Source organism: Pempheris klunzingeri, unplaced genomic scaffold (genome assembly GCF_042242105.1).
Source record: "Pempheris klunzingeri isolate RE-2024b unplaced genomic scaffold, fPemKlu1.hap1 Scaffold_121, whole genome shotgun sequence".
NCBI lineage: Eukaryota > Metazoa > Chordata > Actinopteri > Acropomatiformes > Pempheridae > Pempheris > Pempheris klunzingeri.
This window is the reverse complement of record NW_027255024.1, coordinates 1-61,416: the sequence shown is the minus strand read 5'-3', so window position 1 is coordinate 61,416 and position 61,416 is coordinate 1. Positions and strand designations below refer to the sequence as shown.

General features: G+C 26.9%; 1 protein-coding gene across 1 annotated transcript; it reads right to left on the bottom strand.

The window, feature by feature from the left end:
* Window positions 1–25,717: 25,717 nt before the first annotated feature.
* On the bottom strand, window positions 25,718–27,559 carry LOC139225253 (EH domain-containing protein 1-like). Its single transcript, XM_070856221.1, has 5 exons — window positions 26,901–27,559; window positions 26,587–26,833; window positions 26,230–26,535; window positions 26,032–26,184; window positions 25,718–25,963 (listed from the first exon to the last, which is right to left on the bottom strand). The coding sequence occupies exons 1-5, from the start codon at window positions 27,557–27,559 to the stop codon at window positions 25,718–25,720; spliced, it is 1,611 nt and encodes a 536-aa protein (XP_070712322.1).
* Window positions 27,560–61,416: the final 33,857 nt, after the last annotated feature.

Below are 61,416 nucleotides of genomic sequence, written 5' to 3'. Positions count from 1 at the left end.
AATGAATATTACTCTTATTATCTAGATTTAGATCATTTTGAATCTAATATGATATTCTTATGATATTCTATTTATAGGGTATCCCTGAAGAAGAACTTATTAGACAACAACAAGAATTATTTGCAGCTGCAAAATTACAGCGGCAAAAAACACTTGAGGTATATCTATTAAAATAGACAAATTATTAAAAAAATTTTTTAGGAAGAATCTAAAAAGTTAAAAACCGAAGACAAAAATACTTGATTTTAATAGACGATTATAACTACATATTTACATGTGTTATACTACTTATGTATAAATTTACAAATTTTTATTTTTTTTCGCCATGACCTACTGATAAAATTACAAAATTGTACTGCCAATAACAAATAGATAAATTTTGATGATTTAATAGTAGAGTTAAGCACTAAAATCCTTATCAACTCTTAATGATGTATATTTCTAGAATTATAAATTAATTTATTTGCTTCGTTGTAATTTGTTATAATTATTGGATTCAAGTTTTTCAGAAACATCATGTCTTACCCTCTTTTCGTACCATACTTATAAAAAATAGAAAAAAGGTCAATGTATACAAAACGTATAATTAAAATATTTTTTTAAATAAAAATTTGTAAAAATGTATTATTTAAAAAATTTTCTGTTTGGTTTATTATCTCTAAATTATAGAATAATTTTTAATTTAGTTAAAAAATTTGTAAAACTATCGCGCAGTGATGCTATAACACTTTATATGTTTTAAATTCTTAATAAGCTCATTCTTGTGTATTCACTGCATATATACATACATTGAAGTTTCTTTTAAACGATGAGATCCTTATTAATTTCGTAGTTTTTATTTCAAATATAATACTTTTAGAGTAGTTTTATTTTAATTCTAAATAGCTAGAAAACAATAAATTTTGTGTCAGTGTAATGTTTAGGATAAATTCTAGCATTCATATTAAAAATTTCATGAAATTTAAATTTGACGTTGATTTTCTGCGCCATCAGTCGAGATATTTTTTCACTAATAGGATTAATATCTATACTATTTAAAATTTATTATTTTATTTTATTATTTAATTTCATGGTCCATTCACTATTGCAGCTCATTTGTCTATTATATTCTAGTATATATGCATTTTCTACATTAAATTTTCAAGTTGAAGCTGTAGGCTGACACTATCTACAATTACATTAGAATCAGACTTAATGTTATAAAGTGTTGATTTTTTACTGTATAAACATATTTTTGTGAAAACGATTACCATTATCAGATGCTCTATTATAAATTTTTTTAAAATTCCATGCGAATTAAATTATTTTTATATTTACTTTATTAATTAGTGAGTAAACTATCCAATTAATCCTCTCTTTGAATTTTCCCCTCAAGATTGGCATAATCAATAATTTCTAAGAAACATAAAACGAACATTGAGCTCCTTTTTTTCTATACTCAAGGAAAAACGCCTAGCATATTTTATTAGATCGTAAAGCTAAAGTTGGTCAGACTTACTTCATTAAAGACTTTAGGCACCCTAACAGAGTTTAAAATCCTAAACACGCAACTATGCTCCGATATAATCATAATATTCTAGCATAGTGTAGAAGTTTAGTTTACTATACAACCTCATACACTTTAAATTTCTCAAACTTTGAATCTGTGGGATCACCTCAACAGAGGTATTATTATATTTACGCACATTAGTGAGTAATTCGCCAACGTGTTGGGCGCGCGGCACGCAACAAATAAAAATGTTTTGTTTTGAACAAAAAGAAAATAATTTTAGTTAAATTTCCAGTTATATAATTTTGCTATGATTTCTAAATACATATTAAAGTGATAATCAGTACAAATTTTCTTTAATGAGTGCAATTTTGAATTATATTGCGAATTTAAATTTTGTACTGCATCTATCATACCACTTTCGATTTCATTTTCAACCAAGCTTTAGTTTACCTTCAAATTATCAAAAAAAGTAGTTAATCCAGGATGAGATAGCATTGGTCGAATTTTTCAAAAAAGTGACGGTTAAACACCTCAGCTTAATTTGAAGTCAACAGAATATCATTCTAAAATGCTAAAATGAGCATTCCAGGATTCCATTTGATATTTTGTTCCCTTTAAATAATTTTTTTCCAAAATATAAGAAAAATGGAGATAGATTGAAATTTGTAAACATAGATCCCTTTTTGAGGAGTTTCGTGTACTCCATTTCCACAAACTCCGTTGGAACAAAAGCAAAGAAGTGAAACACTTGATGAATAGACGCAACTCAATATTTTTGATACATTCACCACTTAAGCCTAATTTTTGTAGTTTTCTGAATATTATTTGCCCAAAGTGGAACAAGCAAAAGTAAAAAGTGGAATTAGTTGTTATTTTGAAAGCAGAGTAGGTGGCAAGTTCGAAATCAATTATAATATATTTTTGGAAAAATATTGTCACATTTTTCAAGTATAATGCTCAGAGCTTTGGAATAATTATTCTCTTTTTTTGAGTTTAGCAGGATCTAAAATCAAAAAACTTTGAATCGTATTCTCCCATGGAGAATATACAGCTGTAAAAATTGTCTTGGACATACTTTGAATGTTCAATCTGAAATCAAAATGTTAGACTTTTGAAGGTGTGTTAGATTCATAGACGTAGACAAAACAACAATTCTGTCATTTGATTCTACGCCAGAATCAAACAAAGCAAAATCATCACGTCGTAAAGTCTATTCCCAAAAGACTTTTTGATGAATCAACAGCAACAGTGATACAATTTCTTTTTCGAAGACTCTGGATATTTTTATAGATATTTTTTTTATTTATAATTGGAAGGTCACATATTTTTGTTGTACTAGTTGCAGCTGCAAATACATTGTAAGTAGTGTAAGCACAATTAATCGCCAAATCTTTTATTTTGTTGTTAAGCATCAATTTTGAAATATCATGTTCACTCAAGAGCGTGACTATTGATCATAACTAGGTTTTCAATTTTATCTATTGGAGAGGTAGAAAGTTTTCGTAACATTTTCTATTTTGGCACCTCCAATATTGATTGTCTTTTCCAGAACTTTCATTTAACATAGAAGAAATTTTTGTAAAATATCATGTCGTTATTTCTTGAGGTTTTCAACAATTTCTTCCGACATTTTTTACTCAGCCGCGCGCGCACCTTTATGGCGAATTTTCGTCATACCCTTTAAATTTCTCAAACTTGACATCTGTGGGATCACCTCAACGGAGATATTATTATATTTACGCATATTAGTGAGTTTTTTCTTAATTTTGCCCTCTCTCTTTAGTTTTTTCACTCGTGCCAAAATACATATTTTCTTTAGAAAGATACAACAATCATAGAGTTCTTACTAATTTCGGATCAAAGTATATGTAATTTAAAAATTTAATCTTGGCAGCTAAAATCAAACTCTTTGTCTCAAGCTCTAAGTACAATGAGTTATACCTATTAAATTAATTAAATGTCATTATAACGTCCGTATATAATATGAGGAAAATTAGTTAATTTCAAAATCTGAGCATGCGCAATTGATATAAAATGTATAGTCTGCGCAATAAAGCATAAATTTAGGTCTCAGAAGCTGCGTAAAACTGAATTTAAAATAATTCATACAAGTAGAAGTCGCGAGATGACTTTTAATAAAGATCATTAACGAACATTCTCGTAGAGTTTATTTGAAATTTTGGCGATGCCGAAATAGAAAATTCCTGCTAGATTGGCTACTTCGAGAGAAAATACTTTTATTAAAATACCTCTATTACTGAGTCATAAAAACATAACAACAAACATACTCTGTCATTAAATGATATATAAAAACAGTCTTTGGATTTTAAAGTCAAAGGTTTATACCAAAATATTCAACACACCCATTTTATTTCATTTCTATTGCTTAATTGGAAGTTCATGTACTTCCAATTATATCCAAAAGCTATATTTACAGAAATGTTCAAAATATTCGAAACGCAATTCTATAATCGTTGTTCATTCGAAGAACTGAGTATTCAAACCCTACGAGAAGATAATTTCTGCCTTTATGACTCAGGAGTGAACGATAATGACCTTATTATTGATTATTATCTTAACCTACTTTAGTAATTTTAATGAGAGCATTTGAAAAATTAAAATTAATAATTGGTGACTTATAATTTAAATTTTGCTCTAAAGAATTGCCCAAAATCTATGCTCTATGCTCTATGATCTGCATGGCAAAATAGCATCATGTGTGTATACATTGCTAAAGACAAAAAGGAAGCGGATTATTTTAAAGCACTCGTTATCATCTTAGAAAAATTTCCAGGTTACATGTTATTGACTTTGAACTTTCAGTTTATTCTGCTTTAAAAAATCTAAAACATATTTCTGTATGTTCCATTTTAGTCAGTCGATTTACCGTAAACTCCAAAAACTTGTATAAGTGTGAAATTTCTTAAAAGTAGAGAATTTCTTTTTTTTTAAGTGTATAACATATTTGGCCTTCTATGATCAAGATTTGTTGAAGTTGAATATAAAAAAATTGCAATTTTCCCAATATAAGCATGATACCATTTTTCTATTATTTTCAAAAAAAACTACTTAAAGGTGAGCAAATATCTCATAAATATTTTATTTGCTCATGGGATACCTACGACCGAGTCTTAAATGGTGTTCCTCTCACATCAAACAGCGCAGAAATTTTTAACCGCCACTTTTTCGCCAAATTCGATAAATGCCATTCTGCATTATCAACTTTCGAGAAACTAAAAGCTAATCCAATTAATTTTGAGAATTATATCGAATCCAGCTTGGCAACCATTTACCGCATTCTGCTGTAGTATAAAAGCGGAAAATCTTAGATATGAAGGAAATATGCAAAAAATATTCTTTTTCTGAACTGGAATAAACTCAAAGTCATTATAAAACTATAATTTTAAAAATTATATTTAATATGCATTCTTATTTAATTTTTTTGTTTATATGCGCGCACAGATTAATTTTCGTTTTTCGATAATTGACGTCTCAAGTAGTTGATTTTAATATTGTTTACATTTCTTCTAGAGATTGTTCTTCGTTTCAAATGAATCAACATTGGAATTGCATACGCTTCCTATCCTACTAAAAATCAAAACTACATTCGAAAAAAATTGAATAAATCCACAATGTTTCATCACGAAATGAAAGCTAATATTATTGCATCTAATACTTTTTCAAATCAAATAATTTACATATTTCGCAATAACTAACACCAAAATGTAACCCTATTTTAAGTTTATGCGCAACTTAAAAGGTGAACATAAAATTATACAGTGAAAGTGATTTCTAAAGATGAAAAACAATTTTTATATATTCTTAGCAATATATATTTAAATGTAAATTTACATTATTTTGTGATAGTGCTATATAATTGTTCAAAACATATTTAAATAGAAATATGTATTATAACATTTATTGTACCATACATTATTTATATATAATGGTTCAAAACAGTGTGAAAATAGTTTAATGATTCATTTTGTTTTTTTAAGATTTATATAAAAAATTATGATCGAATTTTTATGAAAATAATTCGAAAAATAGAATAGACAATATTATTTTAAAATTTTGCTCCCTCTTATTTATTAATAGAATGTTAGCTACATCATCGTTTTAACTTTTAATTGATTTTTTAACTTCCTTTAAAAATAATTTCTGATTGTATTCTATTTTATTCTAAAATAACGTTTTAATTTTAAAAATTATTTCTATTTTTTAAATATTCATGAATTCTTATGCTTATTCTATATTCCTTCATTTTTTTAATAAATATTATCTTTATTCATTCCTTAATCAAATATACTTGATTTAATTAATTTAACCGATTATTCATTATAAAAATGAATATTTTAATCCCAGCAGGTGAATTTAGTATCTCTCCATCTTAGTCAGAGAAAACAAGACACTAATATATTTTGATTAAAAATTATTACGCAAGCTGTGGATATTTAAATTTTAGGTACATCTAAAAAATATTAGATTTTCATGATTTTTATTGTCATAAGTAACAACAAGCAGATTTTAGGATATCTAATTTGTGACTTTTAAATCGTCAGATTTATACGTTGGGAGTTCTAAAATATCCAGACTTTGTGAAAAAAGTGTATTAAACGAATATTGGTTATCTTAAAAAATTTAAAATATTATATAAAATGAATCATTTACTATACTAAGAAGCTTTTTTAAATAATGAAATCAGATAACATGAATTATACAATCTTTTATTATACACGACATGGCGCGATACATGGCAGAAACATCACGTAGAGGATTTTAATTTAATATTGTATGACTATATAGTATAATAAGCGTCAAAATATTCTGAATCAGCACACATAAATCCTAGAGATTTATAATGGTATTGACGCTTTATCACTTTTAGAAATTCCAATTAATTGGATAGTCGACTTAAAGACCTCTTTTCAGCTAGCCTAAATTCAAATTTAATAATGATTGTCAAATTTTTATGATGCATATTAATTGTAGAATGACAATCAGAGAAATTTTCGATGATTTTGACATTTCTAACAAGGCTATTTTACCTAAAGATTTAGAGATGACATTAATTTATGTATATTATACTAAAAATTATGGTATAATTTTCATTGTGGAAATCACAGTCATTGCCGAGACGAAAAAAGCGTTTAATTATCGTAGTAGTAAATTAGAGTTTTTCTTGCCGTTTTTGTAATTTTTAGAAAATTATTTGTCATAAATATGCTTTAAAAGGTGTAATTGTTACATATAAATATTATGTAATATTTTTTCATAATCTCTGGAGTCTTCATTTGTCGTAAAAAGCCACATGGAGAAATCTAATAATTGAGTGGTTTGCCACAATAAATCTCTAGCCTACCATCCATAAAAGCAATACGATCTTTGACGAAGTAAAAAATCCGAACATGGCTTCATTCCTGTTATCTAATACCTTGTGATTTTTTCTTAAAAAAAATTTTTTTAAGAAAAAGAAGACGAGTTGTTTTTTGACATCAAATAAAATTTTGATGAATGAGGTAATCTCATTCCAAAAAAATGAATGGTTAAATTTTATTGAAAAATGTAAAAGTCGCTGGGAGAAGTATATTGATTGCTGTTATGATCATTTTGAAAATTTTCCTCATTACGTTTTTTAGTAGTTTTTGATTACACACGTAGCTTTAAAAATTCACCATTTAATACTAGAGCAATTCAGAATACACGCCATGTCAGATTATCAAGTCATTAATGACTTATAACTTACATAAATATTATTTTCGCTGACCTCAATGTTACTAAATCGATTGCTGATATGGTACACTGAGAGAAAATTCCGGCTACCATTAAGGGGATTCAAATAGAGTTAGCGCACAATAGATGAATAGGGTAGGGGTAACTATAATAGAAAAAAGAGGATGTTTATTGGGTATAATTCCGACAAATTATAAGTCGGGCGTGGAGTGTGATGTCATGCTGGTGAATTACAATGGAAAATGACACTACGGTGTCTACAGTATTTAATGAAGCAAATATGACAAACTTTAAAAATTTCACTAGCCCAATAAGCTGCGCGAGGAGTACGCCATTGTAACTAATAAAATATCGGATTACCAAACAACCATTATTCAGTATTCAGTATTCAGTATTATCTCGATCGTAAGAATTTTACACGTATAAAGTAAAGAAAACTATATTTATTACTTAAATCGTAAAATACAAAAATATAACGTTTTTAGTGTCTATTGTAAAAATCATATTATCCAATGATTTTATGTAATTTTCGTTGCACCAGTTATACGTAAGAAGAAATTAAATGCAAGTTTCCTTCCATTCTAAGTATTTATCGTTTCATTTTTACATGATTTAATATAATTCGCATATAAGAACATGAGGAATTAATTAAAATTTCTATAACCGAATCAGAGCACTAATTAAGAAATTATCTAGACAACACAAATGCTTCTTAACCTATAAATGAATATCATCCTGGACATCTCTAAATTAGAAAATAAATCAAAAATGTAGCAAATTAAGAACTCGAAAGCAAATAAAGAAGGCTTAATTATAATTGAATTATTTTATCAATATTGAAAAATTTTAAGTAATATAACTAATTATTCATAAAACGAGAATAATAACTTTCAACATTATTTCAGATTTTTGTTCAATAACAACCTTTTATGCTAATTTAACAATCAGCAGATGATTTAAAGGAGATATAAATTTTTCATATGCTGCATAATTTATCATCATTATTATCTATAAATTAAAATATATTTCATCATAGTAATGGTTGTTGTGTATACGAATTGGCACGACTTGGAAAGTCGGGCGGCTGAAGGAGGTAAATTAGTTAACCTATTTATTTACGATTCCAACGTGAATGGAACGTTGTTGCCGCCAACAATATGACACATACAAAAGGACTAAGGACTTGGTATGGAGAACGATTAACACACACAATCGCCAACCTATAAAGATTCTCAAATACAGCTTTCCACATTTGCGGCGACGTAAAGTGCAAATTGACATTTTTCTGTTATGAAAATTCACCTCCTCTTTCCTATAAAAACATAGTGATTTATTTTGTAATCATTCCTAATTTTTCCTTTGGTATTACTTAATTCAATTGTTTTGTTTTTTTGCTTGGGAACTACGTACACAACAATGGTATTTGAATATAAATGAAAATGAGAGTGATAGAGAGTCATTTATAGTTTATAAATAAAATTGTCTCATTAATTTTACATTTAATGTACGTGTGAGTTCTCACCATGTAAATTAAACAATTCATGTGATAATAGAATTTTTATTTAAATGTAAATTCGTGTTATGTAGAATTGAGTAAACATTATCACGTTGGATACGTCCCTCTCTGTTTTAATCCCTAATATTGTGACTATATGGTCTTTAATAAATCGCTAACTAAATAAAGCCCTAATTAATATCCCTTTAATAATTTTATGGTCACATAAAATTATGATTAACATTATATATCTATATATTAATCAGAATTCGTTGAAGATCAATTTAAAATTTTATTATCAATTATCTTCTATAATCAGTAGTTAGTTTATTTTATTTCAAAAACTAAATCATTAACGTCAAAAAAAGATTTTAAATTTAACACTCAAATATATTTTGTTTATTTAGGGGGAGAGCGCATCATCGTATCTTTTCAAACACTGTATTTATTTATGGTTGTTTTATATATTTTTTAACTAGCCATAAGTCACTGACATTTCTGACCATATATTTTTTATAGTACTATTTGAAATTATATCAAATTAGAATCTAAATGCCATGTACAGAAATTAAACTCTTTAAAACTTATTGTTCAATCATTTTTTTTAAACGTAATGCTAAAAATTCTCCTCAAAACACATAGTTAATTTTAATAGATGCCTATAATCGATCTTTTAAATGAGTTCACTATGCTTGAAAATTTTGCATTTCTGCTTTAAAAAATAGAATATTATCAAATTTATAGAAAATTTTGTAAAGTGTTAATATAATGTATTATTATGTTTCTTGCTGATAAGATTACAAGATTACTTTACTTTGATATTTCATTATATCTCGGCGGAGGTTTGTATTTCATAGAGAATTCATCCCAAATGTAAGTATCGTATATTCCATCTTCCAATCTCTAGATAAAAAGAGAGAATTTAAATTTGTAATTTTATATGCAAATTTATAAAATATAGTTTTTTTGTTGTATTAATACTAAATTCTTAATATTAGTATATTAGTGTTATAAAAAGTGAGAAAAATAAGATGTAAAATATTTATATCCGAAGAAATATTAGTCTTGCTAACTATATATATTTTTAAATTCATCAATATAGGAGTTCTTGACCAATAACGTCCCGTTCAATAATGTTACATGGTTCAGAATTTATAAATAAGAATTTGTAGTTCTATGTACATCCGATCTATATATATAAATTATATTTATAAGCTAGACAAAGTAATTTTTAGACAAATAATAAAATTAAAAATATGTAAGCTGATATTAGATTATGACGTAATAGGAATAAATTTTTGCATTCCAATAACCAATTCAGACAATAAATATTCTTTAATTCAAAAAAAAACTTAATGATTTTGAAATATATATGGTCAATTTTCCATCAAATGATTTTATATCATATAATGTTTTTAGTGTATATTCGTTTTCAATTAAAATATTTAACATAGTTCCATTTTCTGATTCTTTTCTAATTTATATAATTTTTCCACTTCATAAAAACACTTTTATTGGGATTTAGAAATTTGAATTAAGGAGGTAAATACATCAGATTAATATTTTCATTACTAAGGATTTTTTAAAACACATTTAAGTGATGAATTTTTCCGTGAAAAAAATATTGAAAAATCGATTTTTAATCTTTAATTCTAGACATTTACTGTTATTTTAAATAAAATAATTCTATATTTTTCCTAATAACTGGATCTTAATAAATTTATAAAGAAATTTATAAATATTTCATATTCATTACTTGATGATATAATGGAAATTTTATGGATCTTCTTTGCACCTATAGTAATAAAGTAGTATATGCAGAATTACCACCATTATGAGTTCTTGGCGTAACGTTCAGCGAAAACTACATCTATAAAAATGAAGTAACTACCTCTTACACAAATTATAATTGAACTCTTTCGTGTTAATTAGACGAGCATCTATAGTTGTATGGTAATTCCTCCTATCTGGTAAAATTACTAATGTTTTTAGTATTTTATGAAACGCCCTTATGTATCTATCAGTGATCAATAGCAATGGTACAGGAATCGATTACTAATTCAATATAAGTTTTATTCTAAAGATTATTCAACATTATTGTCGTATCTTCGCCTACGTAACTTATGGTGACGTTTTTTTTCTTAATTATGAATTTTGATCTTGTGGCACCATCTTTTTTAGCTACTGTAGCTACAATAGTGCTAGGTATTTCGAAACCATATATGACATAATTGTACTTAATAAAGAAACTAATCTAGATTTGGATGTACTAGTCGTCACGTTATTACAATACATAGTAAGCAAAGTTCTTATTTGATCCGAAAATTTCCTACTTTTTTTGATGGATCACGTTTATTCTGATTTAAAACTTGATTTATTTACTTGAATTATGTTAGATTTATAGCAATATATCATTGATTTATTGCTATTTAAATAATCTACCGTATAAATAAAATTTCAACACTTTTATATACATTAATTTTCTTTGTTCAATAACATGTAGTTACTACTCAAACTCTATTATTGAATTCTGAAGTTTACACATGCGTCGTAAAAGTGACGTTATTGAACGTAAAACCCTAAACTAAAAAGTATAAGCACAGTTAAATAAGCGTTTTAAGCACGAAAATGACTATCAAAAATCTAATTAATTAAATTTTTGTGCTATTTTATTAAAACATTTCGGTAGAGTAAACTATAATATGATTTTTTATTATTGATAATATTTAATTAAAATATTATAAGAAAAAGCGTTTACATGAGTTTACTAAAGAAATTAGTACTCTATATTTACTTTTTATATATATTCAATTAATGAATCTTTAGAATTTTATTTCGTTATGTTTGTTTTGTAAAAAGTGGCAATTTTCATAATAAATAAATACATACATTTTATCACCTGCAATTATCTTAAAAATATCTAAGAATATAAAATTGTATAATTAAATATAATATGGTACCTATTTTATAGAGTAAATTTGAAAAATTTTAACTTGGAAATATATGTACATATTTTATTAATATAATGACCATTTGATAAATATTCTAATGTATATTATAAATAATTTTTACTGTCTAATAGTCTAGTAAATTAAATATATATTAATATAAATTAAATATATATTAATATAAAATAAAACATGTTGATAATTTCACTTAAAATAACAATATTTTGCCCATTTCATATAGACGTATCTTCATTAGCAGTACTCAATATAATATATATATATATGCTAAGGCGACAGCGGTGTTGTAAATGATTCAATTGTTAAAATATATATTTTTTAAATATTTTTCAGAATTCAAAGTTCCACATTATCTTTTTTAATAAGACGTGTATTTTACATTGATATAACTTAAAAACGGCTCCTTTAATGATTGCAGACAAGTGGCTTATAGGTACAAGCTAGTGATGCTTAATCATATAGCATATAGTTGAAAGCTTTAAATCGGCTATTGACTTTTGTTCTCTGATTTTACATCACTTTAAATAAAATTGGGAAGCGCAATATGATAATTGCATTTTTCCATAAACAACTACAAATCACGATGATAGAATTTTGAACTCCAGTAATGATGCACTATACAATAAGATTTAATCCCTGCCTCCTTTTGGTTGTAGTTAATGAGCAAAAGACTTAGTATTTAAAATCGTGGGATATTTCTTATCACTAGAAATCAGAATAATAATTGGACTATACTCTAAAACTACAGCAGTATAATAAAGATAAACATGATAGTGAGAGTTATGATCAGTAGCTCAACTAAAAAAGCCTAAGGTGTCTAATGAATCAAATTTTATAATATTAACCTTCAATATTATGTAGCTGCGCCATGTAGGTGCGTTATGAGTTATGAGTCATGAGTCATGCATGAGTCATGAGTTTACTTTGTAAGTCTAAAACATTATAATAAGCATCCGATATTTTCATTCTACACAACTTAAATACTGCTTGGAAAAATCTTGATAAAAAATTATTATTTTCATTGTGCACAACAAATCCGCTTTCAATATAATGCCCGCGCACACTTAATGATCTTTTTACCTTGTGAGGAGACTAAAATATATTAATGCAAAACAACAAATTTACTATATCATATTTAAAATGAAGGAGTTTACTATATATTTAATTAAATATTTTGTAGCGCCTAATTTTAGCGGAATAAAATAAAAAGTAATTAAATAAGTTATCTACTGCGAAATAGTTATAATTCAAACACATTCTATATTAATATTTTAATTATTTCATATATATAATATTTACTACGAGATATCATCAATTATTATGATTGATATGACTAAAACTCGAAATTCTATGAAGGTGATGGTTATTAATGAAAACTTACTGATTTATAGACATTAGTAAATAAAAATAGCTAATAATAATCTTAAAAAAGTAATTAATCAACTTAATAAATCATTATAATATTATCTTAAAAATGATCTTTTGCTATGAAAGAATTTTATATCTTTAATATTAACCTTATAATTCTAAAAATATTACTCCATTAATTTTTGTCAAAAATTCATAGTTCTAAGGTCACCACATTGAATTTTCTTAGTTGATCAACAAGGATTACGAGACTGTAAAATCCAATTAAGATATTTTTATCCTATCCTATCAGTCTCAAGGTACGATATTGAGTTTCGGGCCACTTTTTATATAATTCTAATGGCATATGAAATTATTCTTAAAACTTTTTGTATTTATAGAATAAAAATTTTCAATTTATTAAATATATGATTTAGACACCATTCGTTAAATATTATGTAAGTAAAATATTTTTGATTATTAAAATAATCAAAATTATGGCCCATTTTAACTTATTTTGGTTGCGTTATCTTATAAATATAAAAAAATTTGATTTTTTTAAAAATTTAACTCATATTTAGAGTAAAACCAAATCTATCCGATTATATAATCAATGGATATAAGTCCTCAAATAACAAAACATTATTACACATAATTGACGCTTAATTTTTAAGCATCATTTAGAGAATTTTTTCTTAAATATTAGATATTGAAGACATGTAAGTTTATTTTATGATTTTATGATAAACTTATTGTATGCTGTCTATTCCTAGCTTATTATAAATTGGCCAGTTATCTATATTTTTAAAAAAAATTACTATTCTTAAAATTGTGCCCCACCTTCTTAGTCAGTTCATCTACTGTTAGTCATAACCAATATTTTTCTTATTAATATATTTAGAATCCTACATCTTAATAAAATACCTACAACAATATTTTCTCATATCGAATTACACAATTATTATCTAGTTAATGGTAGATATACCACATATATAAATCTATTGGGATAAATACTTTAGATTATGATAACATATTTGATAATATATATTTCAAATTTAAGAAATTTAGGGAATAGTACACTAAGTATCATATTTATGACTTTCACTACTTTATTTTCAATACTCTTAGGTATTAAAAATTTTCTAATAAATCAATCAATAATAAATTAGTATTATTAAAAAAGCTATCCTTGATTAATTTTACATCATAAATCTAATAAAAATTATAATATTCACATTATTAAACATTGATAAAAAATATTAATAGTACTTTTTTTAGATATAATATTCATATATGTCAAATTATAACAGAATTTAACTACATATACACATAAAAAATAAACGTTATTTTGGATTATAAGATAGCTTTATCACCTGTAAAAAATCCTTATTTATAAAAAATAAATATATGCATTATATCGATAAGGTCCGTTTGCTTCTGAACTTTTTTGTTGTTTATAAAGTATGATTATAAATTTTAAGAAGGCTTCAATCAAAATTATTATTTTTGTCTATAACATCATTAAATCGAATAATTAGGACCTTAAATTCTCTTAAGTCGATTATAACACATTTAATAACAAATATTAAAAAGGTATATTTTTTTTAAATATTCATAATCTCTTTAGGTATTTAAATTAGATGTATTTCTATATATTTATGCTGTTATCATGCTCCAAAATGTTTACAGAATGTACATCATTAGAAAACATTCTTGTATATCTATTTTATAATTATTCACCCTAATATATTTTTGCTTATAGTACGGTATATTAATTGTTAAAGAACCTGATTCATTAAAAGCATTTTGTTACCTTACTACCAATAATAATGATGATACAAATCTTCAGTTCAACAAATCAGCTAATATACACTGTTTATGTATAATTTTTTTTTAAAATATCATACATTACAATGCTATTGACATTATAAATTAAAAATTCATCCAAGTATATTATGTATGGCTACTTTATGTACATCTCAAATGTGCTTTTTACACCATTTATTACATATTTATGTTTATTGGAGTAGAATTTCACATAAAATGAATTTTTGATATTTGATTGATTACATCATTTTAGTTTATAAAAAAATTTTGTTTATTACTTGATAAAAATTTTTTAATAATCTAGTCTAATTTTATAACAATAAAATTAGATTTAAATGAATTACATCTAATTTCAGTCTTTGATTAAATAGCCTACATGTCTCTAATTGTAATTGTTATTACACTGTTGTCTATTTATTTTTCGTTATTGAAAGAATTTTAAATGCATTCGAAGAATTATTTATTCAACTATAAGATCTACGTCAGATTAATTATATCTTAAAGTTTAAACGTCGTTAACACATCTATATACACTTTGGAATAATTAGTATAAGGTGCGGTGCCAATATTATGAAAATTATATTGAAAAAATTTCATTGGTTATTTATATGACTAATGGTTATTCTGTTAGCATTAGTTATGCTATATTATAAATTTTTTCCTATAAAATGTTCATTTTGTAATATTTACTTCTATTTATGTGATGTATATATTTATATGTCAACTTAGCTGTTTCGATTGGAAATTGTTTACATGTCTCAATACAATTCTGTGAAATTAATAAACAGAAAATAGAAAAAATACAAGCAAGAATTATATACGACATCCCATATAATTATATGTAACAATAATAAAATCATAGAATATTATGTGTAGCATTCTTTAATATATATTTTAATAGTTATAATATGAGAGAAATCGATATAATGCTAGAAAATGATCGAAAAAATATAGCTCTTGACAAATTGCATATAAAAACATTAGATCAAGAAATTTTAAATGAAAAATCCATGGGATTATACAATTTTTTGTGGTTTATTATGCATAATAAAAAAGTATTTTTATGTATTAAATTTTCATTTCTTAACAAAAAAATTAGATATCTAGTAGTATTGTTCGAGTTATATTTAATTACCATACATTTTCAATCGGTTTTATTCCCCAAAAAATTGAATTATACGATGATCGATTTATCACAAACATATTCTACGTAAAAAAGTTATACAAAGTATTTGCTAATGAATTCTATTGTGCTAGCCCTGTAAATGTAAAAAATTTATTGTATCAACAACTTGTTACAGTAATTAAAATTAAAATTTATATATATATTCAAGTGATATACATAGAATACAGAGAATAAGAATGAGCCTGATTATGATAATATTGAACATCCATGTATTACAGAAAATCACTATATTAGAGTTGACGACAGGTCGATTTACACATCATGTGCACCCAAGTATAAACTAAACAAAACAGCTCGTTTTGTTGGAAAATTCAATCTCGAAGAGTGTAAGAGATTGGTGAAATCAATTTTATACAACACAGCGATATGTGGTTCAAATTTTGGTTGTAATTTAGGTGGTATAACCAAACGGATATTTCCTACTATCCAAGAAGAAAAACTAATTGCAGTAATAAAATTATTTTATATAGAATAATATCTAATATATATGTAGATTTTCTACCAAAGTGCACTTAAAAAGGTTTCTTCGTATGCTGAATTCTTAAGAGACCTTGATAATATGATATCTAAAGCGTGCAATTTAGATTCTGATGGTAGCTTAAAAGAAGTAGTTTAACTAGTAATAATTAATTTAATTATCATATTAGATTAACCTAAGTCGCGAGATGTCATGTTTTAGATCTGTGATTGGAATGGTAATATTTAGTGATGATAAGATAAGAGATGATAATATCGTTGTAAATGTATATGAAATGTAAAATATTACTATACATTTCATAATTTTATTAGTTGCATTCTTATTTAGTGTTGAAGGAATTAATGGTGACGAAAAGTATATGATGGGTGATAAAAGAATTGGAATAGTTATCCAACCCCAAAAACTTACACTATTTGAAAAGTAGTTATCATTTAATAGACAATAATTTTTGTAATCAAATTATATTATTTTCTTTCTATATATTAGCGAAACAAAAGTCGGAATTAAAAAAGATATAAAACAAATAAAGGCCACTACCGACTCATCAAATAACAATCCTCAAATAATTGAAACAAGTGTCAGGAAATTAACTAGAAAAACACCTTATATAAAAATTACAAGTATAGTAGTCATTTCAATTACTTTCCTGGTAATTCTTACTTTATTTGGGGTATTCGTGCGTAAAAAATATTCAAAAAGAAAACCCATCGGTAAGTCAAATAAATGCTCTAAAAATATATAAACTAATTTATTTATATACTGTGGTTCTTAATATTGTATTCTATGTTGGCATTCAATAATTTCATATTTATATATTCTAATTATATCATACTTATATTTTAAAAACGATAAAAATTATAAAATGCCGTATGGGATTCTGTTTAATTCATGTTATTACATTATTAGCTCTTATGAGATTCCTAGATAAATTATCATATATATTTATGAATAAATATAAAGATAGTAACACAAGCCAGAATGCAGTAAACTTATTAATGACGTCATCAGTTAATTAATCGAACTAATTCGTAATCTATTGATGCCCTACTTATTTTATATCGTTTATCTTCGTAATGGAGTTTAAATTTAGCGCGCGCACCGCATGTGATTATCCTCACAACTCATATGTACTGTTACTAATATTTTATTATTTTTCAATGTATAACAGAATAGAAATACTATTTTTTAAGTATCTAAAGTATTTAATGGCGTTTAATTCTATGTAAACGCCATTAGGTGAAATTAGTTATTTTCAAAATAATAACTATCAGTGCAAAAATATACAACGCCAAATCAAATTATCTAATATTATTTGGTAAAAACTCATGTAAATTAATTCTTAAATACTTACAAAAAATTACGATTAGCCGACTTTGCGGTTTAAGAAGCTGTTTGAAACAATTAATCATTAAAAAATTTAAAATCAATCTCCAATTCCTACAATGGGTAAATATTAATTTTTAAAAATGGCCACAATATTTAATTTATATAATCGTAATGAGTCGACAGCAATCGTAGAAGATTATCTTGTAGAGTTCAAATGTGTGCAAGTGGGGTAAAATCAAATTATATGAATATTAATATTCTATCTTAATCACTTCAAATATAATAATTTTAAAATGCGATTAAATTATTGACATTCAAGCTTAATTATATTGATAAATTTTATTGCATTTTGCAGCATGTTAAATTATGTGAAATGATCGATTAAAAAATGTTTATATACTAATAAATAGAATTCAAACTGTAAAGTATAATAAAGAAATAATCAAATTTTTCAATGTGTTAACAAATGTTGAATTATCTGATTTTATGAATAAATAAAATTTACAAGGTATTGTTTATGTCAAAATGTTAACTTAAAAATATGTAGAATCACTAAAGTTGAGTCACTTGATGTAAAGTTTAACATAATTTTATAATAGTAACTATATAAAATTCATAGTATGTGAGATAGATTTTAAAAATAAACCATGTTAATTAACTTTGGTAATCCAATTTTTAAGTTATTGCATTTACTTAAAATTAAATACAACAAAAATATATTTGATCAGTTTTCTATTAAGACATAAAATTCTTACAATACTGACGTCATTGAGTTGGGCCAGTGTATGTATATGATTAATTATTTCAGGGATATTGTTTGTAACCATTCTTTCAACGTTTTTAATCTTATCAAGCTTCAGCTTATTAAATGATGAGAATTTATATTTTTTGAGCGCTGTTCTCATATGGTTTATCTCTGGAAAATCATCAATATTTATTTGATATTTAGTAGATAGGTGATTGTAAATAATATGCATATTATGCAGAAGAAAGGATTTGGCATCTTTTTCGTTAAAAACTGTTATTTCACTTTTTAAATATGAAACAATATAGGCAGTTATCTATTATAATATATTTTAAAAAAATATAATATTTGTATATACAATAGCCTGTTTTGCTCTCTTTATCATATTATTAATCTTGGTAATAATTGATGTTTTTGGTATATATCGGATTTCATTGAGTAATTCAAATGTTTCATCGTATAAAACTCCTTTGAAATACTTACAATCAGAAAATGAATTTATCTTCCAACTACCCATTTTTATTTTTTCTATTTCTAGTATTTTAAATATTTTTGAGTGATTCCATAGAAAAGTACCATACATGTGCATCACCTCTTGGCTAGTTAATCTACAAAAAACATTATTTTAGAAAAATAATTTACTAATGGCAATATTATATTATTAATTTTATTATTATTATGTAAAAAATAAAAATTACGATTCAGATTTATTTAAAAAGATTCGTAATTTAGATAAGCAGTTATGATTAATAATCTTTAGCATATTAATTTCTTCAGGAGACAAGCTTGGTTTATGAGCATCCAGCATAAATACGATAAGATCGGCTTTTTCTGAAAACCATTTAATTGCTTTTTCATAGACTTCGTATTTCTCTTTATCACTTTCATGTGATGATGCAAATATAGAGCCAGATGTGTCGATAATAGTAACTTTTTTAAGTAAATTATTATCACATTCAATACACTGAAGGTTATCTAAAAATGTGTTGCCAAGTTGATTTAAATAGTTGTATGATTTCATGTCACCACTAACAAATATATTACCTGGTATAACACGATTATTTTTTCCATACATAATAATATTAAAATTGTTTCTAGATGGTTTTGGCCCAATTCTCATTGTTTGGTATTCCGAGTTTAGTATAATACTTATAGCTGTAGTTTTCCCCGCAGAACAAGGCCCAATAAACAAAACTATTGGTGTACGTGTAAATTCTAGCATTTCTAGTTTAGGAGATACTAGCTCATCATATTTATATTCTTTTTCAAGGGGAAACAAAATAGAATTATAAAGATTATATAGATTTACATAGCATTTATGTAAAGTAAATATTTCACATAATGATTGAGGTTTAGATAGTGTTGTTGATTTTAATGCAGATGATAATTTAAAGTTTAAAGGCAAAATACAAGAATAAGCATTAGATAACCGAATACAACTATTTATCATTGATAGTGGAGCCAATTTTCTATTTTTTTCTGACTTTCTATCCACCATCAAATAGTTTATAAAATATTTATCTCTTATTAAGTATTTGTAGCTTCAATTTTAATAGGATATTCTTATGACTTATTAATGTAATGCAATATTAGTTTTTAGGAGGATTAATAATTCATTTTATTTATTTATTCTCATAGCATTTTTATAATTTTTTTAAAAATTTTACTTAACTAAAATATCCAAGTGGTACTTTATATCATAAAATATCACTAGTATATCTTTTTTTTCATTATCGTAATGTTACTGGTTCAGACTGGTTAGACTAATCTTTGATGGATTATTATAACTAATAACCATTTTAATTATGTCAAAATGTCACTTTTTTTAATACTACTCTTTATTACAATATTTTGACTTTATAATGTACTAAAATAGTGGATTTATAATTCATAAAAGTAAGTCTATTACTCGATAATAATATTTCTTGGAATATAGAAGAAAATCTATTTTGTATCATTGATAATCATTTAAAAGTAAGAATAATAGATTTATATAAAAGAAATTATAATGATTATTCAGAAATTCTATATGAAGAATACATATATATATCTATATCTATATAGAGAAAAAAATATTTTTAATAAATCTTATGAGTGATGTTTTCTTCCTTATCATTTTTATTAATACAAATTTAAACATATTGTCACTTTTTAAAACATTTTTTAGTAAAGTGAGAAACAATACATCATTTAATCAGGTGGAATTATCCTTTTTAAACCATAATTAATATCGAAAAAGACAGATAAATCCACAAAATATAATAAGGCTTTTAATAACAATAATTTTTGTGATGTACAACTATATCTATTTATAAAGCATAAATTACTCAATTTATAAATAATTTCCTAAAGAAATATTATTTGCACACTCATAATATAAACTCTTGACTAACTTTATATAGTCCCTCATATAAACAACAGGGAAGAAACGTAATAAAAACTCTCTCCATATAATCTACTGACTTTGTATTAGTGAACTCAAATAGTCTTAAAATATTAATAGTTATTAATGTTAGATATATTATATTTTCCATGTTGATCTTATAAACTCAAAAAAATTATATCATGCAAATTTGCGCATCATCAAATATTTTGGGGACTTTTACGAGTTTCATTATATCCAAGTTATACGTCATTACCAGCATTATAGTTATTATAATTATTATAATTAATTATCATAATCATAATTTTTCTGGACTTCTCACTTCATTATGTCGCAATGTCACTATGATTTAAGTTTATATGGAATTCTTATTCGTAAGAACATCCATTCGTTGGTATGTTAGAATTCCGCTTTTAACATATATTAGATAATACCAAAATATTTTGTTCGTCTAAAATTTAGATAAAAATAATCATTGTTTAGTTTTAGGAATTTTTTAAAAAAATATTATTACTTATACATTGTCATAATTCATAAACTTACCATAAAAATAACAGTTTGAAGTATTAAAATTCTAAATTAAATTTTATTTGAAAATTAATTTCTTGCTATATTATCACAAAGAAATATAAATTGATTGAAATATTTTTTGTTCTTTCTAAGTTTGCCTTCTTTAAGAATATTTATATGAAAAAATAATTATTTCTTTATTGATAGCGTTTATAAATTCTTTCATTTTTCTTTCGATCTTAATAATTTATTTCCTTTTAATAAAATATCTCTAAATTATGAAAATGAGGGTATTTACATAAATAAAATTGTCTGTTAACAAATTGACTTCAAGGGCCAAATCTATAGCTCTCATGAAGCAGTGCCAGTTGTCAATAACTAGAAAGTAAAATCCAAGTATTTGTATCTCAAATGAGTTAGATCAAATTAAATAATCATTTAATTTGTAAAAAAAATATAATATATTAATTTATAAAAAACTTTAAGAATAAAACTTAACAATATATTTTTATAATTATTAGAATATGCTCTAAAATATTTGAACATCAAATTTTAAAAATATATTGAAGTTGAATATTCAGTCATATAGTAAGTATTATTTTTGTATATTATCTTTAAGTTGATATATCATTATAATGATATATGCATAATAAATGTAAATTTTTAATTTTAAAAATATAGCAAAAATTTTATCAATGATTGCCCTACATGTAGTCTTAATATAGAATATTTTACTTAATTTTTATATAAAAGCACTCCAAGTATAATTTAATGTATAAAGTTAAATTTTTTTTTAATTTTAAATTGTTAATATAGTTTTAAATATGATACTTTAGTTTGATAATAAATCTTAAGATAAAAAGGCGGTATTTTACTAAAAATTTATAAGCGGTCTCATTTTTATAATCCTTAACAAATATTTTTTATAAAAGTTAAATATAATTTGACTTCTATATTGAGTCAAATTACTTTATTTATTGAAAGAAATAATTTTTTATAAGCGTAATTAATGCTATAGTCTAGATAAATTAATTTTGTAATTAGTACAATTATCGTATATAAAAGCACTTTTTTTAAATATATCACTTGACGCATCAAGCTGCTCCTTTACCCTATCGGATTGTTGTTATTATTGTATATTATTATTATTACTATGACAGTTTAATATATTACTGCTATCTAACCACTAAGTGCTGTAAAAAGTTTTTTATGCGGACAGATGGCATAGTGGCCAGCTCAAGAAAATGTGAGGTCACTAGTTCTCGTCTAGGTTCTGCGCGTTGTTTTTCCGGTCTCTCGTATTCCTTAATCCAAAGTTTTTTAAAATACTATGGTAATCTCATATTTCTATTAAAAAATTCTAGTACATGCTAGTAGTGAGAAATTGAGTGCTGCCGAACTATAAGTAAATAATCGCCTCCGTTTAGGTGATTACAATATATTGAAAATGTCCAACAGATAAATAGAGTAGGAGTAACTTTTATCGAAAAAAGAGGTTTTTAATGGGTTAAATTACCACACTTCCGCAGAATAATAAGTCGGGGTTGGTGTGTGGGTGAATTATGATGGAAAATTTACTGCGGTGCCTACAACGTTAAATGAAACAAGTCTAACCAACTTGAACTTATAAGCTTAATTAGTTTTTTTTCCATAGAGTTTGATCTCGTAACTATAATAAAAATATTTATTTATCTAAAATTTTAACAAAAATACCAAGCTTTGACACAACGATAGCATATTTAACAAGTTCTTTTTGTATCTTCCCTCTTTGAAGTGCTAGATTTAAGATTAGTCTAACTCTTAAGAAACTTTCTGGAGTATACATTAAAGTTAATATATTCTACACATGATAAAATTCTATTTCTACATTTATATTAAACGATGTAATACGTAATTCTGCCATATCTTAACACTAGCTAACATTTTATTTCAGACTTTCTAATCTATTGACAACTCAAAATGCCTCTTATAGGCTATTAAAATTACTAAGTAGTGGTAAATTCTTTACTTCTTCTAGTGAATTTTTCTATCATAAATTAAAAGAAAAATAATCTATATAATTTCCGTTTACTGTAACACCTAGTCTAGTAGTGAATACTAAGATGACCACAACACATTGCTGCACTTTTCGATCTATAAATATTTTACGGCATCATAAGCAATAATTTAAAAAAATAAGTATATAATTTTTACTTCTAATGAAGGAATAAATCTCATTCAAACAAAATGAATCAACGAATTTCATATTTAGTAGTCGAAGCATAAGAATAGTTAAGCTTAATAAGTACCACTCACAAATTATTTCTCCGCAAAAAGTATGAATCTGGTGAACTAATTATTTGATGAAGTGTTTCTAGTTGAATATAAAAATCTTATTTCTTCTAGACACAAAAATTTCATTATTATCCGCGTTGACAGAAAAAATAATTTAAATAATTAGTCAAGCAATACTACATTATATGACTAGATACGTGTCTTTATAGATTCATTTCAACTTTTTTTTAAATTATTATATTTTTTATCCATAAGACAAATATTAACCTAAAATATCACTATACTAAGGTTTTCAAGAAAGTAGGATTGTGTAGTGGAGTTTAAGATATCTTTTGAGCTACTGTAGTAATTTATAAAATTATACTTGCTATTGAATGCAATATATGATTTATAGCAAATATCACTACATTATTGGATTGAGTGTACATAATTTTAGTTAACAACAAAAAATATTATTTGAAGTATATTAAGTATCATAACTTTAAACATATTCGAATTGGCCAGCAAGGTTATATCATATAACTTATATGATATCGTTTCACTAGATTTTATAGAGAAATAAATCAATATATGACAAATAAACTCTTTAATTACACATTTTATAGATTTAAAGAAATTTGCTGAACTCAAATAAATAAATAAATGTGAAATTAGTGGACCATATAAAATTTGTTTTATTGAACACACAATAAGATTCCAGCAATTAACTAAACTTCTGGTCTGAGAATATCGAATTTATATACTTTCTATCTCAAATAGTTGGTTTTGGTTTTTTGAACAAATCGCAAAAAAAGTAGTGTAGCTTAAAAAATATATAAAAATTTTTTAAATTTTTGGAGCGTAATCCTAATAGATATCCGATAATATATATTCCTATTTTGGAAAGAAACATAGACTATGAATTAGAGTAATATTCAGTTTATCGGTATGACATGTCATCTCCGATATAAATCGAGCAGATGGCTCCTAATATAGGATAGTGATCGCTGACCTCGTGTTTTAGAGTTCAAAAGCAGTTGCCGCCAACTGTTTTTGATTATAGGTCTCTCTCAATCCGGAGTTTTTTAAAATACTATTGTAATTTCAAATTTCTATAGAAAAATTAGTTAATGCTTGTAGTGTGAGAAAGCCTAATGGGAGAGTGAAATAGATTGCTGACTCACTAAGCGTAAATTCCTGCTTCAGTTGAGGTGATTCTTATAGAACCAACGTCCAATAGACGGATTGGGGTATCTTTCATCAAAAAAGAGGTTTTTTAGAATTTCTGCAGAATATGTCAAAGCTCAGACGTAAGTGAATTATGATGAATAACTTTCCTACAGCGTATAAAGAAGTCTGGACAACTTGAACTTCCCATCCTAATGAGATGCACCAGGGGTTTTCAACTTAACTAAGAAAATCAAAACTGGGATTATGAATTATTCTCAATAGATGATTGAACATATAGTGTGTTCATATAATGTTTTGAAAAAATGAAAAATATTAAATAAGTGCAAACAAGATAGACCATGTATTCCGAGCCCGAGAGTTACCGAGTAAATGTTGACTTATCGACAATGATAACAGAGCATAATGTGACCTATCACTTATTAATAAGAAGTTAATAAGCTAGTCCATGACATACTTGCGCAAATGATGAAAGTTATCTTCCGCGAATACCAAAATATAGTTAAAAATCATCTAAATTTCAAGCCATGAGAATAAACTGTAATATAGTTTTTCAAGGGATTATTCTAGCATTTAGTTAGATTGTTATTAAGAAATGTCACAAGAAAATCATACACTGTGTTTTCTCATAAAAAGAATTCTAATAATCAAACAATAAATTGCATTATTTCAAATAAAAACCAATATTATGAGCATTTATCAATGAAGCAAAAGAGATCATTCAAATTAAAAACAAAAAAAAGGGTTGAATTGTAACTAATATTTTGTATTATGCATATAAAATTATTTTAAAATGAACTAGGTGGTCTTAAATGGGCTGGTAATTCATCCGGAATCTCATGACCTTCTGACTTCAATTTACAAAGATAACACATAAGTGCGAATTCATCCTTAGTAAGTTTGCCATCTCTATCAACATCTGACAAATTCCAAAGAATAGCCAACACTTTGTTTGGTAATTTGGTTCTTAAAAGTTCTTGTCTAGCAATAGCACCACTTAATTTTCCATTCTCGTTTGGTAGAGATTCAAAGACCTATATAATCACAATTACTATCATCTTGGCATATTAGACAATTAGGAATGTAATAAATTTTAAATTACACGGTCGTATGAGGCTCTAAATTGATTTACAATCCATTCATCACTATTTGATCCAAAATTAACTCCTTCTTCAGCTCCGGATGTAAAAGGGTTGTATTCTGCACGAGTATCATTCAAATTATTTCTCGATGAAAATATACCGCCTTTGACAGTCTAAAATTTATGTACAAAGTAATATATATTAGTTATTGTATGTACTTTTTCTTCAGCAGTGACTTGTGATTCTTGTGGTATCATACCTAATAGAGTGGGAATATCATTTTGAAGCATAGTTTGAACTTTTGTAATTAATTTTGAATTTAATGTATTAAATTTCATAAAATCAAAGTCGGGGAGAATTTTTCGCATACTTTCAACGGGTGGAAAATCGCCAACTGAAAGTGACAATTCACGTGTGAGTTGTCTATAAATATCAGGTAAATTGGCGATAAGTTCTGCTTTTTTCTTATCCTTACCAAACATCGGCATTGCTGCTCGAAGTGCTGAAATAATATGAGCGTTAATCTAGATTACATATATACTTGATTTATATATATATTTAATATCAGTTCATACAATAGCATAACGAGCTCTTTTAATAAAATCATTCAATTTACGAATTGCTGCATTTTTTGGTAAATTTCTTATATCTTCAAAAAGATCATCCTGTTCCAATTGGAATAAATCACGATAATCATCTATGATAAGTGGTTTATCCCAAAAGCTTCCAATATATATTCTTGTGACCTCGGGTGTCTGTATAACTTTACCTAACGACCACATTAATGCACCATAAACCCTCATTAATTGTTGTTTAGATACCCTATAAGATTATTATAATTTAAATAAGAATGATATCTATTTATGGAGGTTATAAATAAAAATATTACGAATCTGCTTTATTTAAAATTAATCGTATTTTTGTATCATACGAACGTAATGCTTCAATAGCTTGACGAAATTCATCTGATATATCCAATTTATGTGCATCAAAAAGTAATAATATCAAGTCAGAACGTTCAGCAAACCACGATACGACACCAGTAAAGTCATATCCTCTTGAAACGGTTTGTTTATCACCAGCCAATATACCGGGCGAGTCCACTATAGTAAGATTCTTAAGAAAATCATTATTAGTTTCTGAACAACAAAAACGATTTAGAAAGTTATTTCCAAAAGAGTCTAACGAACAAAACTGTTTTGATTTATCACTGACGAGTGCATTTCCTGGTATTATACGCTCACTTTCGCCATACATTATAACCTGAAATCCATCTGTAGTTGGTTCAGGTCCTATTCTCATTCCTGGATAATCTGCATTTAATAAATATCTTATAAGTGATGTTTTTCCAGTAGAATACTGTCCAATTAATAGAATCATTGGTGCGCTATCAAAATCTGATCCTTGCAGCTTTGGTGCTATTATTTCCTTGAATTTGTAGTGATCTTCTAATGGTAACAAACGAGTTAAATATAAATGCTTTAGTCCATCAGCTACAGTTCTAAAACTATCTGAAATCTCATTCTTTTTGCGAAACGTAGACACCATAGAACTTTCTTTAATCCCTTTGTTAATGCGTACGCAATGTATAATCTCATGATCATACATAATATTTAAATAAAATAGATCAACCGTTATTTCAGTACTATTTATTAAACTTTTATAAATAAAAAAATTCTAGATAAATTTTAATATTGGGATATGTAAATAAAAGCTCTAATAATGACTATGTATTCATGTTCATTGTTAATCTATTGGTCTTATATACTACTAATCTGTATTAGGCTACTTGAGGGATATTTTACAAATAATCATTTAAATTTTTACAAGTAAAAAAATGTATATTTTATAAAGTTATTATATTTATAATTTAAAAATTATTTAATAGTTATTATCATCATTAATGAGATTTGAAATGGTCAATATTTTAAGTATATTTATTCACTTTAAACCAATTTATCTAATATAATAATATACCGAATATCTAGAAAAAATAAATTATCATTTTTAAATATTTTGATTATGCCAATTTATCCGTTACAAATATTCTATTATTCATTAATGTCTAATAATTTCAATAACCATCATTGTTCTTTTGTTTACAAACAGGTTAACGTATTGTTACAAAGTGTTTAACCCGATTATTTGATTATAATATTAAACTATTTATCTTTTGTATTATGGATTAGAGATAATCTAAGATAAATATTTGTTAATATTAATTCAATAATAAATAATTACCAGTTTGAGTTGTATTGCTCGTAGATTTTTTTTATTTGTACACTAGATTATATTGATAAGTGTTTTCAATAATGCTCAATAAATATACTATTTAAACATCAATATTAGAATAATATTTGTAATTTTTTATGATTGTATAAATATTAAGACCGTGATAGTATTCTATGTAAGTCATATATTTATTTTATTACAATACATCATTAAAAAATTTTAAAAGACGCCAACTTCAATTAGAATATATTTTTCTAACTAAACACTTAAAATAATTTCATTTATGATTGTTTATTAGTTTGAAAAAAATGAGTTATTATGCACTTGATACCTAACTAAAGAATACGATGTTTTATAGTTTAATCAACTTCATTAATCTATTTTATATATATTTCGAGTAATTTACTATATAGTAACAAAATGCTTTTTAGCATAAATTTTTTCAAATGATCACTTGAATTTTTTCTACTAGATTATTCATTCATTTATTAAGTCGTATTATTAAGGGTATTTTATTGAACTATTAAGATTAAAATGACAAATTTACTTAAATATTAAAATAATATTGATAATTTAAGAAGACTACATTATTAGTTTATTGACGAATAATTTCTTAATGATTAATTTGTCGCATATAAAATGTGAACTTTTATAATTTCTTTAATTCGGTTTAGTCAGATGACGTTCTCACTGAGATAGTAATTGTCTCAGCAACAATTTTTCATTATCATTCACTAAAAACTCTATCATTTTAATAATTTTTTGCTGTATTTTACTAGATAACAAAATCTTTATAAAAAATGTTTACATGATGTTCTCTTATTATTTTATATTATTAATATTATATATATATTTTTACTATTATTAATATTATATATTATTAATATTTTATATATATTTTTACTATTATATATTACTAATATTATATATCATTAATATTTTATATTCATTTTTACAATAAGAATTAAAATTTTTATTGTAAATTACATAAAATTTATTCAATCTATTAAAACGTTAAAATATGGGGATCGGTTTAGCTGGTGATTCAACACTAAAAAACTTTCTTAATTCAAATACAAAATTTCCGATTTTTTCTGTGATTATATTATAAAAAATTTATCTCGCAAAATTAATTTCATAAAAAAATAACTAATTTTATTAAAATTCAATTCTGAAAATGAGATCGACGCATGCGCACTTCCATTTCGTCGCTTGATTTTTATAGCTTGTTTTTGGAGCCTAAACATTAAGTAAGGAAATTTTTTAATATATATATTTTTTACATAAAATGATATAAATTTAATAATTGTATCTTATATTTACATTTTTTATTATGATTATTATTTCTCATTATGAAACGTTTATTTATTATTGTAAAATTTTTTGATTGCTTCCTATCTATTTAAGTGATTTCTTTTTTATTAAAAATTTATGATGCTGTAAACTGTGTGTATCGGCAATTGTATTGAATATCATGTGTTATGGCCCCTAATAGACTTTCTTATTAACGCATCCTTGATATATATTATCACGGTTTATGTTAAATTGTAATTTATCCCTTTTTTAGACTGTTAAGAGGTTGTATGTTTGATTCCTTAATTAACTTTTAATGATGTTAACGCAAATGAATTGTATCATATTCGATTTAATAAAATTTTTTAAAGCGTTATTTCATAGAAATTCGACATTTCCATTAATTTTGCATACATGGGAGGAGTTCTAAAATATAAATAGTGAAATCTTTTAAATATTTATTTTAACACAACGAGGTAGCATTAAAAGGTAAACAAAACAAATTTTCGTAATCAAAGTTGATTAGTTTTATTAACCCATTTTAGGTGAATGTTCCCTTTTCTGGCAGAAGTGAATTCAATTTTTAGCTCAAAATGAATAAATTTTATTAATAAAATTTTACACATTTATTACACTAGCAAACTATTATAAAATAATTTTTTATGAATATCAAAATATCATATTAGCAAACCGTTTAATGAGTAACACATTCTTTAATACAAAAATTTATCGGAGTATTTATTAGTAAAAAAATTTTTAATCTATGAGAATAATTTTTCAACCAAAAAATTAGTTTTTTGACTTTGCGGATATGATAAAATAATCAGCTCTAAAATGAGTTCCACCTGATTTTTTTTATAAAATGCAACCGAAATTCTTCTAAATGTGAGTTAAAAAAATTCGTCGGTGGTTTCCTCATATTAGAATTAACTTTTATTATTAGTTGAATTCATATACTTTCTATTGTGTTAGTATGAGACCCAACCTCTGCAAAATATTCTGTATAATGATCCATCGTTCAGTTATCATAACTCTTCATTACGTAGTGTAGAATAGGCTCGCTATTCATCATTAAAATCATTTAAATCATTATTTTTCTTTTTTTTTATTATCGGGAGTATCAAGATCTCTCTTGTCAACGATAAATACTCTTAATTTGTTGGAATTTCCTTACGCTTTCAGCCAAGTTGAGCAACCATTAACCTTTATAACTTTGATAATATCGTTCTCTGTTACATGTTTGCCCATGTTCAAGCTCAGAACCAACTTAGAGAGTCTGACATTCCTTAACTCGAATGTTAATTTGATTTTTAATCACTTAAAATATTCGTAAAATCCGAGGTATTATTTTTGTTTCCATTTTTTTGAAAATTATATTCTATCAAAAATCCGCATGAAGGCTATTTTTTCCGTTTGTCACCCTTAAGATAGCAACATTTATGATATTTTCGCTTATCATATGTGTGACTCCACTATTTTGACTAATGTGCATCATTCACCCGTTTTCTCCCTTTTTTCATGATACGACAAACATTCTTCTAACATGCGAGCGCTTACTTTTTTGTTTCTGCACAAGATGGATTCTAATAATGTTCCAAAAAAATACTATACTATTGTTGAAACAAAAAGTTGAGGCATAAAAATTATGTATAATTTTTATCTGCTACGTCACAGATAAAAAAACTGCGTCAAGTCAGTTTTGGAGTTGTGACAATAGGTTCTCTAGAGGAAGACCAATTACTCGTTCCCGCAATCAAAATGAAAGTATTGAAGAGAATGGATTTCATAATCACATCGTTTCAGAGCATGAAATTGAGAGATTGTTGTATAATGGAAGAAAGCTTGAGAAACATAACTCATTAAATATCCTACTAAAAAGTTTATTCATTGTCAAATATGAATAAAAAAATTACCGAAATCCCTCTGATATCGAATAAAACATCCTAAAAATTTATGAAGAATATTAGAAAACGTATTAATTTTAATATTGATAAATATTATTGTTAAAATAACCTATCCACTCTTCGAAACGAACCATTTTGTATTTATGACAATCAGAGTATTTGTCAGAAGACAGGATAATAATATTTCCGATTGCTACGAATCTATGTCATCTCAACCTCAATAATACGGATGTATGGATTGCTGACGATACATTCAAAGTAATATTAAGTTAATTTTACCAGTTATATACTATTCATGATAAAATATATTAATTTTACCAGTTATATACTATTCATGATAAAATATATTATTTTAAAAAAATATTCCGTTTAATATACATAATAATAAATAACAAATCTACAATAAGAATATCTACATTCTGATCAAAAAACCACAAGTTGTGGTTTCCAAAAATATTACTGCTGACTTGGAAGTTTCTCAATATAATGCTTTTAAAAAGCATCCAAGGCAACTAAAATTTTTCTCTGCCTCTTTCATTTCATTTCATTTAATGCATTTAAAGAATGATTCAAAAATATAATTTATCAAAAAACTCTCTTAAATGTACAGATTTTCGATAATTTGTTAAATTTATATCATCGCTAGCATTTGTGCCATTAGAAAATGTGGAAACCAATTTTAATTAGTTAAATACTATTGCTAAGAATTTTGGAAATTCTTTTATTTGTTGAATATTTTGAAAAAAATTATAACATCATTAAAGTATGAAACAGCGTTGTATATTTATCGCGCTAGAGTTCTGAATAACGTTGATGTTACCTCTAATGCGGCAGAATTGTTCTACAGACATTTTTATTCTTGCTTTGACCAATCGAACTGTGGACTTGAAAAATTAATTGTAAAATTAAAAGAAAATCAAAGTTTTGTAGAGCAAACTATAGATTTTGTGTAACTCTTAAAATTTTTTGAAAAAAGTTGGTCATTATAAAGAAAAACTGGAAAAATTTTGCGAGATCTCTGAAAAACACTATGCTCTCTTTACTTGGAAGCAATTGCTAAATCATAAAATTTGAATTTTAAGAAAATAACTTTAGAATAGTTTGTTATTTTTTGAATTTATTTTTTTCGGATGTATTATTTGTCTAATTTAGCAAAAATCATCAAAAGTTCAGCGAATCTTCGCCTCACGATTTTCGCTTACCATACAATAGTAACTCGTCTATATTATGACTATTTTGCCAATTTTCTCTCTTTTTTCCATACTGTTTCTGCAGATAATTCTTAGAAAATTAGTGTTTTTCGATAGGCCTAGCGAACTTTTATATCTAGTAAAAGTTCTTTTCATAATCATTTTTTATTTTAAGTATCATCATTAATTATAACTTATGGCCGGATCTACCAAAAGACCTGTAAAAGTAAATACTTTAAAGTCATAGGAGAAAAACTGGTCCTACACACTCTTCTATTTTAAGTTATGATGCATAAAACTAATAAAAATACTTTGTGTATTGATAGTTAATGATATAAATATATCTACTTAACGTTTTGACCAGTATTACTGTACTTATCATACCTTTGTTAATATTGAGCTTCGTATTAGGTAAAGTTCACTAAAAGACCATTGTGCGCGCGTCTATCGACAAAGTTCGGGTTAGATTTAATTTTAAGCAACAACATGAAAGTTATCGTAACGTTACTTTCATAATAGCATCGATTGAGTTGGAAAGAGTAAATATTTCTTTTATTGATAGATTAGCATTAAACCAAAAATATTGTAATGATTTTTTAATGCATGTCGGACTACTTTGGCAAAATAAAGTATGGTGTGGAAAAACTACTAGAATTACAAATAGGATCCATTCAATAGATGGATATGTTTTCCAATGCAGGCATTGCTCAAAAAGATATTCAATAAAAAGTGGCTCTTTTTTTGAACGACCTCACTTAACTTTTGTACAAATATCGAAAATTTTGTATTACTACTCCAACGATGTAACAAATCAAGAATTCTTAATGAATGAGAATAATATATCGCCAGGCATTATTGTTGATTGCAAAAATTTTACTAGAGATATCTACTGCATCAATAATTCAACAAAAATTGGCGCACCATTCATGACATGATAGTACAAATTGATGAAAGCTTGATCTGTAAAAGAAAGTACAATGTAGGGAGAATTTTAGTCAATCAGGATCAATGGATTGTTGGTGGTGTCGATGAGGCCGGTGCAATTTTTATGCAGATAATTATACGAAGGAATCAAACAACGCTTGAATCCATAATAATTAATAATGTAGAAGCTGGATTTATTATATGGTCTGATTACAGAAATCTTGATGCTTGTGGATACTTACATGAGACTGTTAACCACTCAGTCGAATTTATTACAGCTGATTGTGTCCACAACAACAGAATAGAGAGCATTTGGGGTGCTTGTAAACAAAAATTCTGTCCAATCCGTAATAAAAAACCAAATCTTATAGCTTATAGAATCTTACCTCTCCGAATAAATTTTCAAAAAGAAGTTTCCAAAAAACAAATATTTTTCTGAAACTATAAAACAAATAACACAAATTTATACATTTACCTAATAGTACATTTATTAACGAATCTTCGTATTCAGGCGCGCGCGTGTCCTAAAGTGAGCTTTAGCCCCTCGTTTTAACAGGTTTCATTGTGTTGTTAGACCAGTGTATCTCACAACGATGTTGAATACCCTGAATAAAGTATTTTTGTGACTGAATACTAATAAATCCTTTTAATGGCTCTTATAATATCGTTAATTCGTAAAGTGTAATCATTTTGCATTATAATGCGTATATCACAACGAAATATAACGATCAAAAATATCTCTAAAAACTTGAATAATGTTAGTAAAAAGCACTTTTATTTGAATCTTAGAATGAAAAAATAGAAATTTAAAAAATCAAGGGCGCATGTGTTACGACTGTATCCGAATTGAAAATAAATAAAATTTGTTATATTTTTATGAAATTGATTTTATAAGCAACATTGTTTATAATCCATTTACAGAAAAATGATCGGGAGTGTTGTATTATAATTAAGTACTGTTTTGTGTGAGTGATAAGCTTTACTACCGATAGAATTATTTGTTAGTTAACTGTGTTTTCTATTAGCACACAGCGATAACGCACGAGATGTTAAAATATTTTTAATATAACTTTTGTTTCATCAGAAGATATATTATGTATAATTTTTTAATTTTATAATTAATATTATAGAATTTAAAGATCAATAGCTTCACTTGGTATAGAATTTTCAAAAAATAAACTTTTCATTAAACTACATAATGTCTAAAAATTAGTTATTTTTTAATTTTTACTAGCTCACAAATTTATAAATATTTTATTTAAGAAAGTATTTGTGAAAGAATAGCGCCACGCGGAAATAGAAACAAGTATACACAACAACAAACAGCCAAAATGGATATATCAATATATGCCCGCGCATCTACTAAGCCGTTACATTCCTTCCACTTTAATTTACGAAGTAATCTTTGAAGTATTTAGGTGGCCGTCAATTTCTTTTAGAGGTTTCTGCGCACTGCTGACCAACACCAGAGTTATAACCATCAACGCCGTCTCCGTTATCCCCAACTAGGTTTTCATTTTCCAGGGCTTTTGGTGTGTACCATTTTTTTGAATCAGGTTCGAAAAATTCCAGGTTGGGACTTTTGCTTGAATTAAATGGTTTGATTTTATTAGAGTGCACAATCATGCTTTCTCCTTTCGAATCTTCAACTTTGTAGTTGACGCTGCCTGTTCGATCTACTATTCGAAATGGTCCTGCCCAGAAAGGGGCAAACTTGTCGCTTCTTTTATACTTTCTCAACCAAACTAACTGTCCGTTCTTATATTCGTTTTTCTTTGTATTTATGTGGTATTTATCCTGAGTGCTTTTTGATGCATCTAGCCATATTTCTGTATCATTTGTTTTCCAGTTCTTGATTTTATAAATTGTTGTTTAGAACTCAAAAGTTTAAAATAATTATTTCTTATCTTCGTGTGTAATTTCATGTAAAATTCTAGAAGTGTATCATCCAACGATATCAAATATAGATTTAGTAATTGACGCGTGTTATAATTCATAGCACAAGCTTAGCTAACAATTCTTTTATGGTCTATATCATACTTATCATAGCGAATAACCATGTTCGTTGGGTAAGATATTTCCCCTGTCACCATTGTGAAAGACTAGCGCCACGCGGAAATAAAAACAAGAATACACAACAACAAACAGCCAAAATGGATATATCAATATATGTCCGCGCATCTACTAATCCGTTACAGTATTTTTCAATTGAGTGATTTTAAAATGTACCTTCCCATTTTTCTGTAAAATGATCCATAATGACTCCTAGTTATGGACATAAATAAGTTTCCAGTAAAAATATATACCTTCTTTTATTTTTTAAATAGTTTTCTTTTTAATGAAAAAGATTGAGAGTAATGAAGAAGATATTTTAATCTAAAATTATTCCTTGTCATAAATTAAAAATGATAAGTTTTTTGCATTTTGAATAATGAAAATGAGGTCTTTAAATTCTAATTATATACATATATGCTGCAATTTGATTAAATACTCTCTTAAAATTCCTGCGTTTATTAAGAAACTCTGTATTCCATATTCAAACATTCAAGCTATAATAGAAGTGCTATGTCTCTTCATTACATTTACAGCAACGTACACAGAACTACCGTAGGGCATTTGCACACTCATAATGTGATGCTGATGCAAACTTTACTAATTAAAATAAAGCTACTGTCTCTTCGAGTAGTTTACGATTAAAGCCTTGACTTAAAATAGACTAGCAGTTATATTTAAGTAGCGATCCCATAAGACTTGAATTACTAATTCTATCAAAAATTTATGAAAAGTTATTCAAAGTTACTGTCTCATCTTCGTTCAAAGTACCTATAATAATTTTTTTTGTCAATTGTTCCTAGGTTTGATCTTGAATCACGAGATTTTTAGTTATTGTAATTTTGTTAATTTTTAGATGGCTGGAGACGCCAGTATATAAAATTAATATATGCAAGGAAACTATTGTAGTTATGGCTGTATTAGTAACCGAGTTATCAGACTGCATAGCAAGTATCATTCGTGGACGATCTTTAAGGGTCTCGTGTATTTCAGATCAGATCAAGCATTTTTATCCATATAAATAGCTTGATTTATTTCTTGAATAGTGTAGATCAACAATTCTTCAGTGTTTATTTAATATAGCACACCTAATGATATCAAATAATAGCACCTGTGTGAAAAATTTATGTTTTTTGTCAAATATATACCTTCAATTTTGATTATTAGATTTTTTCTTGAATTATTCATCAAATTAATTAGATATTAAGATAAAATCTGGCGCGTGAGTTATTATTCTTGTTTTCAAAAAAGTGAGGACATATTAAATCGTAATATATATCAAACAGCTGTAAGAACACTATATCGAGATATATATATATATTAAATACAGAGTAAATGAGTGTTTCTATAAATAATCGTAAAAATGTGTAAATTTGCGCAAGTGCATAGTGATATTAGTTATATTTATATGCGCAAAAATTTGTTACAGTGGATTGACTATAGGCGGAATCGGTGATTAACGTACGCGCTCGTTAAAAATTGTATTGCAGTATTTTTTGTCGAATATTGTAGCTTTTGCATTAAATATCGTCATAGATATATAAAAGGTTATTTTTTTAAACATTATATTTAATTTACCCGAAGACGGAAGCAGAAAGAAACAAAGTACAGACTGACGGAAGAAAGAAAGGAAATACATACAGGCAGCAAGTGAAAGTGAACCAGAAAACATCATTACAATAAACAAACAGGCTATTTATACTTTTTACAGATAGCGTATATGCGCCCTTACTGATGAAGGAAAAGGCAGCAAAATTATATGTGAATTAGTGGGCATACTTAGAGCACTGATTTTAGTATTGTCAAACTTCATTACAAAAAAAGTTACAAAATAGGTGCATTTATAGGAGGAGACGCAATAATTAAATTTTCGTATGACCAGAAAAAAACGATAAGTTCACTGGTACATAAAAATTGCTTTTTCACTTTAAATAACCGTATTCATTGTGAACATAGTGTTTCTAATTCTGGCGTTTATAAGTGTTTAAGGGCTTATTTACACTATTAAAATGGTCCTGTCTATTTTAATGGAAAAAAACACTTCTCGTACAATTGGCCTTCGCTATACTTAGAATAAATTGTGGGAAAAATGAGCAAGAATTTACCATTGAATAACTTATCTTTGTTGATGATGTTGGAATTAAAGCTATAGCGATACCAAGAAATGGAAGATCCTTAATAGGAACAAGAACCAATAACTGAGTTCCTCGTTCCAGAAGCAGAAAAATATCCATTGTTGCTACAATAAAAGAAAGCCGAATACTCTACTTCAAGATATTTGATTATGCAGTCAATATAACATAAGTCAAACATTGTTTATATGAAATGAAAAATCTTTGTCATAAAAATAGAATTATTAGCTGAATTCAAGTGATGAATGATTATAGAGTTTATAATTTAAAAGAGTTGGATTTTAGAGGATAAATTTTATATTACATGCACCCATATTGCTCTTTTTTTAATACTCTCAAAAACTGTTTTAGTAAGCAGATTACACTGTTAACCAGCTGATGTATCAAATGAGAATCAACTAAAGATTTGTATTGAAGAAAAGTTCAATGAAATAACACCAGTTGGTTGCAAAGGTTACTACAGAAGTATGCTGGTGTATTTGAATAGATCTGTTGACAGAGAAGAAATAAAATTATATTTAAGATTTTTTAATTAATTTTTTTTTCTACTTTTATTATGACGATATTGATAGAAAAATAATGTTAATGTTATATTGTATATAATATAATTATATATCTGAATAAGTTGAAAGTTCTTTCACAGATTGTTTTCTACGGTACAAAAAGTCTACTACATAACTAAATAGTTTTTTAGGACTTTTATTAGTTGCATTTATTTGAAGCACACTTTAAAGCTATCCTTGTAGTTTCTGCTTTTTCATTTTGGTTCCCTAATGATAAACACCATTTTTTGTGAATCGCTGTTGAATATGTAAATTATATTTTTTTGAGAACTTCCGCTGCTCTATAGCCACAGTCGATTTAATTGTACATTCTTAACAATAATTCTTAGAAAAATACTTCTACTCCTTTTTTTGGTTATTCTAAAAAAGTATCTTCCATTATTGTCAATTCTTAAAATACATGTAATATTACATTTATTTTAAAATACTTACGTTATTTTGTTTTTATCTTTTTGATTAATAACACACCTCTAGCCAATTTTCGAGAATTCAGCATCTAGTATTAAATCCACAAAGTAGTTAATAATTACTTTCCGCTCACTAATGATAAAAATGGATGATATGGAATGATGTTATCTAAATATTTCATGATGAAATTGTTCGGTTTTGTATAATTAAGGCAATGTTAATAGAACATCTTCACATTGCGAGTCTAGAAATCTCTAAAATAGTTCTTTTTCTTATGCACTACTTTCCAGCATAATAGAAACATAATCATAACCATCACTAGTATCTCCTTTTAACTTATTAGCATACAAACACCGAACAAACTTGCGAAAACACTTAATTAATCCAAGGCTTTGCGAAATAATGATGGCGTATTCCATGTCCTCGAAGAGAAAATCAAAATAGCAACTTCAAATAGGTTCTCAGTGTGAATGCTGTTTTAATAACACGGAGCTAACGCTCGAGGAAAATGAACGAAAATTTGGGATTCGAGGCACAGTTACTGGGTGCATACAAAATCATTTATACGCATCATGCATAGAAAATGTTGTATTTATTATTATATCTATGTTTCTATAAGTAATTTGACTTTTAATCAAGGTAAATTAAATTAATAATCTACAGTATATAAAGCACAGTAACTAGATATAAATATATGAGAATATGGTAGTTAATATTTTATTACAATTTATAATATGAAAATATTATTCATTTTAAATAGCATAAGCATTATATACCTAAGAGATACATTTAAAATAATCATAGTTGCAAATAGGATCATAAATATTTATGTAGCAGCATAAGGAAAAAACTTGTCGGTAAATAATAACTTGTCGGTAAATAATAACTTGTCGTCAAATAATAACTTATCCGCAAATAATAACTTATCGAGTATGTTGGGAATAGTTTTGCGTGAAATTTAGTTTGCTTTGAAATGTGGATACATTTGAATTTAAAGATCTTTCTGCTTCAACTTTTACAACTGTGATATTTTATAATAACTATTTTCGTAGCGAACATCGTGTGTGTAAATTATTTCTTTCTTAATGGTGTTAGAAGAGATATTGCTCTGGAAGGATTCAAATAAAAGTTTATGGAAAAATAGTAATTATTTATCACCAAAAAATCATAACCAAGCAATTGCATTTATTAAAGCTATCGACAAGACGTTTGTCTTTCTGAACTTCAAAATATTGTATAAAATACTTTGCATAACTGACGTCATGTATATTCTTTTCATAAGAAAAAAATTATGTAAATCACCCATTCTGAACAAAGAGAATTCTTATAGTAATATCTGAAATATTTGCATATGAATTTCAATGATTGTTAACTAGTTAACGAATTTTCCTGAGTTGAATACTACCGCTCTGCGAAATCATAGCTTCTGTATGTACAATTCCGGAATTCATGCGCCTGATAGAATAGTTATTTTTGCAACGGATGGAAATTTATCTAACTTAAAATAGTAATATTTGATTGCTGATGCGACATTTGAAATTTTTAAGAAAGGATTTCTAAAACTTTATGTTTTTCAAATTTAATTTAATTCAAAAACATTCTCTTCCGTCTTTATTTTACCTAAAAGAAGAAAATAGATTATCTTTGTCGTCTCAGTTATTTATTTCAATAAAAAATGTGAATTTAAATATCAAAACACGCAGTTACTGACTTTGAATTTGCAACATATGCAGCATTTATTAAAGTAAAAAAGTTGACTCTATCTACTTCAGTTTGGACAATGTGTTATGAATAAAATACAGAAGCATGGACTGGATTGTAAAGTTAATATTTTCAGAATAAAGATTATAAATTATTAAAATCTTTTTCTTCAATAACTTTTTATTTAGTTGATAGTGAAAAAAAGAATAACAGTTTGACGTTAAAAAATCATTGACTTACAAAATGATGCGATTAGTTTCTCATAGCTACTTTTAAAAATTAGAACAGAATCGACCATACTTAATCAATTGCGTGATTAACTTGACGTTAATCAATTAAAGTAGTAAATGGAATTGAACTTCAGATCATAAACTCACTGGGATTAAGTGGAGTTTGGTACCATTGCGTGAGTGGATAATCTTCGTGTTTTTCATAGGATTAGTATTGGCACGCCGTGAAATGAACGTCGTTATTCCTCTTCCAGAGATTGGTTCCATCAACCTACAAAACTTGAATATCTTTTTCATTGAGTTATTGGACCTGAATAAAGAATACTGCATTGATTTTTTAATGCATTTTGGATTAATCGCTAAGAACGTGAAGTGTTGTGGCAACTTTATGACATTAACAAAAAAAGCAAGCGTTACAGATTGTTACATGTTTAAAAAAAATTTAAAGGACTTGTTTTTAGTAAAAACATTAACGAAATAGTTTCGATTTATACGTTTTGTAATTAAAAGTGTCTTTCTATATTTTCATCGGTATAGCTCGTACGCCCGTGCGCGCGCAATGGCACCAAACTCCACTTTAACCAACTCACTGTCGATTGACTTTCGTTACGACTTCAAATTAAAAGAAATCTAATCGATATGCAATAAGTAATATTTCATCAAATAGTGTGTTACTACGTTCAAACAGCAAAACAATACTTATGGTAATTAGTGTTAACTGGCCATTTATTTAATAAAACCAATTAAATTTTAGATCACAGATTTGTTAAAATTAAAAAAAATTATAGAATACAGGCTAAAAGTCGTTATGTTAATAAGTTAGATAAATATGAGAAAAAATATAAAAACTATTTAGTTTTACAAATTTGTCGTGCAAAAAAGCATAAACTCTTGGGTTGTGCATGCGCGGAGAGAGAATAATTCAACAAACAATTATTTGCTAAAAAACAAAAATTTTTTTAAATAAAATTGTATTTCATAAATAACTATGAAATCTAGTTAAACACACATTGCAAAAGTACATGGTAGAGTTGTGACAAAGAGCACACCTACTTCTTTCTTTTTCTTTTCCTTATTTTATTGTATGTGATGATCAAATTTTTACATAAATTTGATTTGAGTAAACTTGGATGCCTTTACATTTTTAAAATTTGAAATGGCTGACGATGCTGAAGTAAAACTAAGATATATTATATTTGTCTAGTATATTCAAAGAGATCTACTTGGATTTTTTTGTTTATATTTACTAACTGCCAAGAATTTACAATGCGCATGCTAATGCAGTTGGTAAATAGTGGCCAATAACATTTTTTTGCCTCAAATACCAATACGATAGTCGGCAATTGCATTGTCTACCAGTTCAACACCGCCCACGTATTTATTGTATAGATTAATTATCATTGGTTAATCAATTTTGACTTTTTGTTTTTGTTTCTTACAATAACGTTTTACTGAAGTCAAGCAAAAGCTTCCTTATTTATTCGCCCACAACAATCACGCGCCTATTATCATTCCATTAATTGTAGATAATGCTACCTTCCTTCAAAAATCCCCTAGGGTTTTTACAAAAAGTATTTGAACTCAGTAGGGGTCATCCATCGGTTCTATCCGACCTTATTGTCCCCGTGGCTTTGATTTTTTTTTGTATTTTAAATAAGTTATATGCTGAAAAAAGACTGTAAAAATAAATTTTCACCTTATCATCCTTATTAATTTCTTCAGCAAAATTTAAGATAACACCAGCTCCAAGTCAAATTTCCATGTTTATTTTGTCCTTTTTCCACAATAATGATCAAAATTTTATATATATAAAGTTTTCGATGTCATCATACAATTTTTTTGGAGCCAAAAATAACGGTTTTATACTTAATGAACATTTTTGCTGGATGATGACTGTTATAAGGAACCAATTATTCGTCGATTGGCGTGATTCTGTCAAAAAATCCAAATTGCGAAAAATTTTCGCTTAATTTAGATATCAGTGGCCTTATTTATGCCATTTCTTTCATTTCCTCATTAGTATTTATGTTAATTTTATAAAAAGAATGTATAAAACGTTTTTTTTGTAACAATTTCTTTATCGGCATGGCTCTTCGAAGAATTTTAACACAAGCATCTTCCACAGTTTCCAAATGCAGTTTTCCCTTACAAGCTTATGCTTATAAGACCCAGAAAGAAATAATATAGCTATGAAGCTATTCAATTCTGAACGGCTCATATGGAAAATATGATCCCTTTTTTGTCTCGCATAAAGATTGGTTTGTTTGGCCACATTCAATATAAAATACAGTCCTCCAAAAACTTTTTTAAAATTTCGTATGAACCTTTTACAATTTTATAAGGAATTAAGAAAAAAACCAATAACCTCTTCCATTCCAATGTTTTCAAATCGAATATTTTTGATTTTTGCACTTACTTAAAAGACAATTTCTAGAATAGTGTCTTTTCCAATTGACTGCTGCCTTATTTTTATTAAATTAATATCACCTGAATTGCCATTTTAAAAATATTTCGATATAGCATGAAATATCTATCTTGGAGGTCGTTATAATTTATAATATCGACACAAACTGAAATATGAATGTCTTCATCAGTAAGAGCATGAACTTTACTTGAAGCACAAAAATAGCTTTATAATTTCCAAAATATATTTGGTCATGTTTTTCGACTGCATCGCTTAATTTTATATATTCCTCAATACTCATTATAGGCGATTAAAAATTCTCGGAGGAATAGCATGTCGTAAACGACACACCAACTAAGCATCATTATTTTTCATTTTTACCTATAAGAGTTTTAAAGATTATTGCTAGTGTTAAATGACAAGAAATATTTATTTAAGTAATACCACATTCAGATCAATCTGTAATAAGATTGATAATAGTCACATGACCCTGATACCAATTAACCACTAATAGCACAATTAAATTATTGCAGATAATTTTCTAAATATGATAATAATTTATTTACATGTCATATAGTTTTATTTTGAAAATCAATTTTTTCTCTTCCAATATATATTCAAATTGCAACTGTGTCGTATACGACACGCAAAACCTATATGGGTTAATGTTTGTCTTAGAAAATGGGCGAGCCAGATTAATTTACACTAGAATTTCCATCTTCGTTTTAATAAAATAATCTTATTCGATAATGATGTTGTCCTACACAAATTATTTGCTTTTTTTTATTATATGTAAATATTAATGCTTTATTTGTACGAATAACTATTTTAGATGCAAACAATAAAAATACAATATCCCAAGAAGAATTAATATTTGAATATGAAATTATGCCGTATAATTCTTTCAATAATAAACTTTTGCAATTCAAAATGTCCGGAGCCATCTATTCGGGTATCAAAATTTGCCACCTGAAAAAGTTTAATGTTTTACAACTTGGTTTTGAAGATATAAACAACTGTGAAGGTACACTAAATGATGTTGCTAATGGTTGCATTGGAAGATGTAATCAAGCATGGAACATTAAATACAATGATTTTTCACCAAAAAATAAATATATTTATGTTAGCCACAGTGATCAAATTGAATCTGATAATTTGATGAGTAATACTGAAGTAAATATATTTGGTTTTTCAACAAGTAAGAATACATAAAAATACATAACATAATGTCTCTTTAGTTCCACTAGTAAATCCAATTGTAACAATGAGTGTTACAGATAGTGGTCTATACTTCAGTACCAAAACATGCAACCCTGTTGATTGTCACGTGAAATACAAAGATATTCTTTACCTAACTGTATATGCTTCGACAGCATGTGATGAGAAAAGTTCTAATGTATTTGACGGGTTTGATATATTAGTACCATTTTACTTACTCGTATGTGGGACACTTCCAGAATTCTATTATCATATGCCAAACAAATACATGAAAAGTAATGTCGAAGTATACAAACCTCAATTTTACGTAGTATTTAAATCACTGCAAGAGAATAATGGATATTTTTTAAAATTTCAAAACTCTATGCCCAGTAAAATATGCAATTTTTATATCAGAGATACTTCTAAAAGTACAGTAGGAGATAAATATTCTTCTAACTGTGGTAACAATAAACAATCAAAATGTTATGCTCCATGTAATGATGTCGAACTTCAGTTAGTAACATCTACATCTATTGTCGATATATTAATCCGAACCCGTGATGATAAAACATCACTTAGTCAAACCCAATTTAAATATAAAAAATTTGGTAATTATGCATTCTATTGTAACAATACTGACAACTTGTTTAGTTATTAAAGAAGAAACTGAATCGCCGTTGTTAAGGAGGGAAGAGAATGTTAAAATTAACATAAAATATCTTAAATTAGATGGAAAAAATACGATCGAGAGTATTCAACATTATAAAGCGAATTTGCCTCGAGGTGGAGTACGAGATGCATTGTGTGTGCCAGAAGATCCAAGCACTTTATGCCAACTAGATTATGATGAAATAGAAATAGTCAATTTTCTTAAGGATTATCCGTACATTTTAGAAATTAGAGTCAGTGGTGATCGCATACCAGAAAATTTAATAGAAAAAATATTTATTAGACAAGGTAATAAAAAAAAAGATATAAAAAGTTTTAATCTTATATATAGTTCCATCAGAATTAACACAATATAATAATAACAATATTAAATCTTCTGATTCAGGTTTCCAGGTGTCGGCAATGACAGGAGTAGTGTCATCAAAAATAGATGAACCTATGTGTGCTTATTATGTGAGTCAAGCGAGCCAAAATGCTTTTTATGAAGCAATATGTAGAGGTTATCGACCATGTAGAGAAATTTGTAAAGTTCCTGTGGAAATCATGTATCTGGAATCAGACGTATCTTATGATATCAAAGTTATTTCTAGTAAAGATACCACCGGATATGTTTTTGGTAATAAAAAAACAAGTACTTAATAAATTATTTATGAGAATTGTATCATAACTCATGGGATAACCTTAAATCTTAAATATGATTAAGTTTATTTATTATTTTAAGTGCTTTATACTATTTCGTTTCTAATAAAACAAAACTAATTACGAATCCCCAGCTGTGGTACATATACTACTTTACTACACCAGAGATAATTCAGATGCATATAGAAAATAACATTTTACCTACCATAATTTTTTAAAAACCATACGCTAGGTTATTTTGTAAATATGGATTCATTAGTTGAATAAATACCTATTGGAAAACTTTACTAAATTAATGGCACCAATGACAGTAATATGATTAATAAATTTATTAACCATATTAATAATCTCATTTTATCCAGTGATTAAGGATACATTTTGTAGTGTTTGTAAGCAATGCTCTATAATCGATATAGATTGTAATTATACACAAAGTATAAGTGCCTTTGATTTACGTTATCAATCTTATACGTAACATCCTTCCTTTAGTATTCACGGAACGTATTAGAGAAACCATACAGTTTTCTAAGGTTCTGTGTTCGGGTGGAGCTGCGAGTGGTGGAACCTATTAAAGTCTTGTGAATGTAGTAGGATTTGTAGGCGTGAGTTGAGCATAAATCCATATCATCTACTTTTTCAAGCTCGCTGTCTTGTTCCGTTTATCCATCTAATGCTGCCGATGTATTTTCCACGTCTTGAGGTTTGTGCTAATCCAGTGATAAAGGTAATTTTTAAGAAATATTATATTTCCCAAGGAACTTTTCCGATTCTATTTTGCATGTCTTCTGTCAGCCTTCTCGTGTTCATTTAGCATAACAAAAAATATTCGAATTTCAAGTGCTTCCAATATCCTTCTAGGTTTCCATTTCGTTTCATTGTTATTATTAATATACTTCCGAATGCTGCACACATTTTCAACTTTTAGCAATTCGCATTTATTGCTGCTTAATTTTGAAATTTTGAATCTTTTGTATTCAGCCTATTGCTTTCTTTTAAATATAACATGACGACTAGGCGGTAATAAATCAATCTCTGTTTGAAATATACGGCTGTGTAATAGTTCACTTGGAGAAAACCCACCGGATAATGTTGTTTTAATAATTGTAATGCCACGAATTTGTGCATTTGATGTGGAATTCTTTAAAGGCTGATTGAATGTTCGTATTAGTCTTTCTGCTAAAATGTTCGAAGCAGGATCATAAGGCACACCAAATAGATGAAGTATAGATTTTCTTATATACCACTCTTAATACTCATCGCACTTGTAACACATTACGTTGTGCAGAAAACTATTTATAGATATCTAAAATTCTCAAAGTCTTCTCAGACTTTAATCGTTGATTTTGATATTATTGCGTGAAAGCAACGCTACTGTAATCTGCGCCAATAACTGCAAGCCAACTTTTGTTTTGAAAGTTAATTGCATGGTCGATGTATATTCGACTACATGGTTTCTCAGAAATTATCAATAAGCGAATCACAGATTTGGAAGTTTTTGATTAGTTGAAAATATCGCCTAAATTGCAATATCTCACCAATCGTTTGATTTTTTCGTTTATGGAAGACCAGTAAACAACGACTCAAACTAATTTTTTTTATTCAAACTATCTCAAAATATCATTGATGTAGAAATTATAGGACTTTGGTCTTGTAACTTGTTAATAAAATAACTACTTTTGAAACATAAAGTAGGCATCTTTTTATTGCAGATAATGAATCTTTTAGTGGCTTCATCTTATCAAGAATATTGGGAATATTTTGAAGCAAATCTATATTTGTATATTCAGTCGTAGCTGTTATAGCAACATCTAGTTCCCTTAATTTCTCTTTTTCTAAATTGTCGTATTGTTTTGTTGTAGAGTCAATTTTTTTGATGACACATACCTTTTCTTTGACATCACCCTCCTCTCCAAGTCAAACTTTATGTCTGAACTTGCTGGCATTTCGCTGACTCATCCATGTTTCTGTGTCTTGTATATCTGTACTCGATTATGTAATCAAAATAAGCAGTAGTAAGTGCCCATCTGCAACGGAGGAATAAGTTGCCACATTTGACCAAGAATTGCTAGCAAAAGTTTGATATCGGTAACCAGAATGAAACGTGGACGATATCGATATTGATAAAAATGATTTGATACAACAATTGTTGCTTGAGCTTCCTTTTGAAGCAAAATGTTTTTTCTCTGTTAAGTAGTTAGTGTCTTGAAAACGTTTAAAAATGGGCTTTATACTCCCTAATTGTAGCAGCAGAAGAGTATTACTCCAATTCTTGCGCTTCAAGTGTTGTATGATGTGCAAATCTCTTGTTTTATGTCAAAGTTAGCTAGCAGTGTGTCAAAGATCAGTGCTTTCTAAAAATTTTGTAACTAATTTGAATGTTCTATATTTAACTTACACCTTGATACTTTTAATATCATTGAGTAAAACTCTCTTAGAGAATGTAGCAAGATTTTGGTTGAGTTTGCTGTAGAATTGACCATTTTTAAGTAAAAACAATATTTGCGTAAATTTCGACGTCTTTTAATTTTAAAGGTGGTTAATGTTTGGTCCATGTGACATCTAATTTTTTAAACCATATGACCCAGTAGATACATTGGGTTCAACTAGTGAACATTTTCCTAACATATATTAAAGTCCTTTAGACTCAAATTTTTCAAATGATCTTTACATATGTGCCACTCAAAAATATATACTTAAGATATACTACAAATCCATTCAGATCAGCTGTTAGGTTTGCCATAATCACTTGGCAAAAGCTGTAACAGATTTTTTTCACAAAAATATTTTTTGCTGAATGACTCTCCTGTGTTTTTTTAAAGTTTAATTCTTTATAACTTTCTTCATCAAACTCTACTAAATCGTATGCACCCGCCAGGTCTAAATTTTGAAAGAAATATCCTTTACAAAGTGATTTCATCAATTCATTGGATAATTGCGACAGTTGTCAATGACAACTTAGAGTTGTTTTTTGACTGTAACACTACACATCTTCACAAAAACGATTTACTCTTGATTTATTTTTGACTGGAACCATTGTTGTGCAGTATTTGTTGAAATACATGTGTTTTTTGTTATTCTAGTATTGACATCTTTGTTGTAATCCAGACATAAATCTCCTTGAGGGGCAAATGACGCAGTTCGAGAATTGCTGAAGACAGGTTTGGCATTTTTATTAAGTTAGCGTTTACCTAAATACTTTATAACATCAAAGTTTAGGTTTCCAAATGTCATTGAACCTCCTGTATAAGTCGTTGCGATTATTTTTTAGAAATAATCTTGACAGGTTCTTAGAGTCTGTTTCATGGAATCAGTAGCCATTTATCAGATTATCAACAGAACTTATATTCGCTTGAAATGTCTGTAGTCCGATAATGTTAACATTATGTAGTGAAGCAAAAATAAAATTTATATTCACCCTTTTAAAATGAAACGTAGTTTTTGTTTGTAATGTAAAAATATTTTCCCATATTATTTATCCAATGCTCTGTGGTGGACTTTTAGCTCCTCTATAAATATCTTTTACTCATTTTCTTCAGAATATTTATAATATGAGACTATTGAATAACCTAGTGTCGGTTTTTAATTTCATGGGAAGGTAATCATGATCGAATACAACCATTACCTTTTATGTAGATAATAAACAACTCCATTGCATAATTTTGTGATTGTGTTAACGTTCACTTCCCCTTGTGAGAAATAAATAACACCGATATGCCCCGTGTTTCAATAGAAGTTGCATTTAGCACTCCACGAATGGCATTTTACTCTAGTGTGGTTTGTTCTACAACTTGCTTCTTTTTGTAGTGTACCTTTGTATTAGTTTGTATCTTTTTTAAATAGCTTCTCTTCTTTGCTAGCTTTCAGTTTATGTAACATATTTACCGTTGCCAAAATATACTCCTTTGGTGATTTTAAAGCTTATTTAACTATAGATGCTATATCTAGGAATGTACACGAACAAAATTGCTTAATGTATTTCCTAGTTGCTGATAGAACATATTAAGCATGTCTTCGTTGCGTCTTACATAGGATCTTTTCTTGAGGAAACATCACATGTGTAAGCTTCACTTTAGCTGCCAACGAATCAATCGTTTCGCCGAGAAGTTTTTTAATGGTGGTCCAGAATTTATATCTTACCCAGATATCGAATAAATCTCACATCATTTTTATATAATCTATTGGATGTATGTATACTTTATATGGTGGAGTTTGTTGAGATGCCTCCGTTATGATGAAATGGTTAATTTCTTTCGACTGATTGATTTATCAGATGACTTCTGAAAATAAATTGGCCAAACAAAATGTTTCGAATCGTAACTAATTAATCATCCAGTTTACGAATTATGATCAAATTTTAAATAACTATAGCTTGCAGTTCTCGTTAACACTATTACTTGCTTATTTTTAAGCAAGTAATATGAGTTTTGTTATAGTTGCATCTGATGACGCGCTTCTGATATCTGCAGCTAGAATATTCATAAATTCAATTAATCTTGATATTTCTGAAATTTCGTTGTTCTTTCGATTCTATTGTTTTAACATAGAATCAGATTGTAATTACACCGCAGGTAAATTACCGAAGATCTGTGTTTTTAATCGTATACTTAACTTATAATGAAATGTGGTTAGTTGTTATTTAATTGCAAAGCAAGAAAATTTGTATGTTCATTTTCTGCAAAACGCAGTATAATCATTTTTCATGCTTGAAAATTAACAATTAAAAAGTTTGTTAAGTGAACTTTAGTAAGTGAGCTTCCCATTCTTATATTACATTTAATGTAATATTTATAGTAACATTACCTTGACTATTCAATAAATGAATCATATGAAGCGCTAGCTGAGGGTTCTAAATTTCTTTTCTATAAGATTATAAAGGTGAAAACAATGCTCATTGAAATATTGTTCGTATCAAAAAGTCACCCTTGATTTATATTATAAAGTATATTTTAATCTCACCGAGTGTGAATAATTTTATATATTATTCATCTTACATCATTAAACATGAAAAACTGCCATGTGCAATAAAAATTACTTTTATGGGCGAAATTTATATTTAAAGTAATAAACTTAATTAAAACATGTCTTTTTGCTACCCTGTGAGACATCGTATTTGGCCTTCTAAGTGTATTGTATGATTTATGATTCGTAAAATTAAGCTTTTTTTATATTACAAATTTTTTATACCTGTTCACATTTGTGTGAAAGGGTCATATATTAATTTAGAGTAGATTTTAATTTATTTATATACGTTGACACGTTTATATCACTGACGATATGTCCTCTTTATTTAGATTAATAAAAATCTTGAATGTATACAGAATAATTCATAAAGTTTATTCTTAATAGGAAACAAAATAATTTTTGTAAGATCTTCTAAAGTCTTACCAAACTGGAACATGCGCAATATAACAAACACTATAAGATGTTATACAATATCAATCTAAGTCATGTGACTGTTTTTATTATCTGTGGAAGTTGTTGAAGTGACGTCATACTTTAGAAACTATACAGATACAGTTTTGTAGCCTTTTTAATTGCATATAGAATATTATTAATATTTTATATTACGTTTATAAATTCATTATAGTTCTCTAACAATTTTTTTCACTCCTTTATAGTGTCATCTTATAAGTATAATTTTTGTAAAAAAACTTTTTTGTACTTATTCAAAATACAATCATAAAATTTTAATACACTTGAAAAGTTATAGTGCTAATATAAAATTAAATTGTGAATTTATAAAATATTTTAACGCAACAAATTGTTTTGCCTACATTACTGAATACAAACCACTTAATTATGATTTATTATTTACGTTCAATGTATTAATTACACATTACTTATTGTAACTCTTAAAAAATGATTTAAAATTAATTTACCTGGAATATCTAATAAGATCATAAAAGATTCCATCAAAGCATAAAATTAATTTTATTTTACCTGTATAGATGATCATATTGAATATTTCAAACTATTTTGTGATTAATAAAAACTAAATTTCTTTTTAAAATAATTTTTTGAATCAATAAAAAATCATAAGCATGCTCATCAATGTTTGAAACAAACACCATGACTGAAGTCACTTTGAGACATTTTAAAATTTGTTTATACACAATTAAAAATGGTTGTTCTGTCAACATGGTTTCACTTTATATACATTATAAAATTTATGCTATATTTTTTAATTGTAATTAGTTTAATTTTAACATGGAACATGCGATATAAAATTTTTTTTTTAAATGATCATTATATTTAATAAAAATTTTCAAAATAAAGTGTTAGTAAATAGTTTACTAGCTCTAAATATAGTTGTAACCAACCAATTTTTTAATATTTTTATAAAAGTTGTAATACGCATGCGTATATATTCTTAAAATTGAGTCAATATTTCACATTTTTTATTATATAAAGTATTTGATATCATTATAGGAAAGTATGAATTATCTAAAATATAACTTTATTTATATTATCTGTAATAACACATTTGATTTAAAACAGTTTTTTATATACTTATAATAGAAAGTCAAACCGAAATATTACCACCAAGTGTTGAGAATAAATTAATAAATATTAATGTAACTAGAAAAGATAATACATTTGTAGTGAAAAATGCCTTACCAAGGATAAGTGATCCCAAATCTGAAATGCATATGGAAATTACGAGATGTTACGAACAAAACTGACATAAGATTGGTTAAACAATGCATCGACCCCGTTTATATTTATTGTTATCAACTCCAAACTGCTCAAATTTTGAAATTATCGGAGTTGAACACGCTATAGATTATGAACTAATCGTATACATCAAAGGCGATGAAACAACATATGGTGTTAAAGTGATCAAAAGTAATATAAGTATTAAAAATCATTATTATCGGTTTGATATTATTTTACATAGGCAATACTTGTAAAGTTGGGGGGTAATTTATTCTCTAGATTTATTTTATTTCTCTAAAATTGTATTTTAGTAGCCGCAATAAAACTATGTATTCATCCATTCCATATTATTTTTTTACTTACCTATTTTAGTATCATTTCTCTGGTTGTTACGATTGCATTTGTTCTCGTTTTACTCATTGTAGGCCAAACTTACTACCGCCGGAACAGAGTAAGAAAAATTTATGAAATTTAGTTTATAATAAGTACACTGCTTATCACATTATTTTTTTAATTATAAAAATTTACTATTAATATGATTTTTATCAATGGGGGTTTTTTAGTGCTAATTAATAGAAACCAGTTTAGTGATAAAAATAAAATTTATTATGAAAATTAAAAATATGGTCTGCCATTCAATTTACTTTAGAAAGCTTTTCTCATTTTTTAAGATCCATTACTTAAAAAACTACGATCAATTAACCTAACAATACCTTTATACTTTTCATTAAAAAATTCAAATTTTATATTTGATAGTCAGTATAACTACAATGATTAATGTTTAATATAAATTATTTCTTTTTATAACTACATTGATTAATATTTTATATAAATTATAACTTGATATTATCTCAATTCTATTGTTTTAACTGGTATGACGAAAATTCGCCAGCGCGTGCGCATTGATTACAAAAGTATGGAACTTGGTTTAAGCTTTGCGCACGATAAAGATGGCACAAAAGGATAATGATTGTACAGAATTTCAATTGATACTCACTGAAAAGACAAGAGAATGATTTTTTATAAAAAAATTTTTTATACAGAGCATCGCACTACGAAGATGTGGCAGTCTTGGAGATGCCAAAACAGAAATTGTTCAGCGAAGCTATAAACGACTCTGTCTGAAAAAACTGAAATAATGGATTCGACAAATAATCATAATCATGTTTTATCCGAAAATGATATATCAAAAACTTTTTTATCATTCAAGATAAAAAATCTGGCTGAAAACAGTGCTTATACTACTTACCAAGTATATTCTGTTTACAACGTGTGATAAGAATTCATTTGATTATTAATTTTAAATAAAAAACACATTTATAAAAATATTCGAAAGAGAAAATTAACCACTGTTGATAAATCAAGGAATTTGGAAGAACTTTAGATCAATACTCTTCGAGGTGAAAAATTTTGCTTGCTTGATACTGGAAATGAAGTAAATGATAGGATTGTTGTTTTTTGAAGCAGAAAAAAATCTACTCCACCTCAAAAATTCTCAAATTCTGATTGCTGATGGTACCTTCATAGTTCGCCCCAAAGATTTCTATCAACTACACATTCTTCATGCAAGCACTGATTCAAAAGTCTACCCTCTTGTCTATATTCTTCTAAAAACAAAAAAAGAGTGTGACTACCTCAGGGTAATCAACTTCAGAATGGAAAAATTCACGCCGAACTTTCCAACTAATATAGTTATAGATTTTGAATTTGCTGCCTTTGTTGCTATTAAAAAAGCAACAGAATCTCAAATATTTTTTGTTTGTTTCACTTTAGGCAGACCATTTGGAAAAAACTTCAGAAACTTGGATTAAGTATTGAATTTTTAAAAAACAATGTATTTCGATTTTATGTGAAATGCATAACTTCTTTGGCATTTGTCGAAATTGAGTACACAAAAATCCTAATAAATCGTCAGCTTTTCCAAATATCAGCTTGTCACATTTTTTCCAATACTTCAAAAAAAATTACCTGAAAGAAACGAAATATCCAGTTGAAGCTTGGAATGCATATGACCGAGTCATAAATAATATTCCTTTGAACTCTGATTCTGTGGAAGCTTTTAATGGCCATTTTTATCGCGAAATTTGAACAGTGTCATCCTGGAATATCAAATTTCTTTAACAAGTTAAAAATTAATCAAATTAACGTAGAAATGATATTGAGTGTAGCACGGCGAATCTATCACAAAATACTGTACCTATATATCAAAAAAAATAGTATCCATCAAAAACATTTGCACAAATTACAATTCATATTATGAAATGACATATTTAGAAGTAATAGCAAAACTTTATTATTGGAAATTTGATTAATTTATTTTGAATTCTTGCTGCGTAAAAAAACAATAAGCGCATGCGCGCCTGATTTTCGCTTTACGGTCTTAGCATTACAGTTGGGTGATAGCATCTGGAGACATCACATATCATATAACTATTTTCAATATCAATAATTCAATTTCATAATAAACAATAGGGGTAATTTCGAACAGTAATGTAAAATTCATGGCATTGTTTTATTAAAACTAGGAAATAATACTATTTATCATCCTAATGACGTTTCACCATGCTTTTATTTATAGGTTGTGTTTTTAAAATCCAGTTGACTTTATAAAGCTGTATTTAGTAATATGAAGGGACAAAAAGTAATTGTTATATTACCAAATATAAATTCTTTTAGTTACAAGGTCAAGACCCCTGTCGCAACTTACTGGCCTGTGAAGTTCAAGTTGGTCAGGCCTGCTTCATTAAACACTATAGGTAGCGCAGTGATTTTTTTGTCATAATTCACTCACACACCAGCTCCGATTTATGGCTTTATATTATTCTTTATTTATTATTATGTGGTAGTTTATCCCACCAAAAAATAAATATCCTCGTTTTGGGGCGACTACAACAATTTCAATATCCATCTATTTGACGCTGTTTTAATATATTAAAAAAACACCTCAAAGGATGCAGAAATTTACTCCATGTGCATCATATCACCACTTAATTTCACGCTCCCTACCATTATAGTACAAGAATGTACTATAATTTTTTATAGAAACGAGCAGTTACCATAGTGTTCTTACTAACTTTGAATTAAGGGATACGAGAGACAGTGGGCGGCACCAGGACTCGAAGTCTACGACTAAGCCTTCTGTTCGTTCTTATATGATTTGATAACTCTTTGATTACCACTAGTGAAGAAATAAGTCACCATTCGATAATTAAATGTGGTAAAATACATATAAACAATTTACCCGCTAAGGCCAAATTAAAATATGTAATGTCTAGTTTACATTATTTGTGACTTAATCGTTGGATAGATCAAATATAATTATTTAATCATTAGAAACAAGCATCACAGCTTAAAAATATACAAACATTAAAATAATAATGAAATCTTATTAACAAGAGTAAATTCTATATTTCAACTGTATACAATAGTGATGACAATCATACGACTTTATTTGATATTTTATCGTATTTGTTTATGGGATATATGAGTATTCCGTTTGGAATTATGAAATTCTATAAAATAAAAATTATATTTCAAAAACATTGTACTATAGTAAAAAAATGAAAAAACATAGATATATATATTTTTATAACTTCTTCATTAAAGTAATGACGTATAAATGCTTATTGGAAGGTATCTCATCAAAATAATTTTTAAAACGGCGTCATATTTTTTGAATTAATTCTTTAATGATATACTTTATGCTATATAATATATAGACTTTAGTGAAAAATAACCTTAGTTTCTTAAAATATTTGAATTATTTTTTTTTCTGATGATATTTTAAATTTTTTAAAAACAACCAAATAAATCTGTTATTTTCAGTATGCAATAACTTAAGTTTTAAAATACGTATGCTCATTATATTGATATTAATTGGAATTATATATAGACATAATTTGGAATTATATTTTTTTTATTTAATTTTTAGTTCAAATTTATTTTTTTTTTTATTAATCCCTGTAGATTTTGGGTTTCTGGAGAAAGGAATAACTAAACTTACAATGCATGACGTCCGTATTTATACTATAAATGTAAATACTTAATACAATATCATAGCAGATCATTCGAGCCACTAATATGTAACTATTTTCTCTCCAACTTTAATTTTCTCTTAGTGTTTTCATATCTCATTATTAGACTAAATGAACCACTAAAATAGATGAGAGTTATATTGTTACTTTGATTACTGAGAATGTGTAATATTTCTGTAGGATCTGATTTAAAGTAAAATAACTAATGACTGACTTATTTTTTGAATCGAATAAAATTGACAATACCGCCAGAAAGAATAGCAAAGACCTTTAGCTACATAATATAAAGCGGGAATGATTATATACATAGTTTAAATATATTCTTCTTTATTGAGGTTTTGGGTGTAATCCGTCCATCCTCGAACAAAATCCTAGTCATTTTAGTTCATTTCTACAACAAATTTATGTACCACTTGTAAAGTATCCAACAATAGTGTCAATTTTATCACTATAATTTTTAATTATCTTGTTATATTAAACAAATTTATACATATATATAAAAGAAACGGCAAAGATTTGCCTGGTATTGTTGCGCTTGCGTCGAACTTTTTGTGGCGTTACCGCTTGCGCAGTATGCGAAAAAAGCGAATGATCAGCTGAATAGTGAATTTACCATATTAAAATCTAAGGAAAAGTTACATTATTAAGTAGACTTATATTAAAGATTACTTGACAAGTTAGTCCCAATATTGAAGATGTCAAATCCGGGGTTGCAAAGAACGTTAACAACTGTTCTTGCAAATAGAATATATTGAGATAATAAGCTTTCACAACTACGTATTATCAAAATATGAAATAAAAAATTATTTGATTATTAAATCGATGAAATTGCTGGAATAACAATTTATCCAACAAATGAAGTTTATGATATTGCTACAGAAGATCTTCAGTGAATACCTCTAATTATATTTCTAACAACTTATTAAGTTATTAGAAATATTTAGAAAAGGAATCAGATAAAATTTTTTGCATATGTAACTCTGTTAGTGATGACACCAATAGGATTGTTATTTTTTCAACTAGAGACTATCTTGTACACCTTAAACATTTTGAGTTTTGGATTTGTGAAGGAATATCCAAGGTTTTTCCCAAAGAATTCCTCCAACTCAACACAATTCATGAGCATGTGTTTAATACATAACAACCGCTTTTATCTTAATGAAAGATAAAACGAAAAATAATTTAACTCGAGTCCTTCTAGTATTACATGATCAAGGAATTATGGGCATGCCTCAAGACATTATTCTTATTGTTACTGATCTGGATAATGGCAGTATTTAATGCTTTTAAAAGCCTCAAAAAACGATGTATACTTTTGTCTATTTCACTTAGGCAAATGCATTTATCCGAAATTTCAATAATTAGGGTTGGATAAAACTTATCAAGTTGGCCAAGATTTTAAACTTTTAAAATGTGTAACTTTACTTACATTTGTTCCTACACATTTTGTTAAAATAGAGTTTGAGAAATTGCTCATTCATTCAAAAGAATTTCACATTGATATTTTGAAAAAATTTCATAAAATATCCCATCCAATAATTGAAAGTGTATAATAGAATTTTATATGACGTTAATTTCTAATTCTGCCGAAAGTTTTCTCAGGCACTTTTCGGCCTGATTCGAGATTTTTAACGTTTTTGAAGACTTTGAAAAAGAAACAAAGTGCAGTGGAGCAAGAAATATTGTACTATTTATGTACAAAAAAAGGGATCCACTCTAGGAATAAACTTTTATAAAAATGGGACAAATTAAAGAAAATGTGCCAACAATAACATAATTACAGAGAACTGCTCTTCATTAAAGCGGGCTGAAGTTTACTTTAGGTAAATTAATCTGGATTAACCTCTTTGTTTACGCACAATATTAAAGATAACAAAATCAGTATTAAATAGAAATTAACATTAAAACTTATATATACAATTAATTGCATTTATAGTTTCTTAAAAGGTATTTTTATTAATTTTTTCCTGTAAATGTATTCGGCGAGATATCCTGGAATAAGGTCGGATTTTTTTGTTCTAAATATGGCGGTTCTTCCTTTTGCAAGCTCCCCAAGTAGCTTCAATTTGGTTGGCATGAAAACCATCTGGACTTACAAAATTCTCACTATGGTTTTACAACCATGTGAAGGTGTCCATTATTGTCTAGTCGCCAGTAACCTTTCCAACAATCAGTCCAAATGATGGAACCTCGGTCAACCCACCGAAGTATTATGTCGGTCAATGTTGGCTCATTTCTTATAGTGGTTGACTCCATGAACACATTTCCACTCTTCTCGATTACGTCGATGATTCACTGGTTCTGGTTAGAGAGGATTCACCCCACATCATACTTCCGTCTACAAATTAAAGATATATCATTTTGCACGATCACTCCATCTCCTCCAACTTCGTTCAAATGCTCTAATAAGTGGTTGACGTACATGTCTCTAACAAAGCTCTTTCAATCTACGATAGGCCTAGAAGATAACCCCATTTCCTTTTAGATGAAGCTTTGGGAAGACACATCGTGAGAATAAAGGTAAATTGACTTTACAATCTCCCATAATTTCAGATGGCTTCTCTCAAAGAAACTTCACTTTTTATGGATTTTTGCTTTTTACAACTAGCGCTAAAGTGAATATAACCATCACTTCAGTAGTTTATCTTTATGGAGACATGGATTCGTGACAACAAATTAGATTCTTACCAAGGTTAAATTTCTTTAATATTTCAATGCAACATTCATTGTTGGTTGTAGCTTAACATTTCGATTAAAACCCGTTTTAAATCGGAAACTATGACTGAGTCAATAGATATAAGTGAAATGGATAAGAGAGCAGCGATTTATTTTCTCCTTGTTCTTGAGCGTGAAAAAAGGGCTTTCTCCGGAAATAATTTACCTAAAGTAAACTTCAGTCTTTCTAATCCTAGTTTATTTTTAAAAATATTGATAGAATGTGAATATAAGTAATTTGTGTGTTGATGTCATTTATAAATGACATCAACATAATATAAATTAATATCATAAAAATTATAACATATATACACAATTAATTTTCAAATAAACATACTGGCGGTTGATATGCTGGAATGTTAATTCAAGAAAGTATTATTTCTTAAAATGTTTTTCTAAAAATTACATATTAAGATGATGCGCATGCTAATGTTCGCTTTTTTAAAATATTAGCCGGCTGCAAACTGAAAAACTTTTGTCAACGTCTCACACATGAAAATAATTATAAATAGTTTTGTTACAAACAATATTAAAGTCTGTATATAAGTGTCAAAATTTATATACGTTTTTATTTTCACTAGAAAAGAAATTTTTCCGATATAATATCATTTTCATATAAAAAAAAATAAAGCTATAGAATTATATTATAAAATTTACGCTTATGAAACGCAAAGTAAAATAAAAATCATTGTAGTTATCAAACAAAAAATATATGTTGAATTATGTACTAATGAAAAGTTAACATTTTTTCGGATAAATCAATTGCACTAAAAATATAAATTTATTAAATTTATATATATTTTAATAACCCTTTTTAAATCCTATTTTGTCAGCATTTTCTCTGAAACATTGGCGACATATTCCTAAGCCATATTTTCTTATTATACCATGTCTATTACAACACACACGACTAAAAATATTCTATAATGATTAACAGCTTTACAGATAGATTTTATTTACCATCTACGACTTCCTGGTCCGTAACTTCTAGGATGTGAGTACCAATTGCTTCATGAACCATCTTTATCTGTTGCTCGTGTTAATTAGCCGATACTGAACGAACATCTACGAAGGCGATATTTTATAAGTATTTTATTTATCTCTAAATATGTCGACATATTCTGTATAGATACCTTCATTAACATGTAATATTTTCAAAAATTTAAAATATATATTTTTATATTAGTTCTTATTATTGTATAAATTAATTACTAAATATAATTATTCTTATTATATGCCTAATAAATATAAAAAAGTTAGTCTATAAATATGAAAATAAAACTAAAAACTATATACATGTTTATTAATTTATTATTTTATTTTAGCTTCGTGAAACTTCGTTATATATTAACTATTTAATTTCAGGATGAATTGAAATTTTATTTCTATTAGTTAATGTTCAGATGTTTGATATATTGGCAATAAAATAATTTGATGAAGATTTTTTTTTAATTTGATAAATAAATTTCATAACGCAGGTGGTTCGGCACGTTATTTCGTACGAGCTCGTTCTGCAGAATTCTTATTTTGAATTTATTTTTACTGTGCAGAATTAACTCTAAGTTGGTTTTATATATTGGAATAAATAATTTATTATTATTTAAAATTATGAAAAATTAAATTAGCTTATGTCAACTCATTTACACTCCGAATAAATTATTACATTAAATAATGAATTAAACTACATTTTGCTTCGGCCATTACCTAGCATTTAAATTTTATGATTTTAGTCATTTTTTTATTTGGGATTGATGTTGCAGATTTACCTTTATTAGCTACCTTAGACTTATTTATAGTAATCCGTAATCTACACAAATGATTATGACTTGTGATAAATAATTTAATATTTCCAAATTTATTCGATTATTTATTTTATGCAATCATAAGTTAGATATCAAATAGACCTGTATGTAATTTAAAATTATGGGTCAAGTCAGAGTGATGATATTTACCGCATGACATTAATCATTAAATTTAACTAACGTACTCTTGACTCTTTAGTACCATTTTTGTTAAAAATTAAGATGGAATAAATTTATTCCATTAAATTCAAAAAAATTAAAAATTTTTGTGTGAGAAAAAACCTTTAAGTAACTGAAAGATGAGTTTTAATCCTTTCATTGTCTTTTAAGGCATGATTGTTGGAATATGCGATTATTAAAACCGTAGTTATACAAATTAATCAGAAAATTATGATTATTTTTTTCAAACACACTGTTGACTATATCACGCAGAAAAATTTATAACACCCCTCCTATCCCTCGAGTGTACTATGATGCGAAAGTGTCCAACAAATCAGGTCTTTATTGTGTGCTGACTTATTTTCAACTTCTAGCTAATCATAATTTTATGTTATTCCAACAATACGCCATAGTATTAACTAATTTTCGCTCTTAACTGCTCTATTGTAACAAAACATCTCATATCCACAGGGTTCAGCTTCCATTCTATCTGACAT

Bases quoted from the DNA above. Each gene is read 5' to 3' on its own strand.
- LOC139225253 (XM_070856221.1), bottom strand. From the start codon at position 27,559: ATGGTGTCTACGTTTCGCAAAAAGAATGAGATTTCAGATAGTTTTAGA. The intron at 26,834-26,900 runs GTAATATTTTTA...ATAATCTTATAG, and splicing joins ATTTTAAATAAAGCAGATTC to GGTATCTAAACAACAATTAA. The intron at 26,185-26,229 runs GTACATACAATA...CATAAATTTTAG, and splicing joins AAGTCACTGCTGAAGAAAAA to ACTGTCAAAGGCGGTATATT.